The following is a 72,089-nucleotide window of genomic DNA, read 5'->3' on the forward strand; positions in this document are numbered from 1 at the left end:
GGAGAGTGGGGGGGAGAGCGGGCGGGGTGGAGAGCGGGGGGGGAGAGTGGGGGTGGGGGAGAGCGGGGGGGTGGTGGGGAGCAGTGGAGCGGAGGAGGAGTGCGTTTTTCTGTGCATGCGCCATAAACACAACAGCAAAAGACTTACCGGCCGGTCCCCGCACCCGGCGACACCAAGGTCTTCGGCTGCTCGCTCCCCGCAGCTCTCTACGGCCTCTCGCTTCCGGCCCTCTCCATCCAGCCGTTCCCTCCAGCTGCGGATCCCCAATCCAGTTGCTTTCTCCCCTACTTCTCAACAGTACTTCAAGCATTGCAACTGTCTGGTCCCTGCCTTTTGCATGCTCCCTCTCCCCACCCCTCCCCCCTCTCCCTCTTCACCCACCCCTCCCTCCCCCTCTTCACCCACCCCTCCCTCTCCCTCTTCACCCACCCCTCCCTCTCCCTCTTCACCCACCTCTCCCTCCCCCTCTTCACCCACCCACCCCTCCCTCTACCCCCCTACCTCCACCCCTCCACCACAGTTGAATATCTGAAGTGCAGTTGCAAAGTCGGGGAAATAGAATCCAAAACAAAACCACAACAATTCTGGGTTTAATTATTGAGAAGTTTTATTAAGTTCATTAAGTATCCGAGGAACTGCTGTGCATGGATACATGAGTGTTGTGTCCAGCATTCCCGTGAGACAGACAGGCCGAGTCTCTGCTATGCACAGCTAAAGAGATTGTTCCTGGAGAGCCTTGTGGTGAATGAACGCTTGGCTCTCTATTCCACTACTGTATTGTCCATGTGAAGAAGGCAAAGTCACAAGAGTCTGAGCTCAGTCTATTCTTGGTGAATGTTCCTCAAACGCATCCAAATGTGCACTCCCAATTCATCCATAAATGCAATGTTCCTTTCCACATCGTGACAAGCTCCGCAGCATGATCCAGTTGCCTTCGTTACTTGAATGCTGACCTTGAGTCTCAAGGATTGTTTTCTCGACGGCATGTTTTACATGAAAAGAAATAAAGCAAGTCAGTGTCAGAGCTTGCCTCCCTCCATCCACTGAAATCATACCTTTTTAAGTTCTGCAGTGAAGGCACCAATTGATAACGTCGCCAATGAAGCACTTATTACCCACCTCAGATGCAGGAATCAGCACATCCTTGCGTCATCTCCTGCACTGCCTCCTTTGCTTGAATGCCATCCTTAAGTCTCAAGGATCGTTTTCTCAAGGGCACGTTTTACATGAAAAGAAATAAGGAAAGAACATCAGTGTCAGAGCTTCCCTCCCTCCAATGAAATTACCGTTGAGCATGCTTTATGTTCTGCAGTATAGGCATGTACTGATAACACCGCCAATGAATCACTTAGTAACCACCTCAGCTGTAGGAGGCAGGATGATGTTACTGCCCCTATCTCGTGATGGTTCAATGCTGCTCCCAGGGAAAACATGAATGATGTGAGGGTGCTGGAAAAAGAAGCACATTTCTTTTGGACTATGAACATAAAGCAGGCCATTTAGCCCAACTGTTACCTGCTAGTGGTTATGCTACTCCTGCGCCTTCCCATACGCTCCCATTTAATCCTGCCTACTACTATCAGCATCACCTTCCATTTCTTTCACTCTTACCTACCTTTGCCTTAAAGCAACACTGAGAATGGTGTGGCTGCACTCCCACCTCACCAGTTGTGTATGCAGCAAGAGCATTCACATTTATGCTACCACTGGACACGGCATGCTTGTTTATTTTAGTGCTCAGTCTCTTCTTGCTGAATGTTCCCCAAGTGCCTGACCCCTTTGGACGCCCTCTCTGCTTGACAGGCAGCAGCTGGCAATTGCGGAGTCTCACAAGGCTCTGCATACTTGTTTCAAGGGCGGATGGGGAAACAGGTGGCAGTGTGTCTATGTGCACTGCTCTGATGGGTGCAGGAACAGGTGGCTGTGTGTCCATGTGCACTGCTTTGATGGGTGCAGCTGGGAGATGCTTCCTGATCGCATTGATCCCATTGATGTCTTTATCCACAATGGCTGATCTCACGCGGCAGGCGCTGGATCCCATGAAATTGACAAAAACACCCACAATCTCGTCCAGCATCTGAGCCGTCTCATTCCTCACCATGGCATAGAACACAGCCCTGCCCCTACCAACATTGTCCTGGACCATCACCTGGTACAGAGGGTAGCCGCATTTGTTCACTTTGTACGTTCCGTCCATGAACAGCAGTTCAGGAAAGGCCTGCATGTGGGCCTTCATGGCTGGTGTCATGAAGGCAATATAGAGGATGTTACTTCCCTGCAGGCCAACCCGCACTGCAGCCCCATCCTGCTGAATCTTCTCCAGCGTATCACACAGCGCATCCATGCTGTCATCCCCTGTTTTGAGCCAGGATTTTACATTTCTAATGTCACTAAGGGTCACGGTCTTATTGAATGAACGCTCGATATAATCCTTCAGCTGTTTGTTCCCAGCCTGCAGCTTGATCAACTCTTCTACCTTCTGCCTTTCATCGTGGTTCAGTTGTCGTCTCCTTGCATAGAAGCGTAGACATTCTGGATGCAAAACATGACCGGTATGTACAAGATGGTAGGAGCTGACACACAGTTTGTCCTTGCTCGTATTGAATTTCACACTGATGAAGACCTCACAACCCAGGGCGAGATACCTGAAAAGTTACACAGACATTCAATGAGCACGCCCCAAATTCCTCGTGCCCTCACCAAAACGTCAGCCATCCCCAGGTGTGTTGTTGGCAGCAGTTTACATGTGCACCATGACAAGGTCCCAAAATCTGGTGTGCACCTGTTTCGCAGTGCAGAGGAGGTTGCACAGAGGTGGTCGACTAGCCATTGCTCCATCCAGGAAATCACAACAAAGGCAGTCCGTAGACACAGGGGTGGTATGCGCCTGGCTTTGTGGGCACAGAATCTCACTAACGAGATGTATTGATACTGCAAATCTAATCTTGCTTCGATGCGCATCAAGGAACAGCTTTACAGGACTGACAAGCTACACAAGTGGAAATGTAGTGACCGCAGCACCTACCTCTGATTCGGTCTCACCCCAGAAGAACGGATGCGTGGCTGCCCATAGTGTACACAGCACAGCCTCACCGAAATGTTTTCAGAGCAACTTACAACAGGGACTGGAGCACATGTACTGCCTGCACACAGTCCCAGACAATGGAAAGGATTTTAGTGCAGTGCAGTGGACTGGAGCACATGCAGTGCCCCAGACAATGGAAATGTTTTCAGAGCAGCTTACAACAGCAGAGCAACTTACCTTGGAGCAATCTCCTCTTTCTAATAAAAATGAAGCAGACTGAAATCTCCAAAACGACTAAATAATTGCGAGAAAATGCCCGACGAAACCTCTCCTCCTTCCACTTTCAGAAACTCGCGCTGAAGCTTTGACACATGCGTGAATATCGGAAGATTGACACATGCGTGAATATCGGAAGATTGACACATGCGTGAATATCGGAAGATTGACACATGCGTGAATACCCGTTGGCGTTGCATAAAGCGCATGCGCAGAGGCCGACCAGGCGCATTGCCCGAGGAAGTCCACGTAACGCGATGACGTCATCAGCGCATGCGCTAACCAGTCCTGGCAAGCCGGAACGCAGCGCATGCGCAGAGAGCAGGAAACCGTCTGCGCATGTGTGCACCGCGGCGCAGCCTGATGACGTCAGTGGGGAGCTGCGTTGTCAGGAATCACTTTGATAAAAAAATAGTTAGGTATTAGGTGGGGTCAGAGTAAGATGGAATGCTATAAAGTCTAAATAAGGTTTACATTGCATGTATGTGAATGCAAGAAGAGTGGTAAATAAGGTTGATGAGCTGTAAGCGCACATAGCCATGTGGGAATATGATGTTGCAATAACGAGACTTGGCTCAAAAAAGGGAAGGACTGGGTACTAAATATTCATGGATGCAAGATGTTCAGGAAAGATAGGGAAGGAAAGAAAGGAGGAGGAGTGGCAGTATTGATTAAGGGGAACATTACAGTGCTGGAGAGACGATGTCCTAGAGGGGTCAAGGGCAGAATCTATTTGGTTAGAGCTAAGAAACAATGGAGATTTCATTACACTACGGGGTGTATTCTATAGGCCACCAGCCAGTGGGAAAGATATAGAGGAACAATTTTGCGAGGAAATTACAGAAAGGTGCAAACACTATAGTTATAATGGGGGACTTATATTCTCCTAATATCGTCTGGGATAGTAATAGTGTAAAGGGCAGAGCGGAATGAGTTTATGAAGTGTGTTCAGGAAAATTTTCTAGATCAGTATGTTTCTGACCCAATGAGGAAGGAGGCATTGCTGGATCTAGTTCTGGGGAATGAGGTGGGTCAAGTGGATCAAGTGTCAGTAGGGGAACATTTGGGTGACGGTGATCATAGTATCATAAGGATTAGGTTAGCTATGGAAAAGGACAAGGAGCAAACAAGACTAAAAATAATTAATTGGGAGAGGGCCAATTTCAGTGAAGTGAGAACGAATCTGGCCCAGGTAAATTGGAATCAAAGATTGGCAGGCAAAACTATAGCAGAACAATAGGCTGCCTTTAAAGTGGAGATGGTTCGGGTATATGGTGTGCTGACTGTAAACTTTAGTTTTCTTGAAATATGGATGCCAATCTGCTATGCATGCCATGTATTGAGCATAATTTTTATTTTGGACTGGAGTCTGTATGGGACATCATGAGTCACATTGAAATCAGGATTCACTTACGCTTAGGAGTCAGTGGATTTACAAATCTACTGTCAGACTAAACATATTTTGTTGCATAAGCTCAGTGCAGGTAGCCAGGCTTATATTTCTCCACAATGGGGATTTACATATTCACACAGTAAAGCCCAGCTGGTTTGTAGTGACTGGCACATAATGACAGTACTAAACAGAGAAGACCCAGTGCACAGTGGTTGCTGTCCCCAAACTGCAGCAAAAAATAAATCCATGTATAAAAGTGCTTTTTGTCCTTTAATTTGTGACTACTACAGTGCCACAGCTGTGCATTCCACCAACTGGTTTGGCACGCTCTCTGAACTCATTTTTGAGCATGTAAATGTTCATAGGGAGATACAGCACTGAAACAGGCCCTTCGGCCCACCGAGTCTGTGCCGACCAACAACCACCCATTTATACTAATCCTATATTAATCCCATATTCCCTACTACATCCCCACCATTCTCCTACCACCTACCTACACTAGGGGCAATTTACAATGGCCAATTTACCTATCAACCTGCAAGTCTTTGGCTGTGGGAGGAAACCGGAACACCCGGCAAGAACCCACATGATCACAGGGAGAACTTGCAAACTCCGCACAGACAGTACCCAGAATCGGAGCCGGGTCACTGGAGCTGTGAGGCTGTGGTGCTAACCACTGTGCTACCCATGTTCTAAAACTTATAATGACATTAAATATTTTGAACAATTGAGGAAAGTTTCCATACATGGTTTGCATTGTTTTCCACTCCACTCTTCACCTGGACCAATTATGAAAATTGGCAACCAGTACTCACCACAGATGCTAATATAAGAACAAGCTGAAGCTGCAGTATGAGTCAGGCCAACAAGAAAACAAAAGGGTTATTTTAATATGGTGTAAGTGACATAGAATAGGAACATTACGAGAACCTTGCTGCTTTTACATTTTTAGAAAGCCAGCCAATTGGCTGAATTCAGCTGTGTAATGTTCATCTGTCTGGTGTCAAGCTTTTTGAGTGTTGTTGGAGCTGCACTCATCCAGGCAATTGGGGAATGTTCCATCACGCTCCTGATGTGTGCCTTGTAGATGGTGGACAGGCTTTGGGCAGTCAGGAGTTAAGTTTGTCACTGCATGTCCCATTCTTGCCCAACAGTGAAAATTCACCCCATTGTTCCATTTGAAGATGAAAGCCAGATTTACAGTCACAGTGGTTAGATCTGAGGCTCATCTGTACAGTAACAGTAGTGGCTAGTTCTCAAGATCCCTTGGACACCAATGTTAATGGTTTTGTGATTGGAGGCTGCATGCATTTGGCTGTGCATCAATACAAATGTGGTAGTATAATTTGGGAGATTATCCAGGGTACTAAAGCCCTCAAATGTAATACCCATTTGAGTTCCCAAAGAGTGTAGCATAAATCCAGCTGTAAGTGTCTCAGAGAGAGGGCCATTGGCCTTAATATGTGCAGGTTGTGAACCTTCCCCTTCCCTCTACAGCACATCAATCAACTGCATTGAAATTGGACCTGAAATAACTCAAATTAGTTCATTTCTGTCTGTTGAGTTTGTTGCTCATCCTTAATCTAAAAATGACTTTTTCCCTGAAATATAACAATGAGCACTAAACTACTGTGTGAAAGGGTTCACATTTCAACAGCAAATTCCAACAGTCAGCTCTTTAACTTCTCGGATAGTCAATTTGTTGCTTTAATTTTATAGATCTCTTTGACAGGCCTTAAACAAATTGTACAGTTCAGTGAATGTAACCTCCATAGTCTTCTTGTCCACACTGCCATGGTTGGACAGCTCAGCACACCTCTGTACTGCTTTATACAGCTGGGATTGCAATGGATGGTACACCCTGAGTTCACTTAGCCTTGGCGAGAACAAGGGACGGAAAATTTTATCACAAATAACCTGTGAGAAACAAATAAACAAATTAGCCATCATGTCTGAACTTAGATAGTGGTTTCATAATGACAAACTCATTGCTGGAGAACACAAAAAAATTAGACAAGGAAATGGTGGTTCAGTGGCCAATACATTGAAGTATACAAAGGCTAGATGAGAATCTAAATCCTGATTCTCACCAGTTGTTGGAAAGATTGGCTAATTGGAGATAAGCCATGGGCCCTTAAGAATTGAGAAGAAAAGGGGCTTGAAGATTAATCTAGGCTGCTCTGCCATGCTTCCACAGAACCAGTTACATAGTAACATTGCCAGAAGTAAGGACTGATGATGGTGTGAGAGAACCTAAGGTATGGGAAAAAATAATTATCTCTCCAAGATTTTTCCTGGAGGCATGATTCCTCAGGACCCGCAGCCACCATGTACCTTATCCGAAAACTGCCTCCCATGCATGAGCCTCAACATTAAGTGTTGATAAGCTATCTGATGCGGAGGGGGAGGGTATTTTAACTGAGCCTTGTTTGTTCTGACCTGATGTCCATATACAGACATATTTGGCATTGGAGTCACTGGATAATAATCAGAAGCAGGAACCGGGCAATAATAACATTAATTATAGTTCCTCTACCACCACTAAGCTGACAAACAAAAACTTTAAAATAAGCACAATTTTAATTTAAAATCTAATTGAGAAAAGTTAAAAGTCAAATCTACTACGAATAGTTTTAAGCGTCTCACCATATTATTTTACCATGGTGAACATCAAACTATTCCTTTAACTAAATTTTCCCATTAAAAAACCATGTTATTATCTCTGATCTCATGAACCGTGTTTCCTCCTAAAACAGAAAGTGCCAAGTTCAGGCTATGACTCGAACTCAGTACATTCCCTCTTTCCGGAAAAGTGCCTCATGTCTCTTTGACACCTTCGAGACAATTCACTCTTGAGATCAGGATCTCTTGTTTAATTGTCTCCAGCTGCACTCTATTGTTACTGTGTTACACCACGGGAACAAAACTGCACATGTCGCTCATCATATCATGTTTAACTTCCTATGGTTAGGCAAGTTCTGGAGAAAGTACACAAAAATGGATCTTAACAGAATTGAAAGAATGCAACTATTATGAAAAACTGAGCAAACTCAGGCTCTTTTCTCTGGTAAAAAGATGACTAGAACACCTGATTGAGGTCTTTAAAATCATAAAATCATGAAGGGGTTCAATAGAGTGGATGTAGAGAAATTGATCCATTTTTGAATGAGTTTAGAACAAGGGGGCATAAATATAAGAGGCACGAACAGATCAAGTAAAGAATTTAGGGGAAATTTCTTTACACATAGAGTGGTGAGTACGTGGAACTTGTTCATTTTACACCATCACTGAAGGCTAAAATTTCTCTCTAATTCTTTCTGTCGCCTCTTTGCATCTTTCTATTCATCTTCTGCTCTTTATTTCTGTGCAACTCTCAGACACTTCTCTCATTATCTTTCCTTGTTATTTGTCTCTGAAATATTATCTTGTAGCATTTCCAGTGCAGCGCCACCTCCACGCGGAGGCCGACTGCTACAACCATCTCAGTCCCAGACAGACACTAGCGAGCAGTCTGCCTCCACCTCATCTTCAGCCACAGCGGGAGCAACTTGTAGGAGTGGCTGTCAGCAGCAGACGCCACCTGTGGGTCATCTGGGTGTATCTGCTGTAAATAATAGTGAACTGTCAAGCGATACAACACTGGGCCTGTTGTTGCACTTGTCTGTTTCCATTTCATCATGGTGAGATGCAGGAAAATGGGAAATAAGGGTTGGCAAAGCAATGAAATGAGCTGGGGAAGAGTGTGTCAGGTAGACACTCTGGAGCCTTGCAGTGTTTATGCCACTGGAAGGTTGCTGACTCTTGCTGCTAAGTGATGGTTGCTCTCACACATAAAGGAGGATCTCCTCTCCAAATGTCCTGCAGATTGAATGTCACTTAGGTCAAATGTCTCTGTATCAGTGGCCCTGGCATCCCTGATATCCTGATGAGTGCTCCACCTCCTGAGCCTGGCACAGTGACATCCTTGCAAAACACGGGGACCACTCTCCAATTATCCTTCAGCCTCCTCCTTTGCCCTTGTCTTCCTCCTCTTTTTCCTCCTCCTCTGAGGAGCTGTGCTGTTCCAGTGCTTCTCCCTCCTCAAGGTCAACATCACTCTGGATAGCCATGTAATGGAGGGCTCAGCAGCCACCACGTTGCGCGAGACCCTTGAAGGAGTGTACTGAAGTCAAGGCACCTAAGCCTCATTATCAGGAGGCCTGTGGCCTCCTCCATGCAGATCCTTGTGCTCAGGTAGTGACAGTTGCAGTGTCTCTCAGCCTCCATGGCAAGATGACTCACTGGAGTCATCAGCCATCTCTACAATGATAAGCTTTATCCAATAACAGCCATCTATGGATCGCTGATCGCTCCATGAAGAGCTGAGGTACCTGCAACTGCCAGAGGATAAAGACATCATGGCAGCTTAACTGGCCATTAATGCAGTCCAAATGGGTTGCTTCTTCTGGCTCCCATCGGAGCCTTTTCAGCTCGGATCATGCCGGTTTTGCAATGTACTGGGTTGGAGCAATTAGGTTGGGAGATACTTTCTGCGAGATGGTGGAACATCTGCAAGGGGAGATTGGAAGAGACCAGTGTCACTTGGTGGAGCCTAGGATTGGCACATAACTAACAGTGACCGAGGGGACCAGAAGGGAGGTGGAAAGGAATATAACTGGATTTACTCATGAGGGATGGCTTTTGAGGCTTGCAAGTATTCAGTAGGGCTAAACATTGGAAGCACTGGAAGGGATCTGGAACCACTTGATAGATGGTGATTCAGGTGGTGAAGTTATGGCATTTAAGAGCACTGCTAAGTGCTGAGGTTTATATAATTGACTAGTTGAGAAATAGTATAGTACCTGACAGAATTGGGGAGAAACTGAACAATGTACTTGGTTCATTTTGCTGAAGTTTCTGGTTTTGGATTAATTTAAAAGAAATGAATGATTTGATTGCTTGGCTTTACATGGGCTGGTGGTTTGTGATTGTTAGTTTCCCTACCTGTCTCTCGTTCGGTGAATCAGCATCTTTAACAGGTGGTAGTTATTTGAGACAATCAGATGCAAGTGTGACATGTGAGATATGAGATGTAATATATGATGCATCCATGAATTGAAAGGACATATAAGTGTACGATTTTTAATTAGATTGATGAATTTCCTGGGTCATTTTATTCAGCATTGAACTTATATCTTTGTCAACCATAATGATGCAGAAGCTGAAGAATTAAAAATTTTGACTATCACTCTAAGTTTATCAATTCATAAATCAATGCTTGTTTTTGAGTACTCCGGGGTCTGACAAGCACAGAATTCCATTAACATACTTCACAGTTCCAGATGCAAGCTGTTGAGAAATATGCACCCATTTGTATGGTTTCTCTTTGTCCAATATAGAGTGGACACTCTCTCCAGTACAGGTATATCCAGTTTCTCTTAACTTAGGTGCTACTTGGTAGAACTAGGATGTGAGGCTTCCAACAGTGCAAATAAATACACCTGGAGGTTAGCCAGCTAAAACTACACAATTTATCAAAGTATAGACCTAATAGGAACCCTGTTGCTCCTGATAGGAGCACTCTATCCATGAGGTCTTTCACCTGTAGGGTTATCTGGACCTAAGTGGAATAATATCAGTCTCCAGTGATAGGTTGGCCCCTGTACATTACCTTAATAACCAAGGTTGGGATTTCCCCTCCAGCATTGAACCCCATGATCTTTTAATTTTTTTTCCTAACCTGCTGTAGACCCCAGGTCTCCTGAATTCCTCAGCAGCAGCCACCTCTCCTGGCACTGCTGATGTTTCAGAGATGCTGGACCTCTGGTTGGGCCAGCAGCATGGTGAGCCTGCCGGCTGTCCTTAATTGGACAACACGCCCAAGAGCAGCCAATTAGGAGGCCGCCTGTGGTAAAATTGCTCAGCAGATCATAGAGTCATAGAGCTTTACAGCACAAAAACAGACCCTTCGGCCAAACGAGCCTATGCCGACCATCAAGCACCAGTCCTAACTAATCCCATTTCCCTGCACTTGGCCCGTAGCCTTGTATGCTATGGCATTTCAAATGCTCATCTCAATATTTCTTGAATGTCGTGTGAGTGTTCCTGCCTCTACCACTCCTTCAGGCAGTGTGTTCAGATTCCAACCACCCTCTGGGCGAAAAAATTCCTCCTCAACTCCCCTCTAAACCTCCTGCCCCTTACCTTAAATCTATGCCTCCTAGTTATTGACCTCTCCGCTAAGGGAAAAAGTTTCTTCCTATCTATCCTATCAATGCTCCTCATAATTTTGTACACCTCAATCAGGTCCCCCCTCAGCCTTCTCCGCTCCAAGGAAAACAACCCCAGTCTATCTAGTCGGTCTTCATAACTGAAATGCTCCAGCCCAGGCAACATCCTGGTGAATCTCCTCTGCACCCTCTCCATTGCAATCACATCCTTCCTATAGTGTGGCAACCAGAACTGTACACAGTACTACAACTGTGGCCTAACCAGCGTTTTATACAGCTCCATCATAACCCCCCTACTCTTATATTCTATGCCTCAGCTAATAAAGGCAAGTATCCTGTAAGCCTTCCTAACCACCTTATCTACCTGTGCTGCTGCCTTCAGTGATCTATGGACAAGCACCCCAAGTTCCCTCTGACCCTCTGTACTCCCTAGGGTCCTACCATCCATTGTATATTCCATTGCTTTGTTAGACCTCCCAAAGTGCATCACCTCACACTTCTCAGGATTAAACTCCATTTGCCACTGCTCCGCCCATCTTACCAGCCCATCTATATCGTCCTGTAATCTGAGGCTTTCCTCCACACCATTTACGACACCACCAATTTTCGTGTCGTCTGCAAACTTACTGATCATACCTCTTATATTCACGTCTAAATCATTAATGTACACTACAAACAGTAAGGATCCCAGCACCGATCCCTGTGGTACACCACTGGTCACAGGATTCCACTCACAAAAACAACCCTCTACCATCACCCTCTGCCTCCTGCCACTAAGCCAATTTTGAATCCAATTTGCCAAATTACCCTGGATCCCATGGGCCTTTACTTTCTTAACCAATCTCCCATGCAGGACCTTGTCAAAAGCCTTACTGAAGTCCATGTAGACTATATCAACTGCTTTACCCTCATCTACACCTCTAGTCACCTCCTCGAAAAATTTGTTAGACACAATCTGCCTATACTATATTGAGGTTATATGATATAAGTTTTAAAAATGGGGCAAAAGTAGCTTCAATAGAAATAGAGGGTAGGGTTGTTACCATAGAAGTTGAGACAGGGTCCATCTTTGGCCTTCTATAAGCCAACTTAGCACATTTATCTATATTGGAGGCATATCAGTCATTTGTCAGCTTCACAGGAGAAAGTATCAAGCCCACTGGAAAGGTGAAGGTAAAGGTAGAGTTGCTAACTTCAAAAATGAGCTGAGTTTGCATGTTGTAAAGTGTGATGATCATGATGGTTAGTGCTTCGCAGATAAAGATCAAGGGAAGATTTGGCTCTATGGGTGCTGGCACGCTTGCCGATGGCTAAAACAGTCTATTTCGAGATCTGCTCTTGAGCATTTGGGGCACAGGAATTCTTAACCTTTAGGAGCCTGGGCAGAAGCAACTTCCTTCCGTTTTCGACATTCTCTCCTACAGCTTCGCATCTTAAGGGCTCAAACCTGTTCATAGCATTCCTGATTTTTCAGCACTAGTTGTTCCTTCCAGCAGCTTCCATGTCCATTGTTCAATGTCGGCCAAGGAGAATTGTTTCTTCAGCTGGTCCTTGAAACGTTTTCGTGGAGCGCTTCAATTATGCTTCCTGAGGCACAGTTCTCCAAACAGCACTGCTTTTGGCATTCTGATACCCTTCAGTGCAACTGTCATTGTAGGAAAATGCTCTCAATGCTGGGTAAATTCACTCGTCTAAGAACTTCAATATTTGTAATGTAGTCCTGCCATTTGATATTCATGATAGAGCGCAAGCAGCATTGATGGAAGTGTTCAAGTAATTTAATTTGTTCTGTGTACAGGACCCAAGATTCTGAGCCATGTAAGAGGGTAGTGATAACAACAGCTCTGGACACCTGGATTTTTGTGGAAATGCGCTAGGAGTGATTTTTCCAGACTTGTTTAGAGAGGCGACCAAAAGGGCTGTCGGCTTTGGACAAGCAATTGACAATGTCTTTGCTGATGGAGGCCTTGTTTGAAATAACACTGTCCAGGTATGTGAATTGATCAACAGTGTTGAGACTTTTGTCATCGATATTGATCTGTGGCGGGTTGTAATTTTCACAGGGTGGGGGTTGGAACAGCACTTCCTATTCTTCAGACTGATGGTAAATCCGAATGCCTTTGCTGCTTCTGAGAAACAGTGAGCTGTAGTGCTTCCTTTATGTGAGCCAGAAGGGCACAATCATCAGCAAAAAGAAGTTCCAAGATGTGCACTTCTGTGGTCTTTGTAAGCGCCAAGAATCAACACAGATTGAAAAGACTGCGATCTGTTCAGAAGCAGATGTAAATACCCTCCATCAAATCTCTCGACCTCCTGAAGCATCATGCTGAAGAAGATGGAAAAGAGGGTCGGTGCAAGAACACACCCTTGTTTTACACCATTGGAGATTGGGAAGCTGTCAGTCAGAGAGTGCCCCATTCTATTTCACCTGACCTTTCTGTCTTACATGTAGCTGTCAGAGTATCTCCAGGAACTCAGCTGGGCAACCCAGTCTAGACAGTTTTTCCCACTGTCCATTCCAGCTGATGGTATCGAAGGCCTTTATGGGGCCTATGAAGGAAATATATAGGCCCATGTTCTGTTCCCTTCATTTTTCTCGGATGTATTTCAGTACAAAGACCATATCCATGGTTCCTCTGCTTGGCCTGAACCCACACTGAATCTCAGGGAGAGTTTCCTCGGTGATTCTGTTTAGAAGTGCTCTTACTAAGATTTTGTCTGCAACAGACAGCAAGGTAATCCCTCTGTAATTTGAGTAGTTTGACTTTTCCTCCTTGTTTTTGTGGAGGGCAACAATTACTGCATCACGAAGGTCCTGGGGCACGGTCCCATTCTCCCAGCAAGCCGTAAACAGCTCTGTGAGCTTGTCGAGAAGTGTGCTTCCTCACTGCTTGTAGACTGCTGGAATACCATCGATTCCCGGAGACTTGCAGGATTTCAATAGTGCTATAGCACTCATGATCTCTTCGTGGGTCGGGGATTTATCCAATTTGAACTTTATTTCCCTTTGTGGTATCCTCACTGTTGAAGCTTCCTGCACAGTCCTTATGTCCCCAAAGAGGCTCTAAAAGTGCTCTGACCATCAAGTCATGATGGCCTCCTTGACATTAAGCAGGGTTATGCCATCGGAAGATTGTAGACTGCCTGATTCAGATGGGACAGTCTGTAAACGTTCTTCAAGGACAAATAAAAAACATTCTGAAATTTGCATACTGGAATGTTCGCACAATGACTGACGCAGATGACAGCATGCACCATCTAAGACAATCTATGCTTGTTGCTAGAAAACTAGCTTGGCTTGACATTGATATCGCAGCACTCAGTGAAGTTTGCTTCTCATTGACACAACATGGAGCAGGCCAGACGCTTTATTAGTCAGGGAAAGGTAAGGAGGAACAATGCCTAGCCAATGTTGGCTTAATGATAAAGAATATGATTGCTAGCAAGCTGCACAGCCTTCACTTCGGTCATTATGATCGTCTCATGTCACTTCGACTGCCAATTCAAAATAACCAATTTGCCGCCATCATCAGCATATGTTCCCCCATGCTATAGGCTGATCTTGTTGTGAAAGAAGGCTTTTACCACGATCTGCATAACCTTCTTCATCAGTCCAACACCAATGATGAGCTCATCATACTGGGGGATTTTAATGCAAGAGTTGGCTGAATCCAAGAATCTTGGAAAGCCATGCTGGATGTACAGCAATTGCAGTGACAACGGTGGTTTGCCTCTGGAATTCTGTACCGAGCATAAACTCAGAATCACCAATATCCTGTCCCAGCAGAAGACTAGATTCAAAACCACTTGGAGGCATCCACGTTCAAAACACTGGCACCTCTTGGACTACATCCTAGTCTGCCAATGAAATATCAGAGATGTACTTCACACCACAGCCCAGTGCCGACTGTTACACTGACCACAGGCTGGTCTAAGCAAAGGTCATACTCAAAATTAAGCCAGCTCCCAAAAGAAAGGGCCCAGCAGTGAAGAAACTCCAAGTTCACTGACTAGGTCTGCGACAGAAGAACTGTTACAGGAGAATTCCAGAGCAAACTGGAAATTAAGCTCTATAATAGCATGTTCCCAGATGCTGAAACGGACCCAGATGAACAGTGGAAGCAGCTGCGATGATTCTTCAGTTAACAATTGTGGAAGTCGGTTACTAAGTGAGAAAGAACAGGGACTGGTTCGACAAAAATTACTCCGGAATCCAAGATTTGCTCCAAAAGAAACGCTCCTGCTATATGAAACTTCTTGCAAGACCAGGTGACAAATCTGTAAAAGCCACTTATAGAGAAGCCTACAGTACCCTGCAAACCAAGCTTCAAGTCATTCATAATGACTGGTGGCAGGCACTGGCAGAGAAGACACAGAGACGCAGACAGCGGCGACATGAGATCTTTTTATGAGTCTTTTATGGTGTGTGTACAAAGTGCATATTACTGGGTAAAGATTGGTTAGAAGTAGTTCCTTTAAAGTGGGCATCTCTACTCAAGTCAGTAGATCAGAAGTCTACGATGAAGGGAGAAGTATATAGGCTTAGTGAGTATGTGTTGGAGAAACACTCAAAGTTGTACAATGGAAAGTTAGGTAACCTCTCACATGTCAAGGCAAGAGTGACAGTGAAAGAGGATGCTCTTCCATTCAGAACTAAGACATACTAAGCTTTGCAAAGTTCTTTATGCAATGAAAGGACACGTGGAACAGGAGTTGGATCGTTTCCAAAATTGCGGTGTCTTGACACTCGGCTAGTAAAGTGATGTGAACTTCCTGCGGGCTTGTGGTGGGGGCCCTCCTCTGTGGGCTGTGACCCATGGAGGACCCCCACTGGGAAAACCTGCACCTCCCTGAACCTCCCTCTGCACCAACCGCCTAACCTGCTACTCCCTCGGTCTGACCTTGGCGACCCTGCCTCACTGTCCTGGGTTCCAGCACTGGACTGGGGTCCAAGGCCTCTTACAGTGCTAGCAGTGGCCACCAGTGCTGCTGATACTATTGAGCTGCCAGCCCTTTGATTGGCTGGTAGCTCTTGGGAGCGGGATCCCTGCGCCGAGCTGTTAATTGGCCCAGTGCCGTAGAATTGTACCGGGAGGCTCCAGTTGGCTGAGGCAGGATTTTTCCTGTATTTCCAGCCTAGCACCGGCAGCTCCACAGTGGGCACAAAAGTCAGCCCAGTGAGTGAAGCTCAGGCATCATTGCAGTCCCAAAAAAGAATGGTACTGTTCGACTGTGCAACAATTACAAGAATACCGTTAACCTGGTATTGAGGCTAGTGGCAGCCCCAAACATAAATGTTGAAGACATACTGTCAAGTTTGAGTGGAAGAGTAGCATTTTCCAAGTTAGACCTAATGCATGCCTACAATCAATTAGAGCGCGATAAAGAGTCAAAGACGGGCGTACAAGTATACCTGGATGATATTTTGGTAACAAGTCAGTCACAAGAGGAGCACATGACAAACTAGACCAAGTGCGAAGGTGCTTAGAGGAGCGATGCCTGAAGCTCAAGAGAGAGAAGTGCGTATTTGTGCGGACTCGGTAGAGTTCTTAGGAAACAGGATATTTGCACAAGGGGTACACAAGTCAGAAAAGAAAGTACAGCAAAGGCCTACAGGTGTCGCAGTTGAGCTCCTACCTGGACATGCTTAATTATTATCGGAATATGCACCAAATCTAGCACACAAAATTGTGCCATTGACCGCACTGCTAGAAAAGACCCGGAAATATGAATAGTCACAAGAAGCAGTTACATTAAAGAGTCGGGATTTTGGACATGTTTTGACCCAGAACTGCTGATAACTATTGCTACTAAAGCAAGTCCTATTGGGATAGGAAGGGTTCTTCCACATGCCTTTCCCAATGGGGATGAAAAACCAACACAGTTTACAGCAAGAGCATGATCAAAGACAGAACGGAAATATCCTCAGACAGAACACAAGCTTTAGCCATCGTGTTTGCACTGAAAAAGTTTCACATGCATGTATATGGATGCAGGTTCACGCTCATTATGGATAATAAACATTAACTAGTTTGTTCGACCCACACAAAGGCTTGGATCTTATTCTCCCCCAGGCAGCGGGTTCCATGGCGGGGTGGGCCTGAAGATGGCTACAGATGAGGCCCGCCACGGACCTGGATGTCGAGAGGGCCCGGTCTGATCCTCCCAGCGGTGGTGAGGCTCCGTGGCGGCCCCCCGCCACTGGGTGATGGTTCCACAATGAAAACAGTCAAATCAATAAAATGAATGAATTAACATACACTTACCTGTGATCTTGAGGGCCTGCTGTAACCTTTGGCGCGGCGGCCGGCACTCCCACGCCTTCAAATCCACATCTGGGGAAAGGCGGTACCATACTGGTGGGGAGCGGGGAGTGGGGAGGAGGTGAGATTTTAAGTGCGACGGGGGTGTGGGAGAACAGAGTCAAATAAAAGTAATGGATGTAAGGGATGGTGGGAAGGGTTGAACTGTAAACTTTGTGCAGTTTGGGGGTTACAGGTCAGATGTAAAAGGTAAGAGAAAATAGCTAATGTAATTGTTATTGGGGCGGTGGGAAAGGGGCGTTAGAAATTTATTTATTTAATTTTGGGGGTCCGTCTTTAAAAATTTTAATTAGGCGGCAAGGCTGACTGCCCTTTAAAAATGGCGCCAACGCCTGCACACATGCAGCTGGCACCATTGCCAGGACAGACAGCCCACCCCTCCACGAGAGTGTGGGGGGATGGCGGGCTAGCCCGGCCATTTAAATGAGCCACTGCACTTAAGATCGCAGCGGCTCTTTGGCATGTGGCCTTCATGGGCAGGCTGCCATTTTCTGAGCTCTCCACCAAGATCTGTGGCGGGCTCTTAAAATTCAGCCCAAAGGGTTACCAGTACTGTCAGCAGAGAGAATGCAAAGATGGGCAATATACCTAGCAGGATTTGATTATAACATTAAATGCCGCAGCTCAAAGGAAAACGCCCATGCGGATTGCTTGTCAAGGTTGCCTGATACGAGCACAGATCAGGTGACGCGTGAATCAGATGTGTCAGTATGCCATGTTGATGTGTTGCTGAGCAGTAAGGAAGAAAATTGCAATCAAATGCGCAATCCTTTCTTAAGTCAGGAGGTATACCTTAGATGGCTGGCCGAACAAGCTCTCGGAAGAGGAAGGGAAATGAAACCCTTTCCACAATCATAAGCAAGAGACCATGATTGAGCACGGAATTCCCATGTGGGGAATAAGGCCCTCTTGCTACAGGTGTACCTCCAAATGTGTGTTCGCCCAGTGTGGACCCAGAAAAATGAGGAGAGAGGGACCATGAAGCCATTCCTGCTGCATCAGCATAGCTTGTGTCAACTGTAGACGCAAGGGTTTTACCCCATTCTTCCTAGAGGGTCCTCAGAAATCTCTGGGGAACAGAAAGGAGCGGAGGTCCAGCATTATGGATTAATGTCCCTTTTTCCTCTATTTTACTCCCAGGAAATAAGCTTTCCCCAGGTGTAAGGCAGTGGAAAATTAGCCTGACATCTCTTACACCATGTCCCACACTGTAAAATTGAACACAAACCAACATGCATACAACAGTATGTAATCCAATAGCTGGGCTCACCACCAAATTATGATCTAATCCAGTAATTGTGTTTGTTCGTTCCTGGCTGAATGAACACAGTAGGATTTTTTTAATACCACAAACCCATTTCTAGTCAGTTTCTGCCAACTTACCAAGGAACACTACACTGCTCTAGACTGTTCTATCTTCTTCAAGCTCAGCTCCAGTTGTTTTTGATATTCGGCATTCCTTCAATGAAACATTACTACATAATTCAGTCCACTCTTTGTGGACTTTTTCTTTGAGAAAAAACTTTAGGGTTTGGATCTTGCTGGAGTGGGGCATCTCATGGCGTACACCATTGGTTAGATTTTTTCCTGTTTCCTTCAGCTTGAAATTGTGATAAGTGAAGGCAATGGGACATCAGGGACCTTAGTGAATGCCAAGACTAACAGTCCTTAACCAATGAGATTTAAAGGTTGAGAAAGAAACAGGTTCAACAGAGAAGGAGTGTGAATTAAAGTCAATCAAGTGCAGAACGAGAAATAAAAAGAGGGAAAGAGAGATTGGATTAAGAGAGAGATAAAACAAACAAAGGAATTTTTTTTTAAATGTAAATTATTTTCTTATATCTCTAGGACACTTCACTACTTGAAGTAAAGATTTAACAGTAAATGCAACCATTTAAACTGTTTCCTTTCTGGGCTAGAGAGCTTGTTTGACATTGCAATAACAGTTATAATATTGTTAAAAGGCACTTGTGCTCCTAATTACCAGACTTGACTTTCTGCAGTGAGTTCAATGGGCAATTATTGTGCAAATCAAGTGCAATTACTGTCTTAAAAGTAACAGGGAGACAAAGGGCAAGTTGCTGTTTGCATGAAGTAAATAGTGGAGCAGTGTAAATCAACCAGCCAGTTCTGGAGATTCGCATATCATGGTGTATCTCTTAATCCCCTGAATTTTCTGGATGATTTGTATGTTAATAAGGCATGTATCATTAACACACTGTTATTCCTGCAGGAAGATCTAGCCCAATGATTCTACTGCCTTGGCAGTGAGTTCTGACAGAGACAGTAAAAGTTTCTAAAGGCCTGTGATATATATTTAAAATGTTACCATCTGCTTCAATTTCAGTTTTACAGTTTGGTAATAATATAACATTACAGAGTTAATGATGCTGATTAAATAGTGTTCTGGGGAATTACACTGATGTACATGTGACAGCATGTTTGAGTTCTCAAATTACCCATCATAGTAATCTTCCCTATTTTCTGTCAATTTTACTGCTTATATGAAGATTCAAAGATTTGTTGCCCTTCTCTCCTTGAGGGAGAGAAAGGAGGTCCTCTTAGAGTCATTGAGTCATAGAATCGTACAGCATAGTAACAGGCCCTACGGCCCACCGCGTCCATGCCGACCATAATGCCTATCTATACTAATCCCACCTGCCTGCATTAATTCCATATCCCTCTATGCTTTGCTCATTCAAGTACCTGTCCAGATGCCTCTTAAATGTTGCAACTGTTCCTGCCTCCACCACCTCCTCAGGAAGCTCATTCCAGATACCCACTATTCTTTGTGTGAAAGATTTACCCTTTTGATCCCCTTTAAACCTCCTCCCTCTCACCTTAAATCTATGCCCTCTAGTTTTAGTCACCCCTACCATGGGAAACAGACTCTGGCTATCTATGTATGCCCCTCGTAATTTTATATACGTCTATCATGTCCCCTCTCAGCCTCCTTCGCTCCAGGGAAAACAGACCCAGCCTATCCAATCTCTCTTTATAACTCAAGCCCTCCAAACCAGGCAACATCCTTGTGAATCTTTTCTGCACCCTCTCTAGCTTAATCACATCTTTCCTGTAGTGCGGTGACCAGAACTGCACACAGTACTCCAAATGCGGCCGAACCAACGTTTTGTACAACTGTAACATGAGGTCCCAACTCTTGTACTCAATGCCTCGGCCGATGAAGGCAAGCATGCCATATGCCTTCTTCACCACCCTGCCTACCTGTGTTGCCACTTTCAGGGAACTAAGTACTTGCACCTCAAGGTCTCTCTGCTCAAGAACACTCCCCAGAGCCCTGCCATTCACTGTATCTGTCCTGCCCTGGTTTAACTTCCCAAAATGCATCACTTCACACTTGTCTGCATTAAATTCCATTTGCCACTCCCTTGCCCACTTTCCCAGTTGATCTATATCCTGTTGTAACCTTAGACAACCTTCTTCACTGTCCGCTATACCACCAATTTTGGTGTCATCTGCAAACTTACTAATCATGCCCCTTGCATTCACATCCAAGTCATTAATATGTATGACAAACAACAGAGGGTCCAGCACCGATCCTGCAGCACACCACTGGTCACCGGCCTCCAATCTGAAAAATAACCCTCCACTACCACCCTCTGCCTCCTATCACCAAGCCAATTTTGTATCCAATTTGCTAGCTCACCCTGGATCCCTTGTGTTCGAACCTTCTGGACCAGCCTACCATGCGGGACCTTGTCAAAGGCCTTGATAAAGTCCATGTAGACAACGTCCATCGCCCTGCCCTCGTCAATCCTCTTGGTCACCTCCTCGAAAACCTCAATCAAATTTGTGACATGATTTCCCACGCACAAAGCCATGCTGACTATCCCTAATCAGACCATGCCTTTCCAGATGCATATAAATCCTGTCTCTCAGAATCCCTTCCAATAACTTTCCCACCACTGATGTAAGGCTCACCCGCCTGTAGTTCCCTGGCTTATCCCTGCTGCCCATCTTAAATAAAGGCACAACATTAGCTATCCTCCAGTTTTCTGGTACCTCACTCGTGGCTAACGATGATACAAAAATCTCTGCCAGGGCCCCAGCAATCTCCTCCCTTGCTTCCCACAGCATCCTAGGATACACCTGATCAGGCCCTCGGGATTTATCCACCTTAATGCGCTTCAAAACCTCCAACACCTCCTCCTTTATAATGTTGATATGCTCCAGGATATCGGTGTTCCCTCCCTTGAACTCACTAGCTTCCATGACCTTCTCCACGGTAAATACGGACGAGAAATATTCATTTAAGACCTCGCCCATTTCTCGTGGCTCCACACATAGATTGCCACACTGATCCTTAAGGGGACCTACTCTCTCCGTAGCTACCCTTTTACTCTTAATATACTTATAGAATCTTTTAGGATTCTCCTTTATCTTATCTGCCAGGGAAATCTCATGGCCCCTTTTCACTCTCCTAATTTCCTTCTTAAGTGTAGTCCTACAGCCCCTATACTCCTCAAGGGACTCGCTCGATCCCAGCTGCCTATACCTGACGTATGCCTCCTTCTTTTTCCTGACCAGACCCTCAATATCCCTCGTCAACCAAGGTTCCCTAAACTTGCCAGCCTTGCCCTTCCATCTAACAGGAACATGCTGGCCCTGAACTCTTCCTATCCCACTTTTAAAAGCCTCCCACTTGCCAGACATCCCTTTACCTGTAAACAGCCTCTCCCATTCAACTTTTGAGAGTTCCTGTCTGATGCCATCGAAATTAGCCTTCCCCCAGTCCTATCTGTTTCCCTAACTATCTTGAAGCTAATAGAGTTATGGTCACTGGTTCCAAAGTGCTCCCCCACTGACACATCAACCACCTGCCCATCCTCATTTCCTGAGAGGAGGTCGAGTGTAGCCCCTTTCTCTAGTAGGGCGATCCACATACTGCTTCAGAAAACTATCCTGGACACACTTAACAAATTCTTCCCCATCTGATCCCTTAGCACTAAGGCAGTCCCAGTCCATATTAGGGAAGTTAAAATCACCTCCTATTACAACCCTATAATTCCTACACCTATCTGTGATTTCCCTGTATATATGCTCCTCCACTTCCCTCTGACTATTGGGGGGCCTATAGTATAATCCCATCAAAGTGATCACCCCTTTCTTATTTCTAAGTTCTACCCATTTGGCCTCGCTGGACATTCCCCCCGGGATATCCTCTCTAAGTACTGCTGTGATGTCCTCCTTAATCAATAGTGCAACTCCCCCTCCTCTCTTACCTCTACCTCTGTCACGCCGGAAGGATCAGTACCCCGGAACATTGAGCTGCCAGTCCTGCCCATCACTCAACCACGTTTCCGTAATAGCTATAATATCACAATCCCATGTACCGGTCCATGCTCTGAGTTCATCTGCCTTACCTGTAGGGCTTCTTGCATTAAAGTAAATGCAGTTTAGTCTACCACACCTTCCACACTCCTTGTCCTGCCCCTGCCCCTGCCCGGCCTGCCTACTGGACTTGCTTGCTTTAATCTCTACATTTGTCTCAACTATCTTATCGGAGAGACTACTACTTTGGGTTCCACCACCCTGCAAGACTAGTTTAAACCCTCCCGAGTAGTACCAGCAAACCTCCCCGCAAGGATATTGGTCCCCCTCCAGTTTAGATGCAACCCGTCCTTCTTGTATAGGTCACCTCTGCACCAGAAGAGATCCCAATGATCCAAGTAGCTGAAGCCCTCCCGCCTACACCAGCTCTTCAGCCACGCATTCATTTGCCTTATCCTCCTATTCCTACCCTCACTAGCACGTGGCACAGGGAGTGATCCTGAAATTACAACCCCAGAGGTCCTGCTTTTTAACCTTCTGCCTAACTCCCTATATTCACTTTGCAGGACCTCATCTCTCTTCCTGCCTATGTCGTTAGTACCCTCTTCTTGGAGGGTGGCAGGAGGAGGCTGTAAAACTCCAGAAAGCTTGTTATGGAAGGATAATGCTGGAGCCTATCTTTACTCAGTTTCACATTTATTGTACAGAATAAAAGGATTACAAATATGTAGCTCCTCACTCAAACCCTTCACCAGTCTCACTAAGTGTCTGCTTATGTGATCAAGTAAGACACCATTTAATACCCTCCACCTGCATATAATCAAACAATTAATACACTATTAACAGATTAACAGAGGCTACCTCATGGTGCAGTAGGGGCATCTCTCTGTTCAGTATTACCCCCTTCCACCCCCTCTTCCTCCTCCTCTCTTACCTCCTCCCCCTCCCCTGTTGATCTGACTCCTTCCAGGGCCTCACTGTCTTCTCTAGAGGGCTATGTTATGGAGAGCGTAGCGGACCACAACAATGGCCAAGACTCTTGCAGGAGGGTATTGGAGGGTGCCACCCAACCTCTTCAGGCACAAATATCAGATCCTCAGAAACCCAATAGCCTGCTCAACAGTTGGCTTTCTGAGCAGCTGGCATTGGTTCTTTCACCTCTGTGCCTCTGTCTGGGCCTTCCATAGATGGGTCAATAGCCATCTCTTCAAGGGATTTCCCTTGTCCCCTTGGAGCCAGCCATGCACTTTGGGGGATGGAGTGAAGGACCGATGCAGCCTGGACTGGCAGAGGATGAAGGAGTCATGGCAGCTGCCAGGACAGTGAGTACAAACATGGAGGAAGCTCTTGTTGGGGTAGCGAACAATTTGGACGTTAAGCCCTTCCTGCTGATGGATCTCACTGGGTGCCTTGATGGCCACATGGGCACAAATGATGATGCTCTATGTGTGAAGGAATCCATCGATAGCATCAAAACTCAATGCCTGCTGTGTCAGTGCTGGCCTATCTGTGTCAAAGTGGGTGTAGTCCCTGCCCTCCTGAAAAGGGCATCTGTGACATGTCTGGTGGCCTAATGAGATGCCAATTGTGAGATGCCACCTAGATCCATTGCTGATCCCTGGAATGACCTGGTTGCACAGAAATTCAGTGCGATGGAGACCTTGATGGCTGCAGGTTGGGGACTGCCATGGGGACCATGAGGCTTCAGGTCATTATAGATCAGAGCACACAGGACCGAGACCATCCATCTGGATAGGCACAGCCTGCTCCGGCACTAGCGCTCTGTCATTTGCAGGTAGCTGACTCTTGGGCTGTGCAGCCAATGTCTTGGGTAGCACCTTCCTCCCCTTGCAGCCCCTTGCTGTGCTCCTCAGGTCTCCTGCTGTCCAGGAGGTTGCATCTGCTTCAGCTCATCCTGGCTGCACTGTCCAATGTCAGAGTGGCCTGTTCCCAGCTGACAGAGGTCAGCTGGGCTTTGCGTGCTCACCAGGCCTTCCCGTGCCAACCCCAGCTGCCACTGTGATTCCAGCAGGCTCACTTCCCTATCCAGTTTATTGGCACTCTCCAACATAACATTTAACTCTTCCAGTTTCAACAATATCCACACTGAAGCACATTTGGGGCAGCTAAGCTTTATTTGCTACCTCTGCTTTTCCTCAATCAGCCCTTCCCATAGCTCTCATGGCCCTCTACAATGCTCACGTCTTCACAACCCTGTTGTGTTCCCCCCCCCACAAGGTGTTTTCCCCATTCCCAGATTTTAAAAATAGCTCCCTGCTCCTGACAGGCCTGTTAATGAGCTCTCTAATGAGCTGAAGAGGCACTTAATTGGACTCAGCCACTTGACCCGTTCCCTCCCTGTCGGCTGAAGTTTATAACTAGCATCGCATTCTGGAGGTGGCAGGACCCATTGCCGACCTTCAAGAGCATGATTTTTAAATTGTGCTTGCTGCCGTTCCCACTCTCAGCGGGGTTTGAAATCCAGCCCATATTACTTTAAACCATCTGTGAAGCTGATTTTTTTTTTACAGTGGAATTACTTTCTTTTAATTTTTACATGCGATAGTTTATAGAAAAAATTTTAATGGTCAGTTTAGTAGCATGGTGGATTGATTTGCCTCAGCTCCACTCTGTTAAAATTCAATATGATCATTGGCTTTTATGAAACATTGAGGGAGCAAGATTGGGGCATCCATAAATGGTGCACACGTATGTCGGACTTAATCCTGCAGGCTGGTAGGTCTGGGTCTTTTTTTATTCTTTCATGGGATGTGGGTGTCACTGGCTAGGCCAGCATTTATTGCCCAGCCCTAATTATCCTTGAACTGAGTGGCTTGCTAGCCCATTTCAAAGGGCAGTTAAGAGTCAATCACATTGCTGTGGGTCTGGAGTCACATGTAGGCCAGACCAGGTAAGGTCAGCAGATTTCCTTCCCTAAAGGACATTAGTGAACTAGATGGGTTTTTACAACAATCGATGATGGTTTTGATGGCACCATTACTGCGACTAGCTTTCAATTCCAGATTTTCAGTAATTAATTGAATTTAAATTCTACCAGCTGCCGTGGTGGGTTTTGAACCCGTGTCCCCAGAACTTTAGGCTGGGCTTCTGTGTCATTGTGCTTTTAGCCCACTTATATATTAAAACCAAGGAATTCAAATTTCCCATCAGTCACCATGATTGCTCAGAGAGCAAGCAGAGTATCAGCTAACAAGATCCAGCAACAAGTCTGTACTGAATGATACATTCATCTCAGTTCAGGGGTATGTTGAGGTTGCTTACCTTAATTTAGCTTGTGGCATGGCAGCCCCAATTTGTGTTCAGCAGCCGTAAGCGATGTGAAATTAAAACCAGCAAAGGGGAGAGAAACAAGGATATAATAACACACAATGAAGAGTAGGGGTGAGCAGAATGCCAATTGGAAAGACAAGAAAGAGAGGAACAAATGTGGGGAGACACAGATAATGTTTGGAAACCATGAGTAACTATTGGGCTGCAGAGTGAGAAAGATGGAGTTAAGATTTGTGAACTGATGTGCTAATTATTTTCTTAATGGTGGTCACTGGTCATGAACTACAACTAATATTCCATGTACAGTATCATCACATATTACCAGAGGTGTATGGACATTAAAGTCAAATATTGATGAAATTCAAAGTAAAAAAAAATGACAACTCACCTGCAGGTTATTATTTGAGCGCTCTGCTCTGCATTTTTTAGTCTTTATATTACACCTAGAGAAACAGTCAAAGAAGTTGCAGTCTTCATCACCTGTACAATTTTGTTCAAGGATGTCACGCATTTTGGGTTCAAAAAAGGCCATATCTACATCAATAGCAACAACCTGTAAGAGAAAAATGGAAATACAGCTTATATCCCCAAATTAATTTCAACAGTATCTAATTATTGGATATCATTGCATTCTCATTTCTAAAATGAGTTTCCATATATAAGGATAGAAAATACTGTCAATGATGTTAGCAGATAAAACCTTAAAAGTGTTCAGTAACATTTCTGTTTGCTGTTTTAATGGAGATGTTAACCCATTTATTTGAAGCTTAGAGAATAGTTTTATTAAGGGCAGAAACTGAACTAGGAAATTACTCAGCACAGCCTCAGCAATCAAGGCAGGACTGTGTAAGTCAATGAAATTAAAAGAATTTGAACTACTCATATGGAACAGTGTTCATCCTACACCTATTCACACAAAGGATATATAGACACTTAGACACATGAGATGCTTGCACAAGAAACACTGAACTAATGTTGGTACCTAACATTTTTATGCATCTTATTTCAGTGTCTGAACATTAATTTCCCTGAACTTGCACATGTGATTGTATTAACAAGCATTTTTTTTATTGTGGAATTGATTGTAGATGTTCAGTATTGAAAATACAAAAATTTAAGCCATCTATTAATATAGGCACGGTGCATTAAATAAGTAAACAACTACCACTGCTTCATGGTTACTGTTAGGTTATTTACTTTTTTTAAAATTTAAATATATTTATGTGGGTAGTAAGGCAGGGCAGTATCTGGGTTCAAATTCAGCTCAGGCTTTTAGTACTGATATCACCTCTTTCTGATGGGTAAAAGATCGTACAGGAGATGAGTGTGCAGTCTGAAGCAAGTTTCTGGTGAAAACAGGACCATAGCACAAAACCATCCAGGAATTGGTACAGTTTTGCACGAAAATGCACTGCTGCTCAATTGACATTACTCACATTATTCCAGAACATAACTAACAGCCACCACCATATTTCAAAACATGCAATCTTCTGGAAATTTGTATATCCTTCCGCATTTTGAAATGTTATCATCATCACTGAAATTACAACATTGCTCCAGTTCATTGATCTTATTCCCAAGTATTTTTAGCTTCTCCAAAATTGTGATGCATGGTGAGAAAGTTCCTTTAATGGTATTATGACAAGTGATGGACTTCTGTAGTTTCTGAAAGTTAACTGTGTGCTTTACTCTTGGATTCTATCTTTCTTCCAGAAGTCTTTGCACCCAGATGATCCCAAATTCTTCTTCCTCTGGTTGAGCCACTTCCCAAGGAGAACAAAGCATAGCAATTCTATCTCCTCACTCTCAGGGAAAGAGCTGCTTCCCCATTAGGATTCTGCATTATCAGAGAGCCACAACTTTACCTGCAGTTGACATTTAAAAGCATGGTAGATCATCATCAACTTCTATTTTTACCTTGGTGGATGCTTCATGGGCCTTGTCTCTAAATTTCTCAGGAGCCTCCTCTCCAAATTTGCATTGCACCTGCTTCACTCTTTACACCTACCACTCCTGCAGGTCTGAACTTCCAAATCCTGTTCATATTTCTTGCTTTATGCACTCATTATCTGCACCTGGATTCTATCTACAAACGCAGAAATGGATCCCCTGATGTTCTGGAATTCCTGCCCAAGTCAGGCTCCTGCATAGTCCTCTATGTTCTGCTGTGATTCAAAAGACACTGTCAAATTTCCTCTACAAATATGTGCATATTGAGTATTTCATGTAATATTCACTTTACCTAGCCTAATCATTCATATTCTATTTATGTGTATCTGTGCATGTGTGTACATGTATTTGTATCTGCTCATGTGCTCATGTATAGGACTTAAAATCAATGGCCATTCCAACAGACTACTGCTTCCGCATCTAAGCTGCAAGGCCATTGATGTAGGTGATTGAGAACTCTCGAAGATGGGAGTTGCTGCACCCGGATATCAGACCAGGCCTAGTGTTGGTGCGGATATGCCAGGTCTGACCAGGCACACTTAACTATCACTCATTGGAACTATGGTCCACCTGTGGGAACAGACCTAAGGTAGAATTTTTTTTGCATAGCAGCCCCTTAACACAGTGGGCAACTCAGGGCAGGATGTGTATCTTTCCAGAAAGAAGGGGCAGACACCCAGCAATCCTGCATCTTTGTGGCTATTTTGGTGCTACAGATGTGCCACCAACCTGCCAAAAACCCACTGCTCCTGTCCCGCTCTCTGACTCCATGAACTTCAGGAGGTCAGTAGTGGAGTTCACCAGTAGCTGTGAAATCAGCTTACTGCCAGGATTCCAGGTGTGTGTGGGGGTGTGTGTATGGGTGTGTGCGTAACATTACATTCCTGCATTACAACAGTGACTACACTTCAAAAGTACTTCATTAACTGTAAAGTGCTTTATGACATCTGTGGTCATGAAAAGTCCTATATAAATGCACATCTTTTTGTTGTTTTGTGTGTATGTAGTTGTATTCCTGTAAGTATGTAGTTGTATTCCTGTAAGTATGTAGTGGTATGGTCACTAAATAAAGGCTAATTCTGCATTAAATAGGATATGAATGACTAGGCTGGGTGGTGTGAATATTACATGAAATACTCAATACTCCCTGCATTATTCTGAAATGTAGCTTCAGAGAAAATCACTAAGTGTGTCCTCCCTCCATTGCCTGCCCTCCTGACACACCAGTCTCACAATTTCAGAACTGTGATTACAGCTGTAATTTTCCACAGTGTTCATTGTGTTGAAGAGAACTGTTGTATTGTAGAATTGGTTCCATTGGGACTGGTGTGAAAATGCCAAGTTTCATTTACTTCTGATCTGTAACAACCTCTTGTTAAGATCCTGAAGACAGTCTCTAGGGTATAGTTAAGTAATGTGAGGATGAAGATAGTCTCTTGTGCGTTGTTAGATTACAAGAACATGAACACAGAGCCTGATGTTGTACTTAAATTACATGAAGAATCTCTTTTGTGCACTCAGGTTATTTGAGATTATGGAGAATTCCATAGGTTCCAACCTCAGCTCCAACCCCAGTAACGCATCTAATTTAAAAAATTCTATTTTACTGTTTCCACCCCAAACCAACTGAAATGGTAGTAGAACTTCGATTGCAAATGGAAAGAAATTATCCTTGAAGTTACTGTAAATTATGTTATCAAAAACACTCAAGCTATTATACCTGATTCCTCTCTCTGATAATTTAAAAGCAGCATTAATCCATTTAGAATAAATATATTAACCCCTCGAGTCAAAAAAAAGGAATTTGAAATGAGTGCATTAACTTGTACATAATAATTTTTACTTACAGGAATTGTCAAACTTGTATTTCTTTAAAAAATATTTTCTTCATTTATAAATACCTGAAACCTGAATAAATCCTGTATTCAAGTATTTTTTTCTCTGACCAATTTTCTCCCCTCTTCTCTGCTCCATTCCCTTTCTATCCTCTGCTGAAGATGCTAACTCATGCTCGATATTGTTTCATGAGTGGCAGGCAACCTTTTACACTTCACCAAAGTGAGCCTTGAGCATTGGTTGGCTAATCAAATCAGGGGGTGGAGGAATCACCACCTTGCCCAATTCCAGCAGGAATCATTGAATAGAGATCAGGAGATGGAACCCCACACAATTCTTCCCTTTACTGACTTTTCTTGTGTGTATTTCAATCTATATGCTTGAAATCTAGAAACATAAGAACAGGAGTAGGTCTATCAATCCTGCTTTGTCATTCTATTAGATCATGGCTGATCTGTAACTCCACTCCATTTCCCCGCCTTTGTTCCTTATCTTGTGATACCCTTACCTAGCAAAAAAACTATCTCAGTGCTTCAGTGAATTTATTAAACACTCTGGAGTTATTTTCACAGATCTGATGAGGTTTATATTACATTTCTGCCATCTTCTTTTATTGGGGTGAACAAGCTCAGATGAAATAGGAGCAGGTTGGAAGCACACAGCGGGTCTACCAGCATCTGAAAAGAGAAAGAACATTTCAGAGATCATGTAGATATTCTGTGGAAGGCTCAACATCTGCGATGTTACCCTCTCTTTTCCCTTTTCAGATACTGATGGACCTGATGTACATTTCCAATAATTTTTAGATTTTGAAACCTAGTGGACACTGCGTTAGTCTAGTAGAAAGATTATGATCCTGAATATCATACACCACTTGAAACAGCCAACTGTGCACCTCCAATTTATGATACGTTTTGAATTCATTTATGAATGGGGGAGAAAAATGAACCTGTCTTTTCAATACTGCTTCCCATTCCTTATGCGTAAATTACCGTTAAATCAGCCCTGATGGCAAAGTTTTCAGGCTTGATGTCACAAAGATGAAGTTGATGGGAAAAGTCATTCTCAAAGTGCCTGGCCAGTTCAAGGAAACTTAATGCAATTCCATTTGTTGTCTGCCACAATGCCTTTCTGCTACTGCCTCGCCAGGAAGGGGTGACCAGTTCCTCTAGAGAGAAAAGGTTGTGATGCCAAGTGTGACCAGCTGTAAGGTACTCAACAGCATAGAAATGCCCACAGGAGCCGACCACTCTGAGAACATGCTTACTGAGATCTTGCAGCAATTGGAAAAACACATATTCCTCCTGCTGGAAGAGGGACCACATACTGGCTAGCTCTGCCCTTGAGAACGAACCTCCTCTGTCTTTTAAGTGCTTGGTCCATAGTTGTGGTACTGTGACATTCTTCACCTCCAAACCCAAGGAATGTTTGATTTCCAGTGCAGTAAAGACAAGGATATCAATGTCTGGAATGTGTCTGCTTTCTCGCTCATCCAACAGGTACAGACTCTCGTAGCTCAAGAAGTTTTCTAGTTTGGATTTCAGAATTATTGGCTGACCATTCCAATCAGCCTGGATGACCTTTTTCCCCTTATCATAGTAAAGGCAGCGTTTATAGACCATAGTCTGTGTGACACACAAATCCTTACACAGATCTCCTGTCAGGACTCCTTGCCTGTAGTCATGGCACTGAAACAAACATAGAAATACACAGTCAGCTCTACTGTATTTTACTGAAACAAAGTATGCTAAAATATGAGTGTTCAATGCATTCAAAGTTCAATTAAACATCAAAGATTCATGCACTGAGAATCGTAACATTAGTTCTGAAATATAGAACAAGAAATATTTTTTACAAGCCGATGGTTGTATTGTTCCTGGAATGATTGTTAAGACCCTCAGCTTATTAGCTTTATCATAGCTCTCCTCTCATATTCTATATTTCCTAATATTTTTCTTCAAGCTTTATAAAAATTAAAACAAAAATTATGACGAATTGACAGAAACAGAATGAAATGAACATTTCCTGAAACAGATGTTATACATTACACCCACTAAAATAAAGAACTTACCCTTCAGCACAGAGGGGAAAAAAACAAATTAGCTTGCATTTATGTAATGATTACTTTGAAGGGTAGGCGTTGCTATCTGGAAAGTCACAGCAGCCATGTTGTATGCAGCAAGGTCTCTCATAAAGCATTGAAATGACTGGGCAATTCATATGCTATTGGTGGTGTTGCTTGAGGGAGAAAGATTGGCCGAGGCACTGGGAGAACTTACTGCTCCTCTTCGAATAATGCTAAGTTACAACCACTGTAACCGGCAGTCAAAGCTGCTTTGGTTTATCTGAAGAAAGTCACTTCAGCCAATACAGCACTCCCTCAGTGGATTATCAGCTTAGATAATATTGTTCCCCTGTGTATGGTTAAAACAGATTAAACATGTAATGTTTTATCAGTGCTGTAGTATATGAGTTATAATATGTGATTTTGCTTAATTTCATTCTTTGTAGAATTAGTTTACAATAAAAAAACACACAATCAAACAGCCATTGGGATCACAGCTATAATATGACAGGACAGTGATGATAGTTTCATGGTTCTATTACTGAGACTAGCTTTTAATTCCATATTTTTATTAATTAATTGAATTTCAATTTCCCCCAGCTGCCGTAGTGGGATTTGAACCCATGTCCTCAGGGCATTCGCCTGGGCCTCTGAATTACTTGTTCAGTGACATTAACACTACACCACCATCTCCCCATTTGCACTCAGACATGCACTCCAAAATGTTTATATTCTGTCAGGCTGCACAAGTGCAGCAACTGGGTCACCAGCTAAGTGATGCAAGGTTTGCAAAATCCCTAAGAAGTAACAATCCAACCGTGTCCCTCTTTGATCAATTTTGAAAAGAATCATTGTCCAAGAAGGCAGACATCATTGGACTAATTTTATGTTAGCCCACCAGGCATAAACGGGGCATTAGTGACCTGGATAACTTATCATTCCCCCCATCCCTCATTTACGCTGGCATTCCAGCTACCACCATCTTTTTGTGGGGCTCTGAGGGAAAAAGAGTGTTTCTTTAGGTTCTCCAATAATGCTGTGGTTTCTGCCACCCATAGCTTGTCCCCCTCCGCAATCCACCCACCCCCTCCATGGCCTTACCTACCTGCCGGCCAGTTTGGTATTCAGGTTGACCAGAATCCCTCCACTAGCCAATCAGCAAGCAGCGGCTCATCGGAGCCATGAAAATGAATCCCAAGCTTTAAACAGGCTGGAGAGCTTCTGCTGCCCTGTGCACTGCACTGGCCAGCTGCCCAAAGGTCAAAATCTATCCCCATACGTGTAGCAGTTCCACACTGTGGGCTGAATTTTTTGCGGCCAGCAGGAGCGGGATTGGAGGCATTTGTGGGGGGTGGGGACAGAAAATCAAGGTGGATCCACTTGCCCGGAAACTCATCACTGTGACTTCGGTTCCAGATGTCAGTGGCAGGAAAGCTCCATGTCGGCATTGCTGCTGCGATGCGGTGGGACTGCAATTTAAATTGCAGAACAGCAAGTTAGAATGCATTCGCATTGAACTGAAGCCAATTTTATGGGTGGTTTTAAATTTAGTCAATGGCGCATGGGGATCATGTGCCTTCAGATCCCTGGCTGTTTAAAGGTGGCAGCACCGAGGTGAGGCCTCAGTGTCACTGCGAGAAGGCAGCCATGGTGAACAATGAATAGGGGAAGTTGAGGGGGGGGGGAGCGGAGGCCATTGTTGGTCTGCAGTGTGGGCTCTGCAAGGGTGGGTGCATTCTCGGGTGCTGGGCTCTCTGCAAGCATTATTACGTCTTCAGAGGGGAGTAGCAAGCGGAAGGTCCCAAGGCAAGATTGTCTCTTCAAGGACAATGCATGGGAAGGGCAGAGACCAACTGACATGGGTCTCATACACCCAGTCTTTGTGGACCCCATGCTGTGCAGGAGCAGCTCAGAGAGAGAGGGCCAGAATCCTGCTGGGCATGCCGGTGAATCTCGAACAGTGGAGGCAGAAACCGGCCACGGCAAGAAGGCTCCTTCCGCACCAGAGAATGTACCGGACTCGCATTAACTACCTCCAAATGTCTGAACGGCAGTGTCAACAAAGACTGCTGCTCTCCAGGGAGACCATCACCGACTTATGCACCCTGCTGCAGGACAAGCTGTAAACCATGGGCTTTGGTGGACAGCAAATGCCTGTGGGTCTGAAGATCACCGTGGCATTCAATTGCTACGCATCTGGCTCTTTCCAGGGATCCACCGGGAACATGCGTGAGGTCTCCCAGGCAGCAGCCCACCGCTGCATCAAAGCGGTGACCAATGCTCTGTTCAAGAGCATCGACGACTATGTGGAGTACTGGACCGAACCTGACTGTCAGGCGCAGAGGGCTATCGGATTTGGAGCCATCACTGGATTCCCCCAGGTGCAAGGTATCATCAGCTGCATGCATATGGCCATCAAGCTTCCCACTGAGCAGCCAGCAACCTTCATCAACAGGAAGGGTTTTCATTCCATCAAAGTTCAACTGGTCTGCAACCACCGAAAGAGTTTCCTGCAGGTGTGTGTCCGCTTCCCAGGAAGCAGCCACGATGCCTACATACTTCAAAAGTCTCAGATGCCACAGCTTTTCAGGCCCCCTGCTCGCCTTCAGGGATGGATTCTGGGGTCCAGGGTTACCCATTAAAGACATGGCTACTCACGCCTGTGAGGAACCCTCGCACTGCAGCAGAGAAGAGGTACAACACTTGCCACAGCTCCACCTGAGTGACCATCGAGCAGGCCACTGGGCTGCTGAAGATGCGATTCCATTGCCTGGATCAATCCAGTGGAGCCCTGCAGTATGCCCCAGTGAGGGGCTCGCAGATCGTGGTGGTCTGCTGTGCTTGTCACAATCTAGCACTGCAGGCAGTGGGGGGGGGGCAGCTTTGATTGATCGCCAGTCCTCGAGGAGGAGGAAGATATGGAGGAGGCTACTGAGCAGTAGCATTGGAACTTGATTCCCTTGCGCTGGAGACCAGGGCTGTTAAGAGATGCACAGGGAGGCTCAGGACATACCCACTTCCTGCCACCATAATGGCCTCTCAAAGTGAACTCAATGAAGACTCCCTCAATGTATTCCACCTGTTGTCTTCCTATTGCACTCCTAGTGCCCAGCTTCACCACACGGTCAGACACATCTGAGACACTGACCAAACGCAGCCTCTGCCTATACTGGAAGCCCATTGAGGAAGCAAAAGTGAAAGTTGCATCTGACAAGGGAGCAATGAAAGCATGAGCCATTTACAACAATGATTTTGACTTCCATTTATTCGCACAATTGGAGCAACCAATGATAAGGCCAAAGTTAATACACCGTGAAACCCCAAGTACGTCTATGTGCTCTTTTAATACACTTTTGTCTGCTTCTATGTGGTGTGATCTCTGCTCTGGCAGCTAAGGTGGAGGCAGACTGTTGATCAGGCTGTCCCCTGGCCTGGAATGACTTTGGTGGGGGCCCTCTCACTGCTTGAGGCCTGAAGAGCTCCGGCTGCCTGAGGGTTTTCTGCACTGGTGCAGGACTCACCTCATGCGTCACAGCCACTGGAGCTGGGCTCACTGGCAGAGGGGCTGAGGAGCCACTGTCCTCACTCAGTGTGCCCTGAGGGGAGCCCCCATATGAGGAGGTCAGCCTCTCCTCCTGCCTTTCAAGGCTCACGTGAACCTCCCTGCTGACCAGAGAAGGTCAACAAAAGAGAATCTAACCATCTCCCCTTGACATTCAATGGCATTACCATTGCTGAATCCCCCACTATCAACATCCTAGGGGCTACCATTGACTGAAAACTGAACTGGAGTAGCCATATAAATACCGTGGCTACAAGAGCAGGTCAGAGGCTAGGAATCCTGAGGCGAGTAACTCACCTCCTGACTCCCCAAAGCCTGTCCACCATCTACAAGGCACAAGTCAGGAGTGTGATGGAATACTCTCCACTTGCCTGGATGGGTGCAGCTCCAACAACACTCAAGAAGCTCGACACCATCCAGGACAAAGCGGCCCGCTTGATTGGCAACCCATCTACAAACATTCACTCCCTCCACCACCGAAGCACAGTGGCAGCAGTGTGTACCATCTACAAGATGCACTGCAGCAATGCACCAAGGCTCCTTCGACAGCACCTTCCAAACCCGCGACCTCTACCAACTAGAAGGACAAGGGCAGCAAATACATGGGAACACCACCACATGCAAGTTCCCCTCCAAGTCACACACCACCCTGACTTGGAACTATATCGCCGTTCCTTCACTGTCGCTGGGTCAAAATCCTGGAACTCCCTTCCTAACAGCACTGTGGGTGTACCTACCACACATGGACTGCAGCGGTTCAAGAAGGCAGCTCACCACCACCTTCTCAAGGGCAATTAGGGATGGGCAATAAATGTTGGCCTGGCCAGCGACGCCCACATCCCGTGAATGAATAAAAAAAAAAGTACCTGGAGAAGAGTCAAGGCCCCTCGTCCTTCTCTCGCCTTGCCACTGCTGCATTGAGCTCATGGCCAAGGTGATGGTGTGCAGGTCTGTGCGCATCTGTGGGAACTAGCTCTCCATGAGGCTCACCAAATTCTCAATGGAGGAAGCCATGCACTCACACGAGACATGGCGGCACTCTTGGCATGGATGGACTCCTCCACCGTCCGCTCATGGCCGCGCATTGCCTCTGGCAGCTCTGCCAGATGTTGCCTTACTTCCCTCGCAACTCCAGCATGTTCTGTGCTGCTGACACCAGAGGTTCATCATCAGCCTGGGGGTTAGCATGGGCCTGGCCACACACAGTCCTCCGACTGTCAGTGGCCTCATTTGCCACTGTTGAATCAGCTGCTCTAGTGCGTATGTGCTGCTCTCACCAGTTTATGACTCTGAATCTATGCCTGAGCACATGCCCATTGACACGAAAGTATCTGCACTGGTGGAGGATGCAGGGGAATGATGTGGTGATGCATCCTCTGACTGCTCCTCCTCCTCTTCAGAGTTCGATGGTGGGCCTCCTGTCTGAATGACTGAGCTTGCCTCTGATGTGCCATGGCCTGCATGAGAGAACATAAACAATTGTGGATTAGGTTGGTCAAAACTCCTCATGCCAACCATGCATGATGTGGATCTCCATAAGTGTGGTGGAGGACACATGAACACAATGTCTCCTCACTCTCCTGTGTGGACACAGAGCACGCACATCAGGGATCCCACTGATGTCTCCTTGGTGTTATGGGCCCATTTCTCCTGAAAGCAGAAAGAGGGGCACAGTTAGATCTTACACAAAGAACAACAGGACACCTTGCAAAAGGCAGCCGATCATTCCCTGATGGGGGCTCCCAAATGGCTCCTCCCCATGTCTGCTCTGAGGAGATGTAGTGGGGGTAAGCTCTGACAGAAGGTGGCCTGCCGCCGAGATACAGCCATGCACCTGGCAGGATATGCTGATGCCTCACCCTCTTGCCACCTCCTGATTGGTCACTCCCTCCCCATGTAGCACTCCTTCCTGTGTAGCCACGTGCAAGCCCCAAAATGGAGATTGGGATGGAGGACTCACCCTGGTGGAGCGAAGGAGGTCATTGACCCACTTGCGGCATTGGACCTATTTCCAGGGGGTGATACCCTGGCTGCTGAACTCCCCTGCAATCTCCATCCGGGCTTGCTTGGTCAAGCGGGGGTCTCTTCTTGCCATCCCTCGGAAAGAGTACCTCCCACCTTTCCCTTGCAGCCTGGAGGAGAATCTCCAGGGAGACATCGCTAAACCATGGGCCACCTGGTGTCTTGCCTTGGACATGGTCCCAGTTGGCTTCTGTCCAACCATTGGGTTCTCAGTCATGGTGCAGGGGTGCGGGTGATCCAGCCGTAACAGCAGCAGTGGAAGGGATCCCAGCAGCAGTTTGTGACGGTTGGGGGGGTTGCTAGTGGGGGGTAATCCAGCAGCACTCCAGAGTCACTGCATCAGTGAAAGGCAGCAGTACAAGCAGGACTAGCAGCACTTTAAAGTTGGTGCCAGCATCTGTATTTTCGTCAGCTGACGCCACCATCAGTGTCTTGTAACCCACCCACGTCCTGTAATAGGATGGGCCCTGCATTTCTGGTGACGCATTGGACCCGCAACAGGCTGACAAAACTCAGCCCAATATATTAAATCCCTGGAGTCCAAATGGGTACATGTGTGGTGTCAATTACATCCTTCGTTTTTGGGAACTCCACATCATGGAAGCATTTGGTTTATCTGTTCTGCTGCTACAGACAGTCATTGTTAAATTGTATGTATAAGTGGTACTGGCAAAAGAAGACATATGTCACATCTCTGATGCTGCAGTGGACAGCAAACTGGTTGATGTGAGTGAAGTCTCCTAAAGGTGCCCTAAAATGATCCAGTGGTATGGACATTCAAAGCAACAATGATGTTTAACCGCCAATGGGAGTGCAGTCCTGATGTACACATATTTCCCCAGGTAGATGTCAGTAATTACTTTCAGGCTGTAATGGAGTCTGTTGAGGCATTGTTTGTTTTTTGTGAGGTCTATGTAGTGCTCACAATGCACAGGGTGTCTCTGGCATCTGTGGCTGCATCTCAGTGGCCTCTTAGCTCCTCCTGCATTCTATTCTGCCCTCTCTTGCTCATTAGGTCCGTTATTTCAGCACTGCATAAAGGCCCCATGCAGCTGGCAACAAATACTTGTTTCAGAACTTGCGCAGCTTCACTGTTCTGCTAAACAATGTTATTGGCCTTGAATGCTGCTGTTACATCGACTTTAAATGGCCTTGATAGATGCACAAAACATGCTTTGGAAAGATATAGGATTTCACAAGCTGAAAAATTGCTAAACAAATCGTATATTAACATTTGGCAGTCGCTGACAGTTGTCAGAGATGTATTTCAACTGAAATGCTAAATAGAGTGTTAATGCACAACTGTGCAAAAACACACATTGCATTTTATGCTAAATGTAGTGGCCTGAGGAATTTCTAAGCCATAATGTCATCTAAGTTTATAATGTCTGTTGGCAGACATGTCTGTCAAGGTGTAGATTGCCATGTGGAAATATGATGTTGTGGCTATAACAGAGACCTAGCTCAAAGAAGGGCAGAACTGGGTGTTAAATATTGCTGGGTACAAAGAAAGATAGGAAAGGGAAAAAAGGGGGAGGGGTGGTGGTATTGATTTAAGGAGAGCATTGCAGTGCTGGAGAAAAAGGATGTCCCAGAGGGATCGAGGACAGAATCAATTTGGCTAGAGCTAAAGAACAAAAAAGGTGCGGTTACATTGCTCGCTGTTGTCTGTAGGCCACCAGCTAGTGGGAAGGACATGGAGGAACAGATTTGCAAGGAAATTACAGAGGTGCAAAAATTATAGGATAGTTTTAATGGGGAACTTTAATTATTCAAACACAGACTGGATAATAGTAGTGTAAAGGGCAGTGAGGGGCAAGATTTATTAGAGTGTGTGCAGGAAAATTTTCTACAACAGTATGTTGCTAGTCCAATGAGAAAGGAGGCACTGCTAGACCTGGTTCTTGGGAATGAGGTGGACCAAGTGGATCAAGTATCAGGAGGAGAGCATTTAGGGGACAGTAATCATTGTATCATAAGGTTTAGATTGACTATGGAAAAGGATAAAGAGCAATCCAGAGTAAGAATAATTAACAGGGGGGAAGGCCAATTTCAATGAGGTAAGAATGGAGCTGGGGTGAATAAATTGGAGTCAAAAGCTGGCAGGAAAACCGATAGATGAACAATGGGCTACCTTCAAAGAAGAGATAGTTCAGGCACAGTCAAGGTATGTTTTCCCGAAGGGGAGAAGTAGAGCAAACAAATCCAGAGCTCCCTGGATGACAAAAGAGGTAGAGATTAAGATAAAGAAGAAAAGGTGTGCTTATGATGAATGCCAGGTAGAAAATGCTATTGAGAATCAGGCTGAATATAGAACATCCAGAGGGGAAGTGAAAAAGCAAATAAGAGAAGAGAGCATGAAAAGAAACTGGCAGCTAGCATTAAAGTAAATCCCAAAGTTTCCTATAGGCATATAAATAGTAAAAGGGTGGTAAAAGGAGGAGTGGGGCTGATTAGAGACCAGAAAGGGGATTTACACATGGAGGCAGAGGGCATAGCTGAGGTATTAAATTAATACTTTGCATCTGTCTTCACCAAGGAAGAAGATGCAACCCCAGGCAATGTTTAAAGAGGAGGTAAATCAGACACTAGAGGGGCTTAAAATTGATAAAGTATTAGATAGGCTGTCTGTATTTAAAAGTGAATAAATCACTGGGACCAGATGAGATGCATCCAAGGATTCTGAAGGAAGTGAGGGTGGAAATCACAGAGGCACTGGCCATAATTTTTCAGTCTTCCTTAGACTCTGGGGTGGTACCCAGAGGACTGGAGGATTGCAAACTTCACATCCTTGTTCAAAGAAGGGTGTAAAGATAAGCTCAGCAACTACAGGCCAATCAGTTTAAATTTGGTGGTGGGAAAACTTCTAGAAAAAATAATTCAGGACAAAATCAATAGTCACATGGACAAATGCGAGTTAATTAAGGAAAGCCAGCATGGATTTCTTAAGGGAAAATCATGTTTAACTAAATTTCTACAGCTTTTTGAGGAGGTAGCAGAGAGGGTTGCTAAGGGCAATGCTGTTGATGTGGTGTACATGGACTTTCAAAAGGTGTTTGATACAGTGCCACACAACAGACTTGTGAGCAAACATGTAGCTCATGGAATAAAAGGGACGGTAGCAACATGGATACGGAATTGGCTGAGTGACAGGAAACAAAGAGTCGTGGTTAATGGATGTTTTTCGGGCTGGAGGAAGGTTTGTAGTGGAGTTCCCCAGGGATCAGTGTTGGGACCCTTGCTTTTCCTGATATATATTAATGACCTAGACCTTGGTGTTCAGGGCACAATGTTTGCAGCTGATACAAAACTTGGAAGCATTGTGAACTGTGAGGCGGATAGTGTAGAACTTCAAAAGAACATAGACAAGTTGGTGGAATGGGCAGACAGGTGGCAAATGAAATTCAATGCAGAGAAATGTGAAGTGATTCATTTTGGTAGGAAGAACATGGAGAGACAATATAAAATAAAGGGTACAATTCGAAATTGGGTGCGGGAGCAGATGGACCTGGATGTATATGTGCATAAGTCATTGAAGATGGCAGGACAGGTTGAGAGAGCGGCTAATAAAGCATACAGTATCTTGGGCTTTATTAATAGGGGCATCGAGTACAAGAGCAAGGAAGTTATGTTGAACTTGTATAAGACACTAGTTTGGCCTCAGCTGGAGTATTGCGTCCAGTACTGGGCGCTGCACTTTAGGAAACAAATGAATGCATTGGGGGGAATACAGGGGATTCACGAGAATGGTTCAGGGATAAGGAATTCCAGTTATGAAGATAGATTGGAGAAGTTAGGACTGTTCTCCTTGGAGCGGAGAAGGCTGAGAGGTGATTTGATAGAGGTATTCAAAATCCTGAGGGTCTGGCCACAGTAGGTAGAGAGAAACTGTTCCCACTCATGAAAGGATTGAGAGTGAAAGGGCACAGATTTAAAGTATTTGGCAAGAGAAGCAAAAGTGACATGAGGAAGAACTTTTTCACGCAGTGCGTGATTAAGGTCTGGAATGTGCTGTCTGAGAACGTGGTGGAGGGAGGTTCAATTGAAGCATTTGAAAGGGAATTTATACAGTTATATGAAAAGGAAGAATGTGCAGGGTTATGGGGAGAAGGCAGGGGAATGGAGCTGAGGGAATTGCTCTTTCAGACAGCCAGTGCGGATACAATGGGAAGAATGGCCTCCTTCTGCACTGTGACGATTTTGTGATTCTGTGATTCTGAATCAGCCCTCTCATTTGATAGGTATAGTTCTTTTCATATTCTCATGTACTACAGAAATGCAGACAGTCAAGCAATCATCTCTTGGCATATAAACAAATCTGTCTGTTGCTATATAATTTCCTTAATAAATGTTTTATGGAAGATAATGATTACTTGGGAGTAAATTATAGGGCTGTCAATTAAATGTAGAGATTAGATGAATCATAAATCAAAAAAGGGAAGCCTGAGCAGTATTGGAACATCAACTGAAACCCGGGTACTGCATTGTTACTTAATATTACTTCCCAGAAGGAATATTTTCTTCCCAGCTTTTGTGGGAAAAATGTCTGCTCATTGGTCTGAGCCCTGGTGATTTCCATTTGAACTCTGTTTAATTTGATGTCACGCAATACGGATATCCCTGAAACAAATTTGCTACCGCTTCTGAATCTCAAACAAAGTAATGGAGAAACACAATAATGACAAATCAAGACCTTAAATCATCTTTCAGGCTACTGTCACTTGTCACCAGCTCCAATAAATAAGAAATATTTTCCTGGGGCTGTACCCATTAATCCAGCTTTCAATCCTTTATGACTCATTTCACATCCCTGCCTTTTCTTACCATCCCCCTTTTTTGCTACTTACCCTGTGATGCTCATGAAGAACTGATTCAATTCAAAAATGTCTCGATGGGTTCAGGATGGTGTAACTGACACCTCTTACTTTGAATGTATTCTTTTGTCCATGCCAGACAGTTTGAATATGCAATGGAAAGGCCATTTTGTAAGTACATTGTCCACTTTTTAAAAAAAGAAGTCAATTTTTATAACTGTTCAGGTTGAGGTCTTATAGTTTCAATCACTGCATTTTAAGAGAGCAACACACCCCCTTGCACCTATTGTGTCTGCTAACCCTTTATCTTTTCACTATATCTTTGGCCACTTTTCTTGAAATAAATATTTACTCATTAAAAAGCTTTCAAGGAACCATTATAATTTTAAATATAGGCACAAAACTGCAGAATAAAATGAACAGTTCTCCCATTGAATCATAGAATGATACAGCACAGAAGGAGATTAGTTGGTCCATCATGCCTCTGCTGGCTTTTTGGTAGAGCTCGCCAATTAATCCCACTTTCCTGCTTTTTCCCTTGTGTTGTATGATCATCTCAAGAGTGAAGTCCCTTTAAAATCTCAGTATGCTATTGAGCTAAGTACCAGGACATAGCCATGTGACTACAAGCCAGCGTTGCTCTGCAACTGTAACACCTAGAGGAAGGTTCTGTAAATAGTTTGCTCTGTTCTGTATATACTTGTTTAGCTGTTAATAATCCTGTTAGAGATCTTCAGCATAAATGGACTTCACGCATCTAATTTATGTTGCGTCAGACAACATAAAGAACACATTATATGGTGGCAGCTGTGGTGAGAAGACAAAGTCTAAGTTTCAAGACCATGGGTAAAGCAGCTGTGAAAACGATCCTGCCTACAACTGCAAGAGAGCAAGTTCCTAAGAAATACTGGCCCAAACAGTGGAAAAAAAAAAGAACTTACCTTCGGCTGTAGAAGACAGAGCTCAAAACGACAGGCTGCAAATAAATTCCTGTTATCAGGTGAGTGATTGTGCTGACAGTCGAGGGATACTGTTTTTTTTAAAAAAACACAAGCTTTGAAGCGCTTCAAGATTGTTTTTTTCTAAAGGCTCTGTAAAAATAAAAAACTGGGGAAAACCCAATTCCTCTCTCAGGCTGATCGGGGCAGTGCCATTACAGGAGGTGTCTGATAGCAAAAATCGCGGAGACTTCCGAACACTGAAGAGTCTCCATTCATGTAGCCAAAGTTTAAAAAAAATTAAACCACCCGAGCGAGAAGAACATAAACAAATGCTAGCAAAAAAAAGCAACTGACCTGCCTCTTGAACAGCTGTGAAAACAGACAAGCTTAAGTGCTGCAAGCAAGATAAACAGAGAACACTATCAAACACTTGCTGCTCTCCATCAAAGCAGCCATTCGAAATAACAGAGAATTTCTTAAAGGAGAAACAGCACAGAGTGAACAGAACAAGTTTTGAAACCAGTTTCAAATCACAAATAGAAAAGTCATAATAAATAGAGTGCTGCAGACACACAGAGAGCTGAACAGAGCTAAATAAAGAGCAGAAAGCAAAAAAACAGCAGAAAGATGGATACCAAATCCCACCATGAACTGGAAGGCCATTGATATCCTATCCGAGTTCAAACTTTTCAAACAGAGAATGCATTTATGCTTCACAGACCAAGTGATGGTAGAACTAGAGAAGCAAGCTCTAAAAATACTGATAGCAGTTAGAAATGAGAGATTATTCAGAATTAATACCTCTGGCTTATCTGAAGCGGACCAGAACAATCTTGCAAAGATATGCAAAGTGTTAGAAGATGGGCTCCGGTTAAGAGTGAAATTTAGAATTCACCGCCTGGAATTGATGTCCTACAGCCAACAGCCACTGGAGTCAATTAACTAGTTCATCAGCAGATGCTGTAGCAAGAGCAATGAATACGATTTCCCAAAAGCTGAGCTGTCAGAGCGATTAATGGAACTGGTGATTGTTTCAACACCCATTGAAGTATTTCTTTTTCCCCAAGAGGTCTTTTGGAAAGGTCACAGCATTGACACACTGCTAAAAGGCGGCAGGAAATATGAAACCATTGTAGCTGGACAACAGCATCTACAAGCACTAGATGCAGCCAATAGTATTGGCACGATAACCAGGTTGAGCAAGCAAGCTGTGTGGTTGGTCCCACTCACTGCGAAGTTGTCCTGCATTTCAAGACCTGTGCAAAGCGTGTAGTGCAAAAGGATACTGGGCCCACCTACGCAAGAAATCTGGCTACAAAGACACAGCCAGAAGTCACAGTAGGACAAAACAGAAGACAGGCACAGCAACCGGGCAACAGCAGCAAGGAAAGTGACAGAGACCTGTGCAAATGCAAGCTGATACACGAAGTCCACAGTGAAGCAGACCCGAGACAAGACTCAGAGTGGAGTAATTCTAAGCCAGAAGATGAGCAGGCGTTCCACACTGTGAACCTAACACATTGTGTTGATGAAGTCAAACAACTGGAAGCTTTTGCTACCATTATCATATGCCCAAAGAAAGTTGGAAAACACACACTCAGGGTTAAGATTGACACTGGAGCTAGTGCAAATATCCTACCAGTCCGGATTCTGAAGGCTTTGTAGCAGAGTCTTGGAAATCAATGATATAAACGACAACTGCAAAGTTATCTGCATACAATGGGTCACCCATCCCTTGCAGTGGTACACTAACAACGCAATGCAGCTATGGCAAGTTGGATAGAAACCGTAAATATTTTACCTGGTAGACACAAGTGGAGCAGCAGTGGCAGGGCTACCAGTGTGTAGGGACTTCAACATTGTGACTATCCACAAAGTCACCAAGGTACCCATTACAGCACAAGAGACCAAGGGTCAGTCTATGACCTGCAACAAATGTACTTGGACCAGTTTGATGCCATAGGAGATTTCAACAGCGATGCCATACTGCACCTCAGGGAGGATGCAATTCCATCAATTTATCCTCCTAGAAAGTGCAGTGTGAACATCCAAGAAAACATACAAATTAGGAGCAGGCGTAGGCCGCTTGGCCTTTCGAACCTGCTCCACCATTCAATAAGTTCATGGCTGAAATGATTATTCCACATTTCCACCTACCCCCGATAACCTTACACCCCCTTGCTTATCAAGAATCTATCTACCTCAACCTTAAAAATAGTCCAAGTCTCGGCTTCCACCGCCTTTTGAGGAAGAGAGTTCCAAAGACCCATGACCCTCTGAGAGAAAGAATTTCTCCTCATCTCTGTCTTAAATGGGCGACCCCTTATTTTTAAACAGTGACCCCTAGTTCTAGATTCTCCCACAAGGGAAACATCCTTTCCACATCTACCCTGTCAAGACCCCTCAGGATCTTATATGTTTCAATCAGGTCGCCTCTTACTCTTCTAAATTACAGTGGATACAAGCCTAGCCTGCCCAACCTTTCCTCATAAGACAGCCCGCCCATTCCAGGTATTAGTCTAGTAAACCTTCTCTGTACTGCCTCCAACACATTTACATTCTTCCTTAAATAAGGAGACCAGTACTGTACACAATACTCCTGATGTGGTCTCACCAATGCCCTGTATAGCTGAAGCATAACCTCCCTACTTTTGTATTCAATTCCCCTCACAGTAAATAACAACATTCTATTAGCTTTCCTAATTACATGCTGTACCTGCATACTAACCTTTTGCGATTCATGCACTAGGACACCCAGATCCCTCTGCATCTCAGAGCTCTGCAATCTCTCACCATTTAGATAATATGCTTCTTTTTTATTCTTCCTGTCAAAGTGGACAATTTCACATTTTCCCACATTATACTCCATTTGCGAGGCCATTGCCCACTCACTTAACCTATCTATGTCCCTTTGTAGCCTCCTTATGTCCTCTTCACAAGTATCTTTGTGTCAACAGCAAATTTAGCAACCATACCTTTGGTCCCTTCATCCAAGTCATTTATATAAATTGTAAAAAGTTGAGGCCCCAGCATAGATCTCTGACACACCACTCGTTACATCTTGCCAACCAGAAAATGACCCATTTATGCCTACTCTCTGCTTCCTGTTAGCTAGCCAATCTTCTATCCATGACAATATGTAATCCCCTATACCATGAGCTTTCATTTTCTGCAATAACCTTTGATGTGGTACCTTATCAAATGCCTTCTGGAAATCTAAGTACAATACATCCATCAGTTCCCCTTGATCCACAGCACATGTAACTCCCTCAAAGAACTCCAATAAATTGGTTAAACATGATTTTCCTTTCACAAAACCATGTTGACTGTGCCTGATTACCTTGAAACTCTGCATGATTACATTGAAAAGCTTAAACACGAGTTAGATGTCATGGAATGCAATGGCATCATCTCTCATGTGCATCATCACACAGACTGCTGCAGCTCAATTACGTGCATACTGAAGGAGGATGGAGAAATCAGGGTATGTCTGGATCCGAAGCATCTAAAACTCTCCCTAAAGAGATAGCCCCACAACATTCCAACACTAGAGGAATTGAATCCCCAGTTCCTAGGAGCCAAATTCTTCTCCAAGTTAGATGCTAAACAAGGATATTGATCGGTACATCTAGCTAAGGAATCTCAGGAAGTCACCATGTTCAGAACACTGTTTGGAAGATATTGCTTCCAGAAACTACCCTTCGGCTTATCTGCCAGTCAAGATCTGTTTCAGCAGCACATGGACGGAATTATAGAAAATGTGCCTGTGTGTACATGCATTGCTGATGATATTACGGTAATGGGCAAAACCAAAAAAGAGGATGATCGAAATCTTCATTCACTGATGGCAGTAGCTCATTGCGAAGATCTCATTTTTAACAGCAAAGTACCGGGTGAATGTAATTCAGATCAATTTCTTTGCATCCATCTACTCAGGTTGCGGAATTTGTCCTGATCCAGGCAAAGTCGAAGATGTAAGGCATATGTTTACCCCACAAGACAACTATTGACAAGCACACCACCTCAACTACAGTGACTCTTAGTGAAAGTACAGGGGTACGACTTCAACATCTGTTACAAACCGGGTACCAAAGTGGTCACTTCGGATATGCTGAGCAGATTGCCAAACCCGAGCATGAATGAAGAAGTTCCACTGGATCTACAGGGGGACAGCATGGACATCGAGGTGGAAGATGTGCTCAAAATCAATTTATTGCATTTTGATCAGCACAAATCTGACCAACTGCAATCAGAAACAGCCAGTGACCCACAACTGAAAGCACTGTGGAGAGTCACCATAGAAGGTTGGCCTGATACAGTAAAAGAGATGTCAGAAACTCGCAGATGCTTTTGGCTTTATAGAGATGAACTTGGTATCCCAAGAGGTGTCACTTTAAATGAGAAAACAAGTGATTGCATCAAAAGCTCTACGACAGGACATATTGTCACAACTTCACCAAGGCCACATGGGTATAGAGCAAATGAGGCAACTGACACAAGACACTGTTTATTGGCCATGTATCAATGGTGACATTGAAAGGTTAGTGAGGATGTGCAAGGCATGCCAGAGCCACCAGCCACAACAACATAAAGAACCTTTACACTCTCACGAGATTCCGTCAGTCCGTTGGTCCAAAATCGTCACTGATCTATTTTTCGTTAATGGAGAAGATTTTATTTTAGTCACCAATTATTTCTCCAAATTTGCAATTGTCAGACAGGTAAAAGACACTTCAAGCACGGTCATGACAAACACTGAGTGTCATATTCAGTCTATTCGGTGCACCTTAAGAAATCATTTCTGACAATGAGTCACAGTAAACGGGCAAACCTTTCAGGGGTGTGTGCGCCAAATGGGGCGTAAACCATGTGACGTCCTCACCACATTACCTGAGATCTCATGGTCTTGCCAAGCGAATGGTTCGCACAGTTAAATCACTTATCCTGAAGTGTAGGACAACAAAACAAGATTTTCGTGTTGCCATACTCCACCTCAGAGCTACGCCTATGGATATGGGCTTACCGTGACCAGCAGAGATCATGTTTGGCAGACAAGTGTGAACGTCTCTGTCAAGCCATCATCTGTCAAAATTCTCAGATGCAGGAGACACTTCTCAAAAAACGAGAATGAAGATGGTGCATGACTGATATGCAAGTGCGGAACTACCACAGCTACACGTAGGACAAAAGGTCAGAGTCGTACACCCGACAATGAAAACATGGTTGCCTGCAGAGGTGTCCAATGTGTGCAGTGAGCTTAGGTCCTATGAGATTACAACATCTAATGGAGCGGTATTGAGAAGAAAGCGAAGCAACTAAGAGAAGTGTGCAATCCTCCAATTGCGCACAGCGGACTCGAAAGAACACAATCCGATGACGAGGATGTGATGGAATAACAGGACAACAACCAACACATTGACAACATGCCTGCAAACCCAAGCAGCCAAGTGTAAACTCCACCTCCCGAGAAGGTTATACCATAACCAGATCTGGAAGAGTTGTCAAACCACCAAAGCTTCCGTACCTGTAAATTTTATGATCTATGTCCCGTGTAACTAATGTTGATGTTATCTAATTTTATGTGTTTTTACTTGTAGCATACAAGACTTATCTTTGGAAAGAAAGGGAATGTTGTATAATCACCTCAAGAATGATGACCCTTTAAGATTCAATATGCTAATAAGCTAAGTACCAAGATGTACTAGACAACAGATGCATTAGACAACATAAAGAACACATTATATCCTGTAAATGTTTTTCCTTCAAATATTCATCCAATTCTCTTTTGAATATTACTATTGAATCTGTTTCCACTACCCTTTCAGGCAGTGAATTCCTGATCACATTAACTCGCTGTATAAAAATGTTTCCTCATGTCACCTCTAGTTCTTCTGACTTCTCTTAATTTTCTCTGCGCTAAGCAGTATAGCCCCAGTTTCTCCAGTCTTTCCAAATAACTGGTGTCCCTCATCCTTAGTACCATTCTAATAAATCTCTTCTGCATCCTTTCCAAGGGCTTCTTCCTGAAATGTGGTGCCAGAATTGAACAAAGAATTGAATACAATTTAGCTAAGGCCTAACCGGTGTTTTATATTGGTTTAACATAACCGTCACTTTTGCACTCTATTCCTTTATTAATAAAGCTAAGAAACCCATATGCTTTTTTTAAATCACCTTCTTAACTTGTCCTGCCACGTTCAAAGATTTGTGTATATATACCCCAAGGTCTCTGTTCCTGCATCTCCTTAAAAATTGTACATTTAGTTCATGTTGCATCTTCTAATTCTTCTATTAAAATGTATCCTTCCTCACTTCTCGTTCATCTATGTGCCTACCCATTTCACCAGTTTGTCCATGTCCGCCTGAATTCTGTTACTGTCCTCTTCACTCTTTACTACATTTTTGAGTTTCGTGTCATCTGTAAACTTTGAAATTTTGCCCTATATATTGAAGTCCAGGTTATTAATGTATATCAAAAAGCACAGTGGTCCCAATAACAACCCCTGGTGCACACAACTGTATACCTCCTTTCAGTCAGGAAATCACCATTCACCGCTAGTCTATGCTTTTGTCCCATAGTTAGTTTTGTATCCATGCTACCATTGTCCTTCTAATTCTTTGGGCTTTGATTTTGCTAACAAGTGTGTGAGGAAGTTATGTGGAACTTCTTCAAAAACCTTTTGAAAATCCATATACATAGCATCAATAATACTACCCTCATCAACCCTCTCGGTTACTTCATCAAAAAATTCAATCAAGTTAGTCAAACATAATTTGCCGGTAACAAATCCATATTCTCTTTCATTTATTACCCCATACTCTTCCAAATGCTAATTAATTTCTTCCCAGATTATTGTCTCTAAGTTTCCCACCACTGGCATTAGACTGACTGGCCTGTATTTGCCAGTTTTATTATTCTCTTTTTTATGCAGATGTGTAAGAATCCTCCAGTCCTTTGGCGCTGCTCCATAGTAAAGGAGGTATGGACGATTGTGGCCACTTCCTCCGCAATTTTCACCCTTTCTTTCTCAGTAACCTAGGATACATCCCAGTCTGAATGGGTGACTTTTCTACTTTGAGGACTGCCAAACTTTTAAGTACCTCCTCTTTATCCTATTCAATATTGCTACTGCTTTCGCCTTTACTGCTGCATTGGCAGCATCCTCTTCTTCAGTGAAGTCAGATGCAAAGAATTCTTTCAGTACCTCAGCCATTACCTCTGCCGCCACAAGAATACCTTCTTTTTGGACCCTAATTGGCCCCATTTATCCTTTGACTACCCTTTTACTATTTATGAAAAGGGATTGTTAATATTCTCTCATTTTCCGATTTCCAATTATTCTGTATATGGTGTAGTTTTATCTATATGATCTACTAGTTTCATGCATGAAACATATCAAACTTTGTATCAGTGCAGTTTGAACTAAGTGGTGTGTGTTTTCATTGATGCAATATAGAATTTCCAAGAACCTGTTATCTAGTTCCCTAGCTTCCAAATGTTTCCCTCACCCACGTTGGGTTGATAAGTAATTAAATAAATTTGTGCATCCAACATGCAATACCAACAAAAAATTCCTTATCTGGAAATTTTTCTTATAAGAGTTGATGACTCAGATTTTTTAAAAATCAAAAGCTCAGGTGTTTGTTTAATTTTGTACAAAAACATCAAAACAAAGTCAGTTATCTGCAAAGTATTCACACATTACTTTTCTCGTACTTAGAGCTCTCAGTCCTTTTCCAGCACTTACAAACAGCAAATACTGGCTTGTGATATGAACAGCCAGTCTTGTTGTTGATTATTTTTTTAAAAAGCTTATTTGTTAGGCATCCCACACTGCAAAATGCAATGTCATTCATTTCATTCAGCAGGAAAGCAATCTTAGCTGAAAGTTTTACTCACAGAATGCTTGCAAAGAGTGACACTGCGACAGCCTCGAAAATTTAGTCTGCTACCTGGTTGAGTTTCTTAAATCAGCTGACAGAGTATTAGCTGTTCAATTAAAATAAGCACCAGTGGCCTGAAAGACAGACATGACTGGAGCAATTTCAAACACAGAAAAGACAAATTTAATTATTTATAAGTTATGTTTTTAATATATGTAAGAAATTTTATTTCTACTACTATGCCCTCCACTTACTGTGAACAGTAAATGGTGATAGGAAAGATTTTCCAAAAATACTTTGAGCAATGTAGTTGGTTCCAATTTTTGTCCTCATTGATAGCTTTATTAGTAATTGTTGCTGACTGATAATGGTTGATTAGTAGTTTTTATACATTCTTGATAGTCCTGCTTTTCATGGTATGCCTACTACCTGTTCAGTTGCGATCTGCTGCTGATTCATCTTGAATAGAAATTGAGTCAATCAGTTGCAAGCATGACACGAGCATTTGCCCCATGGTAAGCCTGACTCATGTATGTGTGATAATGTGACAGAGATCTGGATTTGACACAAGACTTTTATATGTCAATACCTATTGTATTCAAATATTCATATTCCAGGGACTTTCATTTATAAAGATGGCGCAGTGGCGCAGTGGTTAGCACCGCAGCCTCACAGCTCCAACAACCTGGCTTCAGTTCTGGGTACTGCCTGTGCAAAGTTTACAAGTTCTCCCTGTGACCGCATGGGTTTCCGCCGGGTGCTCCAGTTTCCTCCCACGGCCAAAGACTTGCAGGTTGATAGGTAAATTGGCCATTGTAAATTGCCCCTAGTGTAGGTAGGTGGTAGGAGAATTGAAGGAAGGTGGGGATGTGGTAGGGAATATGGGATTAATGTAGGATTAGTATAAATGGGTGGTTGATGGTCGGCACATGCTCGGTGGGCCGAAGGGCCTGTTTCAGTGCTATATCTCTCTATGACTCTTACCGGTCAATAACTGAAAGCGAAATTAGTCTAAATTCATTTTTTCAAACTTGATGACTAATAATTCTAAAATTATGCCAAATATGAATCCAGTTCAGTTTCAAAAAGGCCTATAAAGATATTATTTTCATGTATTAAATGCTAGTGAAAATCGCCGCTTTCACCAAATGATCATTTCCCTTGTAACAGGCTGATGTCGGGCACATTATCTATTAAATGAAGTAGAAAATATCTTCTATACGTTTTACAAGCGAGCTTAGTAGAATCCGATAAGTCTCCTCCTAAGCTTACGTGTAACTTGTATGATATCAAGTGATTAAAGTTATTAAGTAGGCAGTAATTAACAGATTAAAAACTCTTTACTGTTGCCACTGTATTTACGAGCAAGATGAACTTTTACGAACTGAAGGTCTCTTTCGATGATAGTACTAATCCTTTACCCGGGTACTGATCATTAATCATCCACTGTGATTTGAATCATCTCGACACAGGGAGTCAGCGCCAGGTTAAACAGGGCCAGGGCCAGGACCATTTAAAACAGCACTTGATGTGTGAAACATCCCCTCTGAAGGGTGTTTTCATCTTTAAAAAATGCTTTTAAATTAATTGTTTCAATAGCCAAACAAAAACACTCGATAAAATATCATGGTGCAACAGCTTCTTAAAGGAGGAGAATTGTTTAAATCACCTCCATCCGAGCCAGTTCCTTCTCAGTTTTCAATTGAGTTGTAAAGCTAAATCCAGTAATCTGCTGAACCGAATCCTCTTGCTTCCTCTCCCGTTTTTAGGAGACACTGTGAGCTTTCCTTTTACCCGAAATGATAGAACTAATTTTCCAGTTAGGAGACGCACTGATTAATAACTGATAATTCACTACCTGATCGCTTCGCATCATATATAATTATCCAATTTCTTAGCCGCTTCCCACCCCCATCCTCGAAAAGAAGAACAAATACATCCTGAGCACCAGATTCAGGCTAACATACAACAACACGTAAAAAAAAACCCGAGGGGTTACCGAGTTATGCTTGAACTTGATTTTAGCGAACATTTTGAGAACAGGTTGCTTTTTAAACTATAACAGACTTACCTCGGAATAAAATTATTAAATCATAATGTGTTGATTAAAGAGCAAGTTCTGTTGAACATAAAACTGCATCCTTCTGAAGGGTGAAGTCCAGACATTCTCTATCAATGTGATCATTAGTTTCTGAGTTGCAGTATTTTGCACATCTGCTCTCTGCATTATATTGTAAAACCTCTTACCAGTCTATTGAGGATTCCTTTACTTTTCTGGTCAGTGCAATATTCGGCAAAGATACTCCTGTAGATGAAGATTGACGTATTTACAAGAATCCAGCAGGCGATCCATAAAAGGAAACAGAGCAGAGCAGATTTCCTGACGATCTTCCGTCTAATTTGCCGAAAACCAGGGGTCCAGGAGACTGGCATTACTTGGGCTAGTTTTCAGCCTTTAGCCCACTGAACCGAATGGACGGGGGAATCAACACCGAATCTGCTGATGGACCTGACATCTCCTTGGGAGCGCGTTTAGTCTTCATAAAGACATGCTGCTGACCCCAGATCTTGTCTGTGATGCACCAAAATAAAGTCACACGGTCCGAGACCTCCCCAAGTTCTTTGAGATGCCATACACGTAAGTCTGACAGCCTGATCTGCCCCTGCAGCGCACTCTTATATCCCAAGATGTAGGCACCCAAAACAATCCCAAACTCGCATCAGGTTTATCCCGAAGTGTTTCTTTTTCTGGCTGGAGGTTCCCAGTTTGCTTTTGTATTTAAGCCACGTACTTCCGCATTTTTTACTCTGATATGTCGGGTGTCGCTCGCTGAATGCCAGAAACAGGCAGTGTTGGAGCGAAGTTGGATTGGAATTACACTGGGAACGTTGGCTCTGCAATCTTGCTTTGTGTCTCTTTTTTTTTACTTAAAGGACGAGAAAGAAAGGCCAATTAACTCGATTAAATACCATTGAAATACACCGAGAGGATAAAATGTCAGTATAATGCTTGGAAAATATCCAGATGTGTGCAGAACTTAATGTAGCCATTCAGTTGTGGACCATTAATAAAATCAATATCTTAGGAAATGTAAAGAACATGACATTAGAATCTGAAACATTGAATTCTTCACAACTAATTTCACTCCAGGAAGGATTCAATTTTTCGTTAAAATAGTGGGAAGACCAACTCTACAGCAAAGCAATCATTGCCCAGTGCGCTGAGACGGCTTTAGACCTGAGGACAGGAATACCTAGAAGTTTTACTTTACACATCATCCAATCCAATTTCAGCCTATTGGTCTCCCACACTATTCCAATTAAGTCCAGCTCAAAATTCATAAGTATTGTCTTCCCATCTTTTCCTGGCATATTCTTCAATTCTCTGGTCACAACATTAACTTTTGTCAACTTTAAAACTTAGCTGTGTCCCCCATTTCCCTGAATATCTTCTCATATACATACCCCAAACTCCCAGCTCTTTTGCAGCTGCTGGTCTGACTTTTTTTTTTGCCCTTTCACAGCTTGATTGCAATGAGCTTTGGATGGTGTTTGGTCCTTTGCACTCCTTTCCTGATCTCATATTTCTTTGTTTTGTCCCTTCCTTTAACGGGGCTCTGGTGCCTAGCTCCTTATTGTCAATTCTGAGGAAGGGCCCTGCACCAAACATTGACCTGTCCTTTGTAAGCAGGATCAAGAGTCCCACATGGTATGTTGTCTACCCAGTGCCAGGCTGAGGGGCATCTCAAACTAGATTGAAAAAATACTGCAGAAGGAGGGGGAGGATCCAGTCATTGTGATCCATGTTGGGACCAAAAACATAGGGAAGATTATCCAAAATGTCCTCTTTGGAGAGTACTAAGAACTAAGCTTAATTAAAGAACAAAATCTCAATGGTTTTAATCTCGGGATTATTACCTGAGCCATGTGCAAATTGGTGTCAGGATAAACAGGTTTGGAAAGTAAGCATGTGGCTGAAGGAGTGGTGTGGGAAGAGGGGTTCCATTTCATGGGACACTGGTACCAGTATTGGGACAGGAAGGAACTGTACCATTGGGACATGCTCCACCTGAATTGGGCTGGGACCAGTGTCATAGCAGAAAGGGTAAATAGGGTATTCACAACGACTCTAAACTCATAAGTGGTGCTGGATGGGGCAAGGCACGGTTGAAAAAAGTAGTATAAATAATAGTTTGAAAATAAACAAAAGGGAAGGGAGTAGAGTGTCAGTCAGAAATTGTGCTTTAGGCAATACATGTCAGGAGAAAACTAAAAGATACAAACTTATTAAATCAAGGGAGAGAAATAAGAAATGCATGAGTAAAACATTAGAGCAGATAGATAGGTTAGGGTGTGTGAACCAAATAAACATTCTTTATGGAAATGTATGGAGTATCAAGAACAAATGGTATGATTTATAGGCACAAATTCAATGTAGGGTATGACATGGTAGACGTGACTGAGACAAGGCTGCAACATGGTCAAGACTAAATTGGAACTAAATATATGAGCTTATAAAGTCTACAGGAAAGATAGGGAAAATGGTAGAGGGGGTGGAGTAGCCTTAGTGATTAAGGACAAAATCACTTCCATGATAAGAGAGGATATAACAAGAGATAAGCAGACAGTGAAGACTTTATGGGTAGAATTCAGAAACAGAAGTCCTGCCACATCTGCGGCGCAGTGGCACAGTGGTTAGCACTGCAGCCTCACAGCTCCAGGGACCCGGGTTCGATTCTGGGTCCTGCCTGTGTGGAGTTTGCAAGTTCTCCCTGTGTCTGCGTGGGTTTTCTCCGGGTGCTCCGGTTTCCTCCCACAAGCCAAAAGACTTGCAGGTTGGTAGGTAAATTGGCCATTATAAATTGTCACTAGTATAGGTAGGGAAATATAGGGACAGGTGGGGATGTTTGGTAGGAATATGGGATTAGTGTAGGATTAGTATAAATGGGTGGTTGATGGTCGGCACAGACTCGGTGGGCCGAAGGGCCTGTTTCAGTGCTGTATCTCTAATCTAATCTAGTCATGGATGGTGATGGACAATTAAACAACTAACTAAAGAAGAAATCTCCACAGACATCCCCATTTTCAATGATGGTAGAGCCAAGCACATCAGTACAAAAGACAATAGGGGTCACTGACCTGAAACGTTAACTCTGCTTCTCTCTCCACAGATGCTGCCAGACTTGCTGAGTATTTCCAGCATTTCTTGTTTTTATTTCAGATTTCCAACATCTGCAGTATTTTGCTTTTATTATAGTACAAAAGACAAGACTGCAATATTCGCAACCATCTTCAGCCAGAAGTGCCGAGTGGATGATCCATCTGAACCTCCTCCTGAGGTCCCCAGCATCACAGATGCCCGTCTTCAGCCAAATGATTTCACTCCACATGATATCAAGAAATGGCTGAAGGCACTCGATGCAGAAAAGGCTATGGGGCCTGACAATATCCCTCTGTAGTACTGAAGACTTGTGCTTCAAGACTAGCCATGCCCCTAGCCAAGCTGTTCCAGTACAGTTACAACCCGACAATGTGGAAAATTGCCCAGGTATGTTCTGTCCTCAAAAAGCAGGCCAAAAGAGTCAAACGTTTTGGGGGGGCAGGCAGGAAAGTGGAGTTAAGACCACAATCAGACCAGCCATGATTGTATTGAATGGCACAGCATGCTCGTGGGCCCACATGGCCTATTCCTGCTCCTATTTCTTATAACCTTATGATACTATTATGATGCTCAGTTTGAGTTCCGCCAGGGGCACTCAGCTCCAGACCTCATTGCAGCCTTGGTCCAAACATGGACAAAGCAGCTGAATTCCAAAGGTGAGCATGACTGCCCTTGACATCAAGGCAGCATTTGACCAAGTGTGGCATTAAGGAGCCCCAGCAAAATTGAAGTCAATGGGAGTCAGGGAAAAACTCTCCACTGGTTGGAGTAATGCCTAGCACAAAGGAAGAAGGTTATGGTTGTTGGAGGCCAATCATCTCAGTGTCAGGACATTACTGCAGGAGTTCCTCAGGGTAGTGTCCTAGGCCCAACCATCTTCAGCTGCATCATCAGTGACCTTTTCTCTATCATAAGGTCAGAAGTGGGGATGTTAGCTGATGGTTGCACAGTGTTCAGCACCATTAGATACTGAAGTAGTCCTTGCCCGCAAGCAGTAAGACATGGGCAACATTCAGGCTTGGGTTGATAATTGACAAGTAACATTCTCACCACACAAGTGCCAGGCAATGATCATCCCCATCCAGCGAGAGTCTAACCATATCCCTTGACGTTCAAAGACATTACCATTACTGAATACCACTGAAACAGCCTGGGGGTTACCATTCACCAGAAATTTAACTGGACCAGCAGTCAAGAAGCTCCATCCAGGACAAAGCAGTCTGTATGATCAGCATCCCATTGGCCACCTTAAACATTCACTCCCTCCATCACCGACGCACAGTGGCAGTAGTGTGTACCATCTACAGGATGCACTGCAGCAACTCACCAAGCCTCCTTTGACAGCACCTTCCAAGCCTGCAATCTTTACCACCTAGAAGGACAAGGGCAGCAGACGCTTGGGAACACCACCACCTGCAAGTTCCCATTCAAGTCACACACCATCCTGACTTGGAACTATATCACTGTTCCTTCACTGTCGCTGGGTCAAAGACATAGAACTTCCTTCTTAACAGCATCGTGGGTGTACCTACATCATGTGGACTGCAGCAGTTCACCACCACCTTCTCAAGGGCAATTAGGGATGGGCAACAAAATATGGCCTTGACAGCAATGCTCACATGGAGTGAACAAATAAAAAAAATAGTTTAAAAGGGAGAAACACAAAACCTCTAAGATTCTAGATTTAGGTAAGTCTGACTCAATGCAATGAGACAGAGAGTCCACAACTGGGCAGAATGACAGAAGATCAGTGGGAGGTGTTCGAAAAAGAATTTAATGTGATAAAGAACCAGTTTATATCCCTAAGGGGCAAGCACTCTACTTTCCAAAAAAGAACAGCCCTAGATGACTAAAGAGATATCATACAACATAAAACTAAAAGAAAAATCATACAAAAATGTGAAAAAACACAGATCCTGGCAAAAGAGCGACAAATCAGATAGTAAGAGCTACATAAAAGAAATATGGAAATAGACTTCCAAAGGATATCAAAATCAAAACAGAATTTTTTTTTTACAATTATTACAATTACAATTAGGAAAAAGAGGATGGTCAGGAGCAATGTGGTCCCCTTGAAAACTGATAACAGCGATATTGTCAATTAAATAAGGAAATGCTGAATAATTACTTTGCGTCAGTATTTACAGAAGAGGGAGACATCCCAAGGAAACTAATATTGAATCAAGGACAGGGACTCACCAAAATTAACATAAGCAAAATAATATAAAAGGTACAATTCTAAAGGGGGTGCAGGAGCAGAGGAACCTGAGGGTATATTTTTAGAATTAGAATTAGAACATTACAGCGCAGTACAGGCCCTTCGGCCCTCGATGTTGCGCCGACCTGTGAAACCATCTGACCTACACTATTCCATTTTCATCCATATGTCTATCCAATGACCACTTAAATGCCCTTAAAGTTGGCGAGTCTACTACTGTTGCAGGCAGGGCGTTCCACGCCCCTACTACCCTCTGAGTAAAGAAACTACCTCTGACATCTGTCCTATATCTATCACCCCTCAACTTAAAGCTATGTCCCCTCGTGTTTGCCATCCGAGGAAAAAGACTCTCACTATCCACCCTATCCAACCCTCTGATTATCTTATGTGTCTCTATTAATTCACCTCTCCTCCTCCTTCTCTCCAACGAAAACAACCTCAAGTCCCTCAGCCTTTCCTCGTAAGACCTTCCTTCCATACCAGGCAACATCCTAGTAAATCTCCTCTGCACCCTTTCCATAGCTTCCACATCCTTCCTATAATGCGGTGACCAGAACTGCATGCAATACGCCAGGTGCGGTCTCACCAGAGTTTTGTACAGCTGCAGCATGACCTCGTGGCTCCGAAACTCGATCCCCCTACTAATAAAAGCTAACACACCATATGCCTTCTTAACAGCCCTATTAACCTGGGTAGCAACCTTCAGGGATTTATGCACCTGGACACCAAGATCTCCCTGTTCATCTACACTACCAAGAATCTTCCCATTAGCCCAGTACTCTGCATTCCAGTTACTCCTTCCAAAGTGAATCACCTCACACTTTTCCGCATTAAACTCCATTTGCCATCTCTCAGCCCAGCTCTGCAGCCTATCTATGTCCCTCTGTACCCTACAACATCCTTCGGCACTATCCACAACTCCACCGACCTTAGTTTCATCCGCAAATTTACTAACCCACCCTTCTACACCCTCTTCCAGGTCATTTATAAAAATGACAAACAGCAGTGGCCCCAAAACAGATCCTTGCGGTACACCACTAGTAACTAAACTCCAGGATGAACATTTGCCATCAGCCACCACCCTCTGTTTTCTTTCAGCTAGCCAATTTCTGATCCAAAGCTCTAAATCACCTTCAACCCCATACTTCCGTATTTTCTGCAATAGCCTACCATGGGGAACCTTGTCAAACCTTATGTGCACAAATCATTGAAGGTGGCAGGGCAGGTTGAGAAAGTGGTTAATAAAGCATACGGGATCCTGGGCTCTATAAGTAGGAGCATAAGTAGGGGTGATTTGATTGAAGCATTCAAGATATTAAGGGAAGCAGATTTGGGAGGCACAGTGGCGCAGTGGTTAGCACCACAGCCTCACATCTCCAGCAACCCGGGTTCAATTCTGGGTACTGCCTGTGCGGAGTTTGCAAGTTCTCCCTGTGAACTGCGTGGGTTTTCGCCGGGTGCTCCGGTTTCCTCCCACAGCCAAAGACTTGCAGGTTGATAGGTAAATTGGCCATTGTAAATTGCCCCTAGTATAGATAGGGGTAGGGGAATATAGGAAAGGTGGGGATGTGGTAGGAATATGGGATTAGTGTAGGGTTAGTATAAATGGGTGGTTGATGGTTGGCACAGACTCGGTGGGCCGAAGGGCCTGTTTCAGTGCTGTATCTCTTAAAAAAAAAGATAAGGTAGACAGAAAGAAACCATTTCTGCCAATTGGGAAGACTAGGACCGGGGCATAATCTAAGAATTAAAGTCAGACCTTTCAGGAGTGAAATTAAGACCCACTTCTCCACACAACTCTTGTTCACAAACTGCAATTGATGCAAGATCAGTTGTTAATTTTAAATCTGAGATTGATATATTTTGTTAACCAAAGGTATTAAGGGTTATGGAGCAAAGGAGTTAGGGAGTTATGGAGTTAGGTCATGATCTCACTGAATGGTGGATCAGGCTTGGGGGAGTTGCTAAATGGCCTACTCCTGTTCCTGTGTCCCTGCCCTATTTGTTTTCAGCTTCTGACTAACCTGCTGTGTACTTCTATCATTTTCTGTTTTTAACAATTTATACCTTTCATAGTTTTCACCTGAACATTTGTTGAAAGTCACTGCTATACAAAGTGCAGGGTTTTACCTCTTGGAATCACAAAATGATACAGCACAAAAGGAGGCCATTCAGCCCATAATGCCTATGCCAACACTTTGAAAGATCTATCCAATTAGTCTCACTTTCCACCTCTTTTCCCAGAGCCTGCAAACTTTTATTTGTTAAAGCACAGACACGATGGGCTGAATGGCCTCCTTCTGTGCTGAATCATTCTTCAAAAGTCAACCCATAGAATATTTTCAAAATCTATTCAGCAAAACATTTTCAGTGGATGGCGGAAACCATTCGGTTGCCTGAAAACTTACTCTAGCCTTTTCTGTGTCGAACCACCTTAGAGGGTAGTTACTCAACTGGAGAGTAAAGGGAAAGCTTGGAAGGAAAATAAACAATTTCACAAGAGAATATCCATAAATCAAGTTTCTGTTTCTTAAAATATACTAATGTTTAAGTCTCATCTATGTTCATCTAATAGCTTGTTACACAGTCACTTACAATCTAGATGATCAATGTGTAAATAAAAAGTTACAATTATTTACTCATTTACCAGAATACATAAATGTGGGAGAAAAATCTGTGTTTAAGACAAGTTTTTTGAACTCCCTTATACGCATATTACCCGCCAAAGAATTAATTATAGTTTCTAACTTTACAGAGGGTCAGCAATCTGGTGACAGCATTATTGAATTTGAATTTTCCCAATCAGTACTTTATACCTTTCACCCTTAGCCTACAAGTGCCTTTTAAACTTTCCTCCTAATATTGTTCCAGAAAAAATACCAAGCCTTGCATTTATGTAGTACCTTTCACGACCTGTAGACCTCACAAACATCGTTGCAGCCAATTAAGTGATTTTTGAAGTGTAGTCACTGCAGTAATGTAGAAAAATGGAGGTACAGTTTATTAATGGTTTCACACACTGGATATACTATTGGTAATCATAAATGTAAGGGAAAAGGTCAGCAACACAACTAACACACTATGTGCATAGAATGTGCAGGAGGTAACTTGTTATCAGTTTTCTCTGAAAGTCTGTGCTATAGAAGAACCATTTCACCACTGAGCATTTAGCTGGCAGTCTGAGCATGTTCCCCGGAGTGAGCAGATGTCTTCAGTCAGGAGACTGCAGAAACGTTGGGCTGAATTTCCCTTTAGAGATAGGCTGGCTGGGGTGTGGGGCAGACGACGGGAGGGTTGGTAATATGGCGAGGGAATACATCGGCAGGGGTGGGGTGGGGAGGTGGGGAGCACAACATCCTACCGCCGTCATGGCATATTGCCAACAGCAGGCACATCAGAGGCATGGCCGCCCAACAGGTGGGCAATTGAACCATATAAGGGCCCAATTAAGGCCCACCCTGCTCCTGCAGGCATTTTACCTGCTTTGGGAGAACCCACCACCATGTGGGGAAATCGCCAGGTAAATTCTGGAGCCCTCCTAGCAGCCCTTCTATCAAGGCCGTCCTTGATAGAAGCTCCATGGTCCACAGAAGGGGTGGTAGCAATGGCCTGCCCCATGCCTAACCCACCGCCTGATTACCCTGATCCCATCGCCGCCGCCCCCACCACCACTGATCATCAGGGCCTGCCAGCCTGCCCCCAGCTGTTCTAAAATGACTTGCCGGCTCTTTGAGGGCAGCTTGGAATTGAGGAGCCCACTCTTTCGTCTTGCAGCCCCAGCAATGGTCACCATTAGTGGTGATGATGCAGGCGAGACTGCTGAACTCCTGGCCCTCTGATTGGGCTGGCAGTTTTGGGGGCGGTGGGGAGCTGAGCCGTCGTCCTCAGTTGGACGGCGGCTCCAGTAGCGGCCTCTTAATTAGCTGCTGCCGGCAAAATGCCGCCACAGTGTTTGACCGCCCGCCGGAGTGGGGTCAGCTCCTGCTTTCGGACCCAGTGACAGGACTTTTTCGGGGCTGACGAAACTGGAAAGTAGTGTGCTAATTTTCAAAGAGAAAGACAGACTGGTGAAGAATAATTGCCGTGTTGTAGAAGAATAAGTCTTATTGCACTGACCTCCCTAAGCAGAACACAAATATACACGCAGAAATGTTTTCAAGAAATTTAGCTTCCAACAACTCAGCAAGAAGGTAAGTGGGATGTATTTCTGAATGTGTGTGTATTTGTGAATGTGTGTGTTTATATATGTGAACATGGGTGTGTATATGTGAACATGGGTGTCTAAATGTATGAATGTGTGTGTTTGTATTCTGGGTATACTTTCTTTTAATCAAAATATTGGGATGAAGGAGCATAAGAGCAGTAAAGCCAGAAACTCACATTAATTTTAACCTGAGGTAACAGCAAAATTCAAACAATGATTCTTTTTATGCCTTTCAATTGCATTTATTAACATTCATTTTCAATTATTACATTAATACCATTCAGCTTTTCGTGCAAAACCTGGTGCAGAAAATAGATTCAGAAAATGAATTCTACAGGATCCATTGGAAATAATCTGTAATTGTTCAAAATGTATTTTCTGTTGCTTTTCTTTTCATGCACCTTCCTTTATAGAATGGATTAAAGTTTTTTTTTGCATCTTACACTGTACTCTGTGGACAGATCTAAGTGACCTGCTGTGTATCTCCAACGTTTTGCACTTTAATGTTTCTCTTCACGCTCTTTGCTCCCAGGACGGGACGGGGCGTGTCAGAGACGTGTCTGGTGCTTGTTATTCGCCACTTCTCGAGAGAATGGAGAGAATAATATTAAGGCCAAACGTCTGCTGCTGCCGAAGTAACACCAAAATGTTCTTTATGGCAAGGGAAACTTGGCACATTCACCTGAGTCACGCACTGGGAGCTATTCACGAATGAATGAATGGATAATGATGTTGCTCAGAGATCTGACATTCACTGTCTGCAGCACAATTAGGATTCAGGCTGTTCAGTGCTTCAGAGAGGCCTGGAAAGAAAAGAAAAACAGAATACTGCTGAAGAACAAAAAATGCAGCAAACACATTCAAAAATAATTTGGACATGCCGTATTCTAGATAGCTGATTTTATTAAGCTAAGTAAGTAAACTTACACGAAAAATCAGGACAGAAGAGCCCATGTAACTGGGTATCAATAATACTCAAGAAATATCTTTTTTGTTTGCTGTTGGAAGTTATCATGTAACTTTAGTCACACTACCCATTAAAACAATGGGCAGGCACTTTTTTCTGTTTTCTGTGGATTTTCTTTTAATCAAGTTCATTCTTTCTGATTTTTCTCTGAGGGGACAATGCAGACTTTTTTTTATTGATGCACTAGGAAAAATGAACCGCACACTGGTGACATTTCTTCTCAGTATTTCAAAAAAAAAAACAGAGGAAACATTTTGGGTATAAGCCGCTGGTTTAAAAAAAATTAAAATGGGCTTTTGACAGTTAAGAACTTTGAATAACATCCTGCACGAAAACATGTATAAAGGAGAGAAGGTAAGAATGAGAGATTGCCAAGTGAGTAGAAAAGTAAAACAGGAATAATCTATGAGATAGGTAAACTGTTTCCAATATAATGTAAATTTCAATCTAAAATGGTGCTTTATCTGAATAAGAATAAACACATTGTTACACCAATGTGTTTTGCTGAATGATAATTTTTGTTGGTCGACTGACTGGAGATCTGAATATATTTTTTTTAAAGAAATTTAAAAGGAAAATTTAAAACAGGATGACTAATAGCAGCTTATGATGATCACCTAGCTTGCTACAATGTAACCTCCATTACAAAGGACTGTGAGGAGGGAAACAAAATGTCTGTGCATTTCCCAGCAAGAACCAAGATCCAGGAAGTTTAAAGGAACTACCTGTTCTTTTCAGCAAGCAGAGAAACACTGCTGCTATTTTTGAATCACTGAGTGATTGTCATGTGACAAGCCCCTCCCCATCTATGGTATTAAGCTGGTGTTTTTCTCTGCAGCAGAAGCGAAGCAACGGGACTCTGAGATATACAGATCTGAAGTGGGGGTCCCTCCCTCTCTCTCCATTCCAGCCTGAAAGTTTTCAAATCCTGCTTGTTAGCTGACCATCTTTCCATTCTCTGGCTACAATCTGAAACCCTGTTGGAGGAAATCATCCACATTGCTATCTCCAAGAAAGAACGAGTCATCTCCCTCTTCAAACTAAAAGCCTCAAGACCACGAAATTCAGCTAGAAGCCAAATGAATCACAAAACCCCACAAACTCTATACCTTTTCTTTAAGGCCTCTAACTCAAACAATCTACCTTTCCCATTCTGTAACCTATTTGTGTGTGTGCAAACCTCCAGAGTGTGTGTGTGAGGGAAAATTGGTGCGTTATTATTTTATTAGTTTGGTTTAGGTACAATAAAGTTAAACTCTTTCGTTGTTAACTCAAGAAAACCTTCTTGTTTTTGTTATGATCATAGCAAGTAAGTAATCAAACACCTACTGAATTGGCCAGTACATCCACTTAAAGAAAGAATTAAACCTGTTGTGGTCAAACAAGGAGAGGGAAAAGAGGGAAGCCCTTTGACCCCCTCCTCACTGGACCGTAACGGAAATTTGCGGGCTCACGTCTGGGATCAAACCTAAAGACAAACGGGAAATGGAAGTTGGAAACCAAATTGATCCCTAGCAATAATTTAAAAAACTTCTATATAGGTTTTCTTGTGGTTTTCAGTGCTAGAGTACTAAAATGTCCACATTTGAGGCCAGTACCTTCCTAGAACAGAGTGAAGTAACTTGGGCCAGGTTAAAAGCCCGATTTGTTGAAGAGTTCCAGAATGTAGTTGGGCAGTTAAAGATTACTATCCATCCAAAAGCTAGGAAGCCAGAAATCCTAAAACATGTGGCCAACCATTTTAAAATTGACACTGAAAAACCAGAAACAGGCATCGAATCTGAAACAGTCGAAGTAACATTAGCTAAGATACAGCTAGAGCAGAGGAGATTAGAATTAGTATTCCAAGAAAAAGAAAGAGCTTTTTGGGAAAGGGAAAAGGAAAGAGCTTTCCAGAGAGAGAAGAGAGGAAATTTCAATAAAGAGAAAAAGAGCTTTCCAAAGGGAGTTAAGGCAGCTTGAACTAACTAGGGAAAAACCCAATACAATCAGTGAAGGCATTGCTAATGAGGGAGTTACCCCTAGCTCAGGACCGGGTGCTGAGCTCTTAAAGTTCTCCCAGTTGATACCAAAGTTCAATGAGGGGGATCTGAAAGCATTTTTCATCTGTTTTGAAAAGCTTGCAAAACAGTTAAAATGGCCAGTAGACAGCTGGACACTGTTATTGCAAAGCAAACTAACAGAAAAAGCCCATGAAGTTTATTCACTGTTGCCTGATGAAAGTTCATCAGATTATGAGATGACTAAAAATTCTAGCATATCAGCTAGTACCGGAGCCAGACTGCCACAAATTCTGAACCTCCAAAAGCAGCCTGAACAAACGTACATTGAGTTCGAAAGGGTTAAGCAACTCGCTTTTGACCAATGGATAAAGGCACTTAAGGTAGAGTCCACCTATGAAAACCTCAGAGAGGTGATCCTAGAGTCATAGAGTTATACAGCACAGAAATAGGCCCTTCGGCCCACCGTGTCCGCGCAGGCCATCAAGCCTATCTATTCTAATCCCATTTTCTAGCACTTGGCTCGTAGCCTTGTAAGCTATGGCATTTCAAGTGCTCATCTAAATACTTCTTAAATGTTGTGAGGGTTCCTGCCTCTACCACCTCTTCAGTTAGTGTGTTCCAGTTTCCAACCACCCTCTGCGTGAAAAATGTTTTCCTCAAATCCCTTCTAAACCTCCTGTCCCTTACCTTAAATCTATGCCCCCTGGTTATTGACACCTCTGCTCAGGAAAGATTTCTTCCTATTTACCCAAACTATACCCCTCATAATTTTGTATACCTCAATCAGGTCCCCCCTCAGCCTTCTCTTCTGTAAGGAAAACAACCCTAGCCTATCCAGTCTCTCTTCATAACTGAAATGCTTCAGCCCAGGCAACATCCTGGTGAATCTCCTCTGCACCCTCTCCAGTGCAATCACATCCTTCCCATAGTGTGGCGACCAGAACTGTACACAGTACTCCAGCTGTGGCCTAACTAGCATTTATACAGCACCATCATAACCTCCCTGCTCTTATATTCTATGCCTCAGCTAATAAATGCAAGTCTCCCATATACCTTGACCTTATCTACCTGTGCTGCTGCCTTTGGTGATCTATGGACAAGTACACCAAGGTCCCTCTGACCCTCTGTACTTCCTAGGGTTCTACCATCCATCGTATATTCCCTTGCCTTGTTCGTCTTCCCAAAATGCATCACCTCACACATCTCAGGATTAAATTCCATTTGCCACTGCTCTGCCCATTTTACCAGCCCAGCTATATCATCCTGTAATCTAAGGCTATCCTCCTCACTATTTACAACACCACCAATTTTCATGTCATCTGCGAACTTACTGATCATACCTCCTATATTCACATCTAAATCATTAATGTACACTACAAACAGCAAGGGTCCCTGCACCGATCCCTGCAGTATACCACTGGTCACAGTCCTCCAATAACAAAAACAAGCCTCGACCATCATCCTCTGCCTCATGCCACTAAACCAATTTTGGATCCAATTTGCCAAATTGCCCTCCTTGAGGAGTTCAAAAACTCGCTTCCCGTTTCCATAAGAAACCACATGAAGGAACAAAGGGTTCCAAGAGCCAGGCAGGCAGCAATCCTGGCTGGTGATTATACACTTATTCACAAGCCCTTTCCCCAAGGGAAACACTTCCCTATTCACCTCCAAGAACCTGAAAAGGATAGAAGGTGGGAGAGTGACTGGAGGATGAACAGCCAGGAGTGAGAAGGGAGAGCTGGAAAAACAGGGGCCCCTCCTCAGGCCAAAAAGGAAGGTGCTGAGAACAGGAGTGATACCCGGAAGCCTGTACGTTTCCATTGTAACAAGACAGGTTGTGATGAAATATAGGTATAAGAGGGATAATTAGGAAAGATTATAGATAATTAATATATACACTTAATTAAAGTATAGATAATTAATACATGCACTTAATTAGGTAGAATTCAGATAAAATGAATACATTACAGTTGAGTAATAAAGATTCATCTAATAGAATTAAAGATTGAATAAACTGAAGAAATAAAGATTCATTTAATACAATCAAAGATTGAATAAATGGTCAGTTTTCAAGATTCACTGGAATTCCCTTTCAGAGCAGAATTAAAAATTCATGATTCTCCTGTAACTAAAAAGACCATCCCACCATCTGTGCCAGATTGGAAGATGTAACAAAATTATCTTTTAGTTAAAAATCCCATCTCAATGTCTGCTACATTGGAATCTAGAAACTAATTAAAAAATGAGGCATTCGGAGACATACTGTACCTGGTACACACTGATAGCTATAATCAAGCTATGGTTCTACTTAGTTGAGAATAATGATGGTATAGACAGGCTATCTTAAGGAGATAGTACAAAGTAACACCAAAGCACCATTACAAATGACCAATCACAAAAAAGGCACATTAGGTAAGAAAAACAGATGCTATGCAACTCTAATTTAACTTGAAAAGATAAAAGCAGTTACTGCACAAAATGCTTTTAAGAAAAGAACACATTTATGAAGTTAAGCAACCAATAAAATGAAGTAATAGTGTTACTATAAAACACTACAGATATTTTGACCAGATAAAAGCTCACAACTTCATGATAAAGGAATTCTCAGCAATTAAATTAATTAGGGGTAATAGTGAATGATACAGCCATATATGGATAATGAAAAAGGGCGGAACATCTACAGAAAGGTAGCATTCACATTTGCAAAGGATCAACTAATCGATTAGAAACAGTATAAACATGAGAGTTTTGAATTGAAAAATTAGAAGTATTGAATTCCTCAGCAATGCTTCTCAACCAATGGTAAAAGGGAGCTGACTGCGTTACAAGAGAACTCTACTCTTAACCGAGAGTGCTTTGTCTTTTTTTAATTCATTAATGGGATGTGGGCGTCGCTGGCTAGGCCAGCATTTATTGCCCATCCCTAATTGCCCTTGAGAACATGGTGGTGAGCTGTCTTCTTGAACCGCTGCAGTCTATGTGGGGTAGGTACACCCACAGTGCTGTTAGGAAGGGAGTTCCAGGATTTTGAACCAGTGACCGTGAAAGAATGGCAATATAGTTCCAAGTCAGGATGGTGTGTGACTTGGAGGGGAACTTGCAGGTGGTGATGTTCCCATGCATTTGCTGCTCTTGTCCTTCTAGTTAGTAGAGGTTGCCGATTTGGAAGGTGCTGTCTAAGGAGCCTTGGTGCATTGCTGCAGTGCACCTTGTAGATGGTACACAATGCTGCCACTGTGCGTGGAGGGAGTGAATGTTTGTGGATGGGGTGCCAATCAAAAGGGCTGCTTTGTCCTTGATGGGGTCGAGCTTCTTGAGTGTTGTTGGAACTGCACCCATCCAGGCAAGTGGACAGTCATAGAGTTATACAGCACAGAAACAGGCCCTTCGGCCCATCGTGTCTGTGCCAGCCATTAAGCACCTAACTATTCTAATCCCATTTTCCAGCACTTGGCCCGTAGCCTTATATGCTATGACATTTCAAGCGCTGATCTAAATACTTCTTAAATGTTGTGAGGGTTCCTGCCTGCAGCACCTCTTCAGGTAGCACATTCCAGATTCCAACCACCCTCTGAGTGAAAAAGGTTTTCCTCAAATCCCCTCTAAACCTCCTGCCCTTACCTTCAATCTATGCCCCCTGGTTATTGACCCCTCCGCTAAGGGAAAAAGTTTCTTCCTATCTAACCCATCAATGCCCCTCATAATTTTGTATCCCTCAATCATGTCCCCCCTCAGCCTTCTCTGCTCGAAGGAAAACAACCTTAGCCTTTTCAGTCTCTCTTCACACCTGAAATGCTCCAGCCCAGGCAACATCCTGGTGAATCTCCTCCACACCCTCTCCAGTGCAATCACATCTTTCCTATAGAGCGGTGTCCAGAACTGTACACAGTACTCCAGCTGTGGCCTAACTAGCATTTTATATAGCTCCATCATAACCTCCCTGCTCTTATATTCTATGCCTCGGCTAATAAAGGCAAGTATCCCATATGCCTTCCTAACCACCTTATCTACCTGCTGCTGCTTTCAGTGATCTATGGACAAGTACACCAAGGCCCCTCTGGCTCTCTGTACTTCCTAGGGTCCTACCATCCATTGTACATTCCTTTGCCTTGTTAGTCCTCTCAAAATGCATCACCTCACACTTCTCAGGATTAAATTCCATTTGCCACTGCTCCGCCCATCTTACCAGCCCATCTATATCATCCTGTAATCTATGGCTATCCTCCTCACTATTTACAACACTACCAATTTTCATGTCATCTGCGAACTTACTGATCATACCTCCTATACTCATGTCTAAATCATTGATGTATACTACAAACAGCAAGGGTCCCAGCACCGATCCCTGCGGTACACCACTGGTCGCAGGCTTCCACTCACAAAAATAACCCTCGACCATCACTCTCTGCCTCTTGCCACAAAGCCAATTTTGGATCCAATTTGCCAAATTGCCCTGTATCCCATGGGCTCTCACCTTCTTAACCAATCTTCCATGCGGGACCTTATCAACAACCTTACTGAAGTCCATGTGGACTACATCAACTGCTTTACCCTCATCTACACATCTAGTCACCGCCTCGAAAAATTCAATCAAATTAATTAGACACGATGTCCCCCTGACAAAGCCACACTGACTATCCCTGATTAATCCCTGCCTCTCCAAGTGGAGATTAATTCTGTCCCTCAGAATATTTTCCAATAGTTTCCCAACCACTGATGTTAGACTCACTGGCCTGTAATTACTTGGTTTATCCCTGCTATCCTTCTTGAATAATGGTACCACATTTGCTGTCCTCCAATCCTTTCCTGTGGCCAGAGAGGATTTGAAAGTTTGTGTCAGAGCCCCTGCAATCTCTTCCCTTGCGTCACATAACAGCCTGGGATACATCTCATATAGCCCTGTGGATTTATCAACTTTTAAGCCCGCTAAAACAACTAATACTTCCTCCCTTTCAATGTTAATATGTTCAAGTATATCACAATCCCCTTCCCTGATCTCTACACCTACATCATCCTTCTCTATAGTGAACACAGATGAAAAGGAATCATTCAAAACCTCACCTATGTCCTCCGGCTGCACACACAGATTGCCACTTTGGTCCCTAATGGGCCCTACTCTTTCCCTTGTTATCCTCTTGCCCTTAATATACTTATAAAACACTTTAGGATTTTCCTTTATCTTTCCCACCAATGTTTTTTCATGTCCCCTCTTTGCTCTCCTAATTACTTTTTTTAGTAGCCCCCTACACTTTCTATACTCCTCTAGTGCCTCTGCTGTTTTCAACGCTCTGAATCTGCCAAAAACCTCCTTTATTTTCCTGATCCAATCCTCTATATCCCTTGACATCCAGGGTTCCCTGGACTAGTTGGTCCTACCCTTCACCTGAACTCTCACTATTTCCTATTTGAATGACTCCCACTGCTCTGATATAGACTTTCCTACAAGTAGCTGCTCCCAGTCCACTTTGGCCAGATCCTGTTTTATCATATTGAAATCGGTCTTCCCCCAATTCAGTACCTTTATTTCTGGTCCATCTTTGTCCTTTCCATAACTACCTTAAATCTTAGAGTTATGGTCACTATCCCCGAAATGCTCCCCCACTGACACTTCTACCACTTGTCCAGCTTCATTTCCTAGGATTAGGTCCAGTACTGCCACTTCTCCTGTAGGACTTTCTACATACTGGCTCAAAAAGCTCTCCTGTGCGCTCTTTAAGAATTCCGCCCCCTTTAAGCCTTTTGCATTAAGACTATCCCAGTTGATATTGGGGAAATTGAAATCCCCTACTATTATTACCCTATTATTTTTACTCGTCTCTGAGATTTGCCTACATATCTGCTCCTCTATCTCTCCTTGACTGTTTGGAGGCCTGTCGTACACGCCCGGCCAAGTGATTGCCCCCTTGTTGTTTTAAAGTTTATTTATTTATTTTAAGATACAGCACTGAAACAGGCCCTTCAGCCCACCGAGTCTGTGCCAACCATCAACCACCCATTTATACTAATCCTACATTAATACCACATTCCTACTACATCCCCACCTTCCCTCAATTCCCCTACCACCTACCTATACTAGGGGCAATTTATAATGGCCAATTTACCTATCAACCTGCAAGTCTTTGGCTGTGGGAGGAAACCGAAACACTTGGCGAAAACCCACGCAGTCACAGGGAGAACTTGCAAACTCCACACAGGCAGTACCCAGAATTGAACCCAGGTCGCTGGAGCTGTGAGGCTGCGGTGCTAACCAATGTGCCACTGTGCTGCACTGGACCCCAAGGTCCCAAGGTATGAGTTCTACCCATATGGCCTCATTTGAGATACCTTCTAAGATATCATCTCTCCTTACTGCAGTAATTGACTCCTTAATCAATAGTGCCCCCTCTCCTTTCTCGCCTGAAGATTCTATACCCTGGAATATTGAGCCCCTCCCTCAACCATGTCTCTGTGATAGCAATAATATCATAATCCTATGTGCTAATCAACGCCCTCGATTCATCTGCCTTACTAGTAAGACTCCTTACATAAAAATAGATGCAATCCAGCCTTGCATTTTTCACTTGTGCCTTAACGGGTCTATATTTGCTCTGCCTTCCAGACTGATTCAGTTTCTCTTCTATATTTGGCTGTGCATCACCCCCTCCTGTACCTCC

The 72,089-nt window shown here is 43.8% G+C and overlaps 1 protein-coding gene across 1 annotated transcript; it reads right to left on the bottom strand.

Annotated features, from left to right (window-relative positions):
* Window positions 1–5,581: 5,581 nt before the first annotated feature.
* dipk1c (divergent protein kinase domain 1C) lies at window positions 5,582–53,615 on the bottom strand. The gene is made up of 4 exons (XM_068030975.1): window positions 53,131–53,615; window positions 30,588–31,283; window positions 26,198–26,362; window positions 5,582–6,611 (listed from the first exon to the last, which is right to left on the bottom strand). Exons 1-4 carry the CDS (start codon window positions 53,314–53,316, stop codon window positions 6,408–6,410), a joined length of 1,251 nt encoding a protein of 416 aa, XP_067887076.1. The 5' UTR covers window positions 53,317–53,615; the 3' UTR covers window positions 5,582–6,407.
* Window positions 53,616–72,089: the final 18,474 nt, after the last annotated feature.

This window comes from Heterodontus francisci, chromosome 5 (genome assembly GCF_036365525.1).
Source record: "Heterodontus francisci isolate sHetFra1 chromosome 5, sHetFra1.hap1, whole genome shotgun sequence".
NCBI classification, from domain to species: domain Eukaryota; kingdom Metazoa; phylum Chordata; class Chondrichthyes; order Heterodontiformes; family Heterodontidae; genus Heterodontus; species Heterodontus francisci.

What these genes read in the sequence shown, in the direction of transcription:
- dipk1c (XM_068030975.1), bottom strand. Translation starts at nt 53,316, where the DNA reads ATGCCAGTCTCCTGGACCCCTGGTTTTCGGCAAATTAGACGGAAGATC. An exon ending in AAGGAATCCTCAATAGACTG is followed by an intron (nt 31,284 to 53,130) that starts GTAAGAGGTTTT and finishes TGTTTGTTTCAG; the next exon opens with TGCCATGACTACAGGCAAGG. An exon ending in GCTCAAATAATAACCTGCAG is followed by an intron (nt 6,612 to 26,197) that starts GTGAGTTGTCAT and finishes TGTTTCTCACAG; the next exon opens with GTTATTTGTGATAAAATTTT.